The sequence below is a fragment of the Pogoniulus pusillus genome, chromosome 31, assembly GCF_015220805.1.
Source record: "Pogoniulus pusillus isolate bPogPus1 chromosome 31, bPogPus1.pri, whole genome shotgun sequence".
Lineage (NCBI taxonomy): Eukaryota > Metazoa > Chordata > Aves > Piciformes > Lybiidae > Pogoniulus > Pogoniulus pusillus.
This window is the reverse complement of record NC_087294.1, coordinates 12,081,339-12,153,427: the sequence shown is the minus strand read 5'-3', so window position 1 is coordinate 12,153,427 and position 72,089 is coordinate 12,081,339.

The following is a 72,089-nucleotide window of genomic DNA, read 5'->3' as shown; positions in this document are numbered from 1 at the left end:
ATGAAACTGGAACTGTCTCTGCTGATTCTGAAAGCCTTGTGGTTAGGTTATCAGACTAAACTACATGTCCTAAGTGTTCCAAGACTGACCAGTGACCTGATTCTTAAGGCAGTGTGCTAGAAGTTATGACACAATCACAGAACTTTAGAGGATGGAAGGGACCTCCAGAGATCATTGAGTCCAACTCCCCTGCCAAGGAAGGGTCACTCAGGGCAGTTTGCACAGGAATGCATGCAGGCAGGTTTTGAAAATCTTTAGAGAAAGAGAATCCATAATGTCTCTGGGCAGCCTGTTCCAGTGCTGTCACCCTCAGTGTAATGAAATTTCTCCTCATGTTGAGGTGAAACCTTCTTTGTTCCAGTTTGTACCTGTTGCTCTTTGTCTTATTGCTGTGGATCACCAAAAAGACACCCACCCCTCAGATATTTGTGTACATCGATCAGATCTCCTCTCAGTCTTCTCCAGACTGAACAGCTCAAGGTCTCTGAGTCTCTCTCCATAAGGAAGATGCTCAAGTCTGCAAATCATTCTTGTGGCTCTTCACTGGACTCTCTCCAGCAGGTCCCTGTCTCTCTTGAACTGGAGAGTCCAAAACTGGACATAGTATTCCAGGTATGGTCTCACTAGGACAGAGTAGAGGAGGAGAAGAACTTCCCTAGACCTGCTGGCCACACTTTTCTTGATGCACCCAGGGATGCTATTGGCTCCCTTGGCCACCAGGGTACATTGCTGTCCCGTGCAGAACTTGCTTTCCACGAGAAGAAGAATTTCCACTCTGTATTTGAGAAGTTGTTGTTAATATTCCTACAAATGAGAATGCTGGTTGATAAAACCTGTTTTGTCAGAAAACACCCTGGTAACTTGATTATCATCATGGCCTTGGTTAACTCCAATGTAATTAAAAGAAACCTCTGTTTTGGGGAGAAATTATATGCTCTTTATCTAATCTTGCCCAAATACCCAAGTAGAAATAAAGTAATGTCTTAAATTTTGGTCTTTTCTGGTGATGCTTTCAACCAGGAGTGAATTTATCCAGTGTCCCATTTGATGGCCATATTTAAGCTAAATCATGAGAACATAAATCAGAAAGTGAAGTACCAGCCGTTCAGCTGACAGATCAGGTAGGAGGGAACGCTTAGTCACAGTGATTAATAGGTCTTTTCAGGAAGCACTTAGATACCATGGTGATGGGTGTTACAGCAAATCCTCAGACAGTCCTTGATGACTTCATATGGTCTAATTCCTTTTTGACAGTAAAGGGAGGTTAAAAAATTAGACTTCTAAATTGCCTGTTTGATATTCACATGGAAATAGAGCGAACAAACTACCATGACTACAGGGGTCTAGGTTGAGACTGTCATTTTCAAGGACACTAGAAAGGACAGCTCCTAATTTCCTCAGCTGATTTTGAAACACTGGCATCTTGTGAGCCGTTATGCACAACTGCACAGAGGTCAATTCCTCCAAAGTTTTGAGCAGATTGTTGTGTAAACGTCAAGCTTCTATTGATTGGGGTTTAAAATAAGGATAATTAAAATACCCTGTTTAGAAGCCTTGGGCAAAGACTCCAGGAGGGAAATGTGAAGGGTTTTTTAGCACCAAAAGATGCCTATGCCTATAGGGAGTCCCTTGTCTGGCTGCGTTGTGATAGAATCCCCATAGTCCCTGGTACTTGTTTTGCCTATGACTCAACTTCAGCAAATCAGTCTCATTATTCTTATTGAAAGAATAATCGAAGACTCTGAGAAAGCAGTCATTACCCAGAAGGAATAGCTACAGCTACTTTTCCTTCTGTCCCCCAGCAACAGGGAATGTTGCTCCTTTTCAGCATTGCTTAATATGCTTAATGCTCCAGAGCTCTCCATCCACTACTCTTCTATGGCAAGAACAAACAATTCTAGCCCTTCTTTTCTTAGGTAGAATAATTATTTTCCTATACAGCACTTCTAATCCTTAAGCTTTTCTGAATCACCACACTGGCATTAACAACAAGTACAATTCCCACACTGAAACTGTCCTGTTGTAGCACTTTTTGTATGATTTTTTTTTCCTAGAAAGAAAGCCTATTAATAAGAAAATGAAATTTTGCATTGGGTTATCTTGAAAAGCTCATTATATTTAATCTGATTATAAATTAGGAATGTTAATACATACCCTGATTATTTAAATAAGATTGCTAAGCAAATTAGAAAATTAAAAACCTATTGGACTCTTACATTTTAATATTAAAAAATAGATGTTTGGGTGGTTTTGCTTTTTTTTTTTTCATATGATATTTTTGATCTGACACTGAGCTGGGAAAAAAATTGGCAGAGTTCCACTGAAGTGAATGTAATTCTGTTGATTATTTACCAGCAGTGGTTCTATCATTTAAATGTTGGTTGCTATGTAATACTTATTCTATTCAAGGGGACACAGTCTCAAGTTGTGCCAGGGGAGGTCTAGGCTGGATGTTAGGAGGAAGTTGATGGCAGAGAGAGTGATTGGCATTGGAATGGGCTGCCCAGGGAGGTGGTGGAGTCACCGATCCTGGAGGTGTTCAAGGAAAGAGTGGATGAGGTACTTAGTGCCACGGTCTGGTTGATTGGATAGGGCTGGGTGCTAGGTTGGACTGGATGATATTGGAGGTCTCTTCCAACCTGGTTGATTCTATGATTCTATCAGCTCTTGTGCAAGAACCAACACAACCCATTAATTGTATCAGAAAGGGACTTTATAGACTTCTCTTAGGTTTACAAATACTTTGTGGGAAACATAGTGGAATTTGTAAGCAACTTACAGTGTACACAGCAATCTTCCTGGCTTCTGGCAGCCCCTTTTCTCAGGAGTATTTGCATGCTGTGTGGGGATGTTGCTAAAGCTTGTTCTGAAGCATCAGTACCATACGATCATAGAATCATAGAATCAGTCAGGGTTGGAAGGGACCACAAGGATCAGGTAGTTCCAACCACCCTGCCATGGGCAGGGACACCCTACCCTAGAGCAGCCTGGCCACAGCCTCATCCAGCTTGGCCTTAAACACCTCCTGGGATGGGGCCTCAACCACCTCCCTGGGCAACCTATTCCAGACTCTCACCACTCTCATGCTGAACAACTTCCTCCTCATGTCCAGCCTGAACTTGCCTGTCTCCAGCTTCGCTCCTTTCTCCTGGTCCTGTCACTCCCTGATAGCCTGAAAAATCCCTCTCCAGCTGTTTTGTAGCCCCCTTCAGATACAGAAAGGCCACAATAAGGTCACCTTGGAGCCTCCTCTTCTGCAGACTGAACAGCCCCAACTCTTTCAGTCTGTCCTCATAGCAGTGGTGCTCCAGCCCTCTGAGCATCCTCATAGCCCCTCTGTGAACATAGCAAAGTGTCAGCGAAGGGATGAAGTAACAATGTCCCAAGATCCTGATCACCAGAGGCATTACCGATGGGTCACACCCTTTGCAGTGGTGAGTTGCCTTCTCCCCCATCTGGAAACGAGCAGCTGCTTGCTCCACAAGCAGGACTGCATGCACTCTAAGGCTCAAGAAGATCATACACTTTGAAAACATTTTCTCATTTTTTCATTTGTCAAATATTTTTCCTTCAAGCTTCTGTTTTTCATTGCCTGAAAATTGCCTGAGCCTAGAGTACATAAAACATCTTATCCTTAGGGCTCCTTACCTTAATAACTGTGGAGCTGCTTATCACCATTGGAAATTACAGCTGTATTAGAAAGTGTTTGGTTTGGGGTTTGGGTTTTTGGGTTTGGTTTTGTTTTGTTTTGCTTTTAATAGGCTGAACCTTACAATTTCTATAAAATGATGCATTACTTTAGCAAGAGAAACTTCATACTCCAGTCTTAACATGATTCTATGACTTTGGTTAGAAAAAAATTATCTCTGGAGGTCACCTTATCCATCCTTCCATCCCCAGGCTGAAACAATTAAACCTTTAGCATCCCTGACGGCGGTTTGTCTAACCTGCTCTCAAAGTCCACAGCTGATGTAGATTCTTCCCACTCTCATTATCAGCCTCTTGCAGTGATTTGCTATTCTCAAAGTCAGAAAGTTTTCCTAATGTCACACAAGGCTCTTATGCTGCAATTTCAGCTCGTGGCTTCTTGACCTGTCCTCTACACAGATAAAAAGCAGATTGTTCTTTTTCACTTTGCAGGAGCCTTTTACATATTGCAAAAGTGGTATCATGTTTCTTTTCTGTCTCCAAGTCTAGACTAAACAAGCACAGTTCTTTCAAGCCATCTTCACGGGTCATGTGAGTAGGGTTCTACATTACTCTTAATAATTTATGCCAGAGTTTTCTCTGCCCACATCTTTCTTATAGCCTGATGCCCATAAAAGACCCAGCAGAAGCTGTGGTAGCACTGGTAGAAGGGAAATGCTGCTACCTATCTTTTAGGCTTGGTTAAGTATTTCACCATCCTGATCTATAGTCTTAAAACTGCAAAATATCGGTCCAGTCAAATAGACCATGGCACCAAATGCCTCATCCACTCTTTTCTTGAACACCTCCAGGGATGGTGACTCCACCACCTCCCTGGGCAGCCCATTCCAATGGCAAATCACTCTCTGAAGAACTTCCTCCTATCATCTCTGGCACAGCTTGAGACTCTGTCCCCTTGTTCTGTTGCTGGTTGCCTGGAAGAAGAGACCAGCCTCCATCTGGCTACAGCTTCCCTTCAGGTAGTTGTAGACAGCAATGAGGTCACCCCTGAGCCTCCTCTTCTCCAGGCTAAACAATCCCATCTCCTTCAGCCTCTCCATCTTAACTGCAATTCTTTAATAGAACTGAGAATATTGCTTATATTAAAATTACACAGATAATATAGCTAGCAGCAAAATTAACCTTAGAACTGGCTGGAATTACAAAGTTTGTAACAATCCTGCTATCAGAAATGCCATTGGATTTTGATAGATTTAAGCATTCAGATTGATGCATTTAGGTTTGATTTAGACAGAAGTTTATGATTCTAAAAGGTTATCTGATAGTATCTTTTGCTGCAGATTTGCAAAGCTAAAGCAGCACTACCTTTGCCCAAAATAGTAAAATCAGAGTTCTGGATATGACATTGGATGAGTACTGATGTCACATTGCCTACTGAATCGATAGCAGCATCCTTTTAATATAAGTACATGGCAAAGTAAATAGAAGAGGTTTTATTGACTTCAATTGGATTTCACTTCTACATAGCTCTTAGAAGCTTCTTAGCCATCCAGAAAAAGCTGTTGCTGACCTTGTTTATCACGGTGCATATTGTGAGATTTCAGTGCTATAGCTTCGAGTTTGAATTTAGCCCCTGGATGTCAAAAAAAGCAAAGTGTTGCATTGTCTGATGTGAGTGTGGCAAAAAAAAATGAGTGAACAGAATTGCAATACAGACCATAATGATCTTTGCATATTTTCTCCTTACTATTCATTGTTGCAAGCATACTTTAACCTTGGGATAATTATTCCTATCATTTAGTAATAAATCACAGACAATCTATACAGATAATAAATTTTCTGATGTTTTCTTAATGTAGGTGTCTCTTGACTATGGATATTGTCACAGTTTTGTTTCCAGTGATAGCTCTGAGGATTTCAATAGAAGCATCCTCTGCAGAAGCACAGGGAAACACACTGACTTGGTTTTGTAATTGTGCTGGTTTGAGCCTCGCTGGGATATTTTGGTGAGAAAAATTAGATTACAGGCTGTGAAAAGGAAACAATGGGGATGTCTACTTCACTCACAGGCTTGCTGAGATGTGTAAGACCAGAACATAAATATAGATAACAGAGTTGCTTGCTCTAGCTGCATGCACTTCTCTCTCTAACTTGCTGCCTAACTAATCTGTCTGCTTCCTAACCCCCCTGGCTGCATGCACTTCTCTCTCTAACTTGCTGCCTAACTAATCTGTCTGCTTCCTAACCCCCCATGCCAATTCTCCAAACACACTTTGAACGTAAGGCAAAGTCTGGCATAAGGTAGACAGGTGGAAAGGGGGTGGAAGGGTGGTTGAAAGTTCTTCCTGGGGACTCTGGTTTCTGGGAGGGCTGTTGTATTTCTGTATTCCCTTTTCAACTTGTATATTTCTGTCTATAGCTATGTATTGTATATACCTGCTTGTATATTGTGCTAAGATGTAAATATAAAGCTTCATTCCTTAATTTCCAGCTGCTGAGTCTAGTCTGGGTGATTTTCTTTAGTGTGAGGGGGGGCAGGTAACACCCAAACCGTCACAGTAATGAAGATTTGGAGTCAATGAGTAAGGATGAATCACTTAAATGATCATAATTCATTTGCCTTCACTCTGGGTGCTGGCAATCATTCCTGGATGATTGTTTGAGCACTTCTATGTTACTTGTGAACATGATGACTGTTGATTTTTGTTATGAGATACACTGCATAGGTCAAGACCTAAGAAAAATTCTTTCTCTATAGCTAAAATCTTTGGTATGCATTTTAACCAACATGGGCACACATGGTTTTGAAGCACAAACCTGGTTTTGAAGATTATTATTGCCTTCTGTAGGTTTTGTCAACTTGTCATAGGCTTATACTAAGATGCTTTCCATTTCTGTTGAAGTTTAGTCCAGATCATTTGTAAGAAAAAACTGCCTGGTTTAATTGGGGTTTTTTTTTGGCTTGGCTTGTTTGATTTCTTTAAATTATTGATATTTTTAGTTATTTATTAGTAATTTATAAATTACTAATATTTTATTTACTTTATTATTATGTCTATTTTATTGTAGTAATTTATAAATTACTAATATTTTATTTCCTTTATTATTATGTCTATTTTATTGTAGCAATTTATAAATTACTAATATTTTATTCCCTTTATTATTATGTCTATTTTATTGTAGTAAATTATAAATTACTAATATTTTATTTCCTTTATTATTTAGTCTATTTTATTTTAGTATTTTATAAGTTACTAATATTTTATTTACTTTATTATTATGTCTATTTTATTTTAGTACTTTATAAATTACTAAATGTTTAATTCATAAATCACTAGAGTTTATTAGTAATTTATAAATAAAAGAGTATTTAAAACAAAATCTGATTCTATTGTTTGCCTTAGCACTTTCCAAGACTTCAGCAATCCTGAGCATCATTTTGAAGATACACAAACTTGGCTTTATGTTTGTTCAAATAAGTTTCTGTGCTCTTTTCTAAAGCATTCTTATAATTAATGAATTATTGCTTTACTGTTCCTTTTCCTTGTTATGCAGTTTGCTAGGGGTGTTTTGACTTGTTTCATGTTATACAGATTAAAAAGGCTGAAAATGGAACTGATAGATTTATGTATGATGCACTTAAGGGTGAGGAAGGTCTTATCTCTTCAAATTCCTTTACTTAATGCTTTGTTTATAACAGTACCTTTAAGACTTGAACTTAACTGTGAATATCCCTATTGATTTTTTTTTCCTTTTGAAGAGTAGCCTTAAAATCTAGTTCCTTGCAAGCAGAGAATAACAAGCTAATGTTATTGTCATACATATATACTTCCAGAGTGTAATGAAGTCCATAACATTGTCTTCTAAGAACTCCAGATTTTCTTATTATTTAAAAGCTGGGACAATATTGTGTTGGTTTTTTTTCTTCTTCTTAAACCAGTAAGAGTTTGATTTATCTTATTTTGTGGTTGTGTTGAAAAAGAAATGGTTGGAATAGCACAAGAGATGCTGGGATCCTGTAATAAACAAACAAAGAAAAAATACAGCCTCACTGTGGGTAACATCTAAGTATTTTTTCCACCATTTTTATGACTATTCATGATTCGACTAAGAAGCTTTTAATTCTTCCCTGAAGCTTACAGATAAAGTTCTCAGCTGCAGGACAATCCTCTCCTCATCCCTAATACAGCATTAGATATGCCTTTAAAGAAGGCTCTAGACAGATATCTCAATTTGTCTTATAATAGAGCACACTGAGTATGAGGTGCTAGTGGTTTATAAGAACCTTAAGCTGTCATCTGCTAGCACTACCAGAAACAATGCTTACCACTCACATTTGCCCTCGCTGCACTGCTGTGCAGTGAACCACACTGGAGAACCTATGGACCTGAAAAAGAACTGTTTCCTTCTGCAGTGTGAGCTTTCATCAGCTTCACTGCTGTGCTACTTTGAGCCTGGCTGGGACATTTAGATTATAGGCTGTGAAGTGATGGTGTCTACTTGCTGAGATGTACAAGAACAAGAACACAAAACATAGATAAGTTTGCTTTCTGGCTTCGGGCTGCTATTCTCTAACCTGCTGTCTGTGTGACTAATCCTTCTGCTTCCTAACCCACCTGGCCAACTCTCCAAACTCACTTTGAATGTAAGGCAAAGTCTAGGATAAGGCAGAGGGGTGGGAGGAGGTGGAAGGGTGGTTGGGATTCCCTCTTGGGGACTCAGGTTTCTGAGAGGGCTGTTGTGTTTCTCTATCACTTTTTAACTTGTCTATTTCTGTATTATTGTAAATATCTGCTTGTATATTGTGCTAAGCTGTAAATATAAAGCTTCATTTTAATTTCCAACTCAACTGAGTCTAGTCTGGGTGGTTTTAAGAATGGAGGAGGTGGGTAAGACCCAAACCATCACAACTGCTTTAGTTCTTTTCTCACTGCAAAGTTATGCTGGCACAAGGGAGGACATGACATGGAGACAGGACTGGGCAATTAAGAATGCTTTAAAATATGTGTACAATTGAATGTTGTAGATTTCACTGAGTAGCTTTCACTGCTCTTTCCATACATACCCTGCTTTATTCTGAGTGGTTAGACAGGTAAGAGTGCAGAAATGTTTCTAGGGGGTTCCACTGTAAATTACTCTCAGAGTTCTGTGTTTGCTTTAAATTAACAATGTTTGGATGAAGAGTGAAGTATCTGGTTGGAATGTGGGTAAATTCAAGGACATATTTCCAGCCCTTAGATAGATGGAGGTGAGGGAATAGGATAAGAGTGACGGTGGGGGGAAGAGGTTTTGCAGCTGTGTAATCACAGCTGCATCACAGGATGCAGGAGACAGCATTGCTATAGAGTGCAACTGGTGAACCTGAATGCCCTTAGCACACCTGCACATCAGTATAATTAGTACAGCACTCTTGCTTTTAGAGGAGAATTACACATTTTTAACTGTCTAGAAGGTGGATGGTATAAATCATGGTGTGGAGGTGACTCTACTTCCTCTGAGTTTAGACTAGGCAACCAGCATTTTGATGGTTATGCCTTATAGTCACTCACAGACAGAGCATTTGATAAAATCTTGTTTACTGGGATCTTGGCACAGAGTAATGCTTGCATGGGGGATCAAACCTCTTGAACAGAGCAGCTGATGGCTGCCTAGATGGCAACAAGCAGAATGCAAAGGTTCTTGTACTATTGTTTTCAGCAGGATCAGCTGAGACCCTTTTACTTGCTCTTCTCTTCAGTTCTTGCAGTCCATCTGGCACTGGTCCTCTGTGACACCTCCTGCAAGTTCCACTGCAATGGATTATTTCAAGCTGCAGGAAGAACATCTCTTAATTCTCTTAGCTGTCTACAAAAGATTGCCCCATTGGACTTATCTATATGCAACTTGATCAATACTGCAGCAAGAACCTCCTGAGAGTCTCTGAGAGAGGAAGTTTCTTCATGTAGGATTTTAATCAACATATTTAAGCAAAGAAATTGGTCTAGTCACTGCAAGGTTGTCTGGGGGAAATCTTCAGAGCAGTCTGAGAGAGCTTCTGCACCAATTAGTCAAATCCTTAATTGGGAGACTAGCTTGGAGTCTGGTCAATCACTGTCTCAAGCTGATCTATTGTCTAAATTGCTCTATTATCTCCTCTACACAGATGTCTACATGGAGAGATTCTGGATCACCCAAGGAGTTAATGACTTGAGTGCACTAGGTGTGCACACAGGCACAGACCTTTCATCCAGCTACACCACAATTACAGCTACAGAACAAACTTGAATTTAATTCTTCTTTTTATGCTGAAGTTCCATACTTCTTGCTGGAGTGAAAAGCTAGGCAAGAAGAAAATTGGCACCTCCATAACAGTAAAGAAACCCTCTAATTTCTGACCTTTTTTTTTTTACTAGAATGATTTTAAACAAGATTTTTTTCCTTTTTATTTAAATGCCTTTAGTGGATTTAAATTGTCTTCATCTACAGAGTGACTAAAACCAGAAAGATAATCTCAAATGAATTTAAAGCATGACCTATTTTCCTTGTGTAGGTAGAACATGAGCAAACAACAAAGAAAAAAGACTTACATTTTCTTTTCTTAAGAACACTGAATATTGTGCCTGCAACCTACTGAGCTGGAACATAACTAAAGCTTGTCAGAATGAATCTTATGGAGCTGATGATTCTTATTTGCTCAATATTAACACACACTGTTGCTGCTGCCTTATGCTTATGTCTAAGTTCACCAATTATTCACCTAGTGGGACTAAATTCACAAACTTTTAAAGTGCCTAATGAAATAATTGTGGTCCATTCTTTGTTTCCATTTAGTTTTATGCTGGTCATAGAAAAAGAAAGCCAAATATACTTCCCCCCCCCCCTTTTTTTTAAATTGTATAAAACCCAAGAAATCTGAAAATAATATTAAAAGGATAAAAGCTTTACATAGTCTTCATCTATGCATTCAGACATCAATTAGCTTTTATCTTTTGCCTCTAGCAGAGGCTGAGATAATGAAACTACACCTCTTCTCCCAGGCAACCAGCAACAGAATAAGGGCACACAGTCCCAAGTTGTGCCAGGGGAGGTCTAGGCTGGATGTTAGGAGGAAGTTGTTGGCAGAGAAAGTGATTGGCATTGGAATGGGCTGCCCAGGGAGGTGGTGGAGTTGCTGTCCCTGGAGGTGTTCAAGGAAAGAGTGGATGAGGCACTTAGTGCCATGGTCTGGTTGATTGGATAAGGCTGGATGCTAGGTTGGACTGGATGATCTTGGAGGTCTCTTCCAACCTGGTTGATTCTATGATTCTAAGTTATGTTGAAGGTAATTCCAGCACTGTTTATACATCTTGTCAGAGTAGCTGAGCTCTAGCGTAGGACTGAAACAGACCACCAGTGGGTTAGATCTGGTTGTATCCAAGAAAGGAAATGGGAAGAACAGAACATATCTGATGAAGATAATGCACCTTGGACAAAATTTTGGGACATTACAACTAGTGATCTCAGTCAATGAGTTGCTGTTATGTACAATCTGCAACTGAGTATTATGAATGTATGACTATGTTAGCTTCATACTATGTCGTCTAGATTATATCAGCAGCAATGTTAAGAGAAGGAGAAGGTAGAAAAAAGAGAAGACAAGACAGGTCTTTGCTCTGGTAAATTAGTGTCTCACAGCTGCTGAAGTGCTTTACTTGCATCTTAGCAGTTACTACAAATATGTTATCTGGCACTTGAGTGCTCCTACATCACTTTAGCAGCCATTTGTACCAGGTTGTTTTTGAAAGCAAAGCATCCTAATTAAGATGTTCTTAATACAGGCTTCTTATTCTCAAGGCCTTATTCCTCCCTGCAGAATATTAGCAATTTGTACACACTTTAATAGAAACTGTTTGTGTCCTGCAGAGAAGAAAAAGGCTCTGGGAGCATTAACTAAAACAACTTAAACACAGAAAACTGTAACTGAGGTCATCTTAATTCAGCTACTTTTACACTGTTCTGGCCCTAAATGAAATAATTTGAGACCTATGAACATACTGGAGAGATTTCTCAATTGACATAATGTTAACTGATGCAAAGTCTACCTGAGATAGCCACAGGAGCTCTATATGAGTTTATGACCTTACTATAACAAAAGTGAAGCTCTTTTGGCTTTAGCAGAATCAGATATTCATATGAAATTTCTCTAAGCAAGAAATTTTAATTGAGCAAGGCTTCAACTTTTGGAGTCTTAGTCAGCTTCCAGTTGGAAGCAAGAAAATAATAATGAATTCTCATATAAGTGGATTAAAATATCACAGTATTACAGTACCACCAAGGTTGGAAGAGTGACATACACATAATGATGTAAAGTCAGTGGCTGCATTTATTCTATTCAGATGAGAAGACTGACCAAAAAGAAGCAGCCAGTACATGTCTCAAACACTTGAAGGTAGCACCATTGCTGTGAAAGAATGGATTTGGAAGTGTTTCATAGAATCAACCAGGTTGGAAGAGACCTCCAAGATCATCCAATCCAACTTAGCACCCAGACCTGTCCAATCAGCCAGACCATGGCACTAAGTGCCTCAGCCAGGCTTTGCTTGAACACCTCCAGGGACAGCGACTCCACCACCTCCCTGGGCAGCCCATTCCAATGCCAATCACTCTCTCTGACAACAACTTCCTCCTAACATCCAGCCTAGACCTCCCCTGGCACAACTTGAGACTGTGTCCCCTTGTTCTGTTGCTGGTTGCCTGCGACTTGACACCAACCCCCACTTGGCTACATCCTCCCTTCAGATAGCTGTAGACAGCAATGAGGTCACCCCTGAGCCTCCTCTTCTCCAGGCTAAACACCTCCAGCTCCCTCATCCTCTCCTCATAGGGTTTGTGTTCCAGGCCCCTCACCAGCTTCATTGCCCTTCTCTGCACATATTCTAGTATCTCAGCTTCTCTCTTGAATTGAGTAGCCCAGAACTGGACATAGGACTCAAGGTGTGGCCTGATCAGTGTTGAGTACAGGGGTAGAATAACCTCCCTCTTCCTACTGGCCACACTATTCCTGATCCAGGCCAGGATGCCATTGGCTCTCTTGACCATCTGGGCACACTGCTGGCTCATGTTCAGCTCCTATCTACCAACACCCCTAGGTCCCTTTCTGTCTGGCTGCTCTCCAGCCACTCTGTCCCCAGCCTGTAGTGCTGCTCGGAGTTGTGGCCAAAGTGTAGAACCCTGCACTTGGCCTTGTTAAATCTCATTCCATTGGCCTCTGCCCATCCATTCAGCCTGGCAATGTCTCTCTGGGCTCCTCTTGTATCATGGAGGTCTCTTCCAGCCTGGTTGATTCTATGATTCTATGATCTCACTCTCCATCCATCTGCTTCACCCATCTGAACAAAGAGCATAGGACTGCCCTGAAACCACACTTACTGGCTGAATCAAAATCATCCCATGGAGCATTCAGTCAGGTTTCAAGTTTTAAAGAGAGCTTAATTTCAGTCTTTTGTATTTGACTCAAGTAGTGCATCTTCTGCTGGCAATGAGGGTAGGATGGTTGTATGTCACAGATAACAGGAAGAAACTATGACTCTTGCATCTGTGCTTCCTAGGAGAGATTCTGAAGCATTTTCCATCCTTGCAGCTGAGACTAAGAACTTAATTTGTCTGTAGTAATCATTATATTATTTTTTAAGAGTTAGAAGTGAGGACATACGACAGTAAACACAGGAATTAAACCATATGTAACAAATCTTTTAAAGTACTTATGTAAAATATGTTTTCCCAATATGTGTTTGAAATGCCAAGGAGACCCACGCAGCTCAGGAGCCTGTGCACATGTAATTCTCACTTCTATCTGCACATCAGACATTTGGCATTTAAGCATATGGACAGTTGAAAGCATTTGGACTTTGTTGCATTGTTGCAGATGTGAGAACAATTTAATTCTTGGCAATATCAAAATAGAGTTATCAGTCTGTTTGAGTACTGCAATGAGACCTTTGTATGCCCTACAGAAACAAAACAAACCAGATATGAAGTTCACAGGATAACGGAATGTTAGGGGGGCCCAGAACTGACACAGTATTCCAGATACAGCCTCACCAGAGCAGAATTAGAGGGGTAAGAGAAACTCTATGGGCCTACTAACAACAGCCCTTCTAATCCACCTTAGAATGATATTGGCCCTCCTGATCACAAGAGCACATTGCTGGCTCATGGTCAACCTCCCACCCACTAGGACCCATTTAGTTCCTCATAAGGAAACTCCATTTCAACAAAACCCAATGCAAGCTATAGAACTGACTACAATATCCTATCAACTCCAATATTTTGTCTTCACTTCTATGGAAAAATAAGTTATCTCAACAGACACAGTGCTCAGTGTGAGAGCATCTCCAGGGCCAAGGTATATCAGGAATACAGGGTGAAGGTAGAGATGATCACATAAATATAGCATGACTTTAGTTTTACATGAATAAAGGGCAACATGTCAATGGTATTTTTAAAGATCATTAATCACTGATTAAATATTCACTTGAAAAGTACTTGAGTGTTTGAACCACAGTTTGTCTCTCTGTCTTTAAACAAACACCAGAAACTTGGCTTCAACTCCTCAGTGTTTTCTTCCCTTCCTGCCCACAGCAGGAATCGCTCTGTTAGTGAGTTGGCTGTTTCACAGCTGAAATCTTGAGACAAACAGTCTAGTGTAAAACTACAATGTTGTTTTGTTTGTTCCTCTACAAGTTATCATGCTGGCTATTTTAACCACAACAATTTAACATTGCTTCACTTCTAAGTGTTTACAAACCCTTCCAAGCTTTTTGTAAGCACTACTACCACAACAGTCCAGATCTACAGAAAATGAATCATAGAATCAACCAGGTTGGAAGAGACCTCAAGATCATCTGGTCCCACCGAGCATGCAGCCCTGTGCAAGCAACTAGACCATGGCACTAAGTGCCTCATCCAGGCTTTGCTTGAACATCTCCAGGGATGGTGACTACATCACCTCTCTGAGCAGCCCATTCCAATGGCAAATCACTCTCTCTGGGAAGAACTTCCTCCTAACATCCAGCCTAGACCTGCTCTGGCACAACTCTTGTTCCATTTCTCAAACGTCTTAGAAAGCCACTTTAGGCAATGGCAGACCAGCAGAGAAATTGCTTGCAGGACCTTTTAAAACCAGATCTGTAAGTAAAGAGATTATTTTCAGGGTGATTCATAGGAAGTCATGATCCATCACTAACAAACAAGCTGTCATATGAGACTTATTCCATTATGTCAGCAACTATATGAAAGTGTAGTGGCTAACATGAAAGAAATGCAGAGGTTTTATTCACAGTTCCTGTGGACAGATGGAAGTAGACCATGGCACTGAGTGCCTCATCCAGTCTTTTCTTGAAGACCTCAAGGGATGGTGACTCCACCACCTCCCTGGGCAGCCCATTCCAATGCAAATCACTCTCTCTGTGAAGAACTTCCTCCTAACATCCAGCCTAGACCTCCCCCAGCACAACTTGAGACTGTGTCTCCTTGTTCTATTGTTGGTTGCCTGGGAGAAGAGGCCAACCCCCACCTGGCTACCATGTCCCTTCAGATAGTTGTAGACAGCAATGAGGTCACCCCAGAGCCTCCTCTTCTCCAGGCTAAACAACCCCAGCTCCCTCAGCCTCTCCTCATAGGGTTTGAGTAGGTAACCATACTCATTGTAAGACACGTTTCTGAAGCGAATAAAACTAACAGAAGTATTGCCCAGGAGTAGGTCTGCCATCCTCTAGAGGAACCTTGCTCTTCCTAATGGCTGCTGAGAAAGCTAGGGGCTCACTAGGTATAAAGGTGTCTAATCTTTGGAACATGAATTCTACCCTTAAGAGAAAACTCATCAGATCAAATCAACACTGACAGAGTAAGGCCCTGAATAAGAGTTGAGATGCCTACAAGAGGTAGAATAAAGGACTAGAATTTGAAACAAAACCAAAAACTAAGGCCAGCTGGATCACTAAAGACTAAAAAAAGTGACCCAGTTTTGAGTGCTTTTTGTGGAGTCATAATGTTACCCTAAAGAGGCAAGATGATGATCTGCACACAAGCTGAAAGGAATTCATTTTGAAAGAAGAAAATACAGGAGATGGATTCAGAAGCTGCTAATGCTTTTTATCATCTGTTCAGCCTTCCACTGTGATGGACCAAATGAGGGATCTCACTTATCCAAGGCCAAGAACACTAATAAACTTCCTGTTACTTGGTAGTAAACCTTCAACTAAGCTATTTCTTTCCACGACAGTAAGCAATTTTTCATATTCTGCTAATATGCAGCCCCCAGTGGATTCTGTACAAGCTAATTATAGATTGGTGAAAAATAAGATAACAAAAGTGCTGATGTGATCTTAAAGAACAGCTTGCTAGACTAAAATGGCTAAGTTGGCTAACAGTTTGAAACTTTGCTCATTTGCGTGTGCGATGTTGCCTTTGAAGCAGAAATTACTGTTTGCAGTCCAGCAGCATAGCTAAAGATTTTCAATAGTACATGTAATAATACAAATCTGATTAATATGCCATACTTGGATCAGTATCCTATGCATTGTGCATCAGCATAGTATGAGCAGTTCCTGCACCATGAAGGTTAGGGCTTCAGTAATGGAGTAAATGTTAAGTATTAGCTCTTTTGTACATTGCAGCACTGCAGCAAGGAGATTATTAATGATGTCCATGGAAGTTGGTTGAGAAGCAGAGAAGTGAAGTAAGATCTTCTCAGTGTCTGGTTAGTGTCTTGGACTTCTGTTGTTCTACTACACATTTTTTTTTCTCCTGAGACTACTGCCCTAATGTAACTGTTGTAAAGGGTTAACCCTCCTGGGAGAGTGGTCATGACCCTAACCCCAGGTCCTCATGCCTCCTCCCCAGAGGGTGGTTCTGAACACTACCAGACGTGGTGGCCAGCCCACTTGCACTTCTTGTCTAGCCCCCTATAAAAACAGAGGAACTTCCTATTTCTGTCTCTCTCACCCTGCCTCCCTGCTTGCCAGCATCACCATCCTGTTTCCTGCTACTCTTTGTTTTCACCAAGTGGCCATCAATCGACGAGGTGGACAAAGCCCATTGCCATCAACCTGGTTATGTAATGTATTTTGTATCTTCTTTTCCCTTCCCTATGCCATTTTTGTAACTCTCCTACCTCAAATGCCTTTTATTTATTGTTAAACTTTTCTCTTTTACCTTCCAAATCAAAGTGAGAATCTTTATTTTGGTGTGTTATACCTTTTCCTCTCCACATTTAATTCCTTTCCTTTGGAAAATAAATGGAGGAAGAGGGAGAGGCATCCTATAAACTGTTATTGGTTCTATTAACTGTACTTGAGTCTCTGGGAAATTTAAACTAGAAGCAAGACACTGCTTTTTTTTTTTGTCTAAAAAGCTTCAAATAGATTTATTTTTTTCATACTAAGTTAGATTCTGAGTATTCAAAATCTGTGTGAGATTAACAATGTTCACTTACACAGAGAAAACAACTGAAGCTAGATTTATGAAAGGAGTGTTTAATAAATCTAACTTTCCATACATCACTGGGAATGATGAAATACAAAACAGAACAAATGTCTCCTTACTCATTTATTATGATCATTCCTTAATTCACTTGGAAATAACAAACACACTTTCTAGGGCATTTTGTCAGGGAAATTAAGTTCTGCCTGTGAAGCTGCCTGCAGTTGAGTTTGTCAAGGAAGGAGAACTGCAGTTTGCCCAGAGCTGAAAGGAAGCAATAATATGAAAGTAAGGTCTAATCATACCACCTACATGTTAGATTACTTACATTATATCTGACTTGAATAAGATGTCCATGAGCCTACTTGTTGGTGTTTTTTCCCAGTGTTTGTCATGGCTTCTCTGGAAAGGCAGAGCTTCTTAACTTGTTGATTTTGGATATCCTTCTCTGGAAAATTTCTATTGCTTAGGAGGTGAGCAAGCAACCAGGCTGTCATGCTTATCCTCCACTGTTGTAATGCACACTCACCATTAGAACACAGAAGCCTGCATTTCTCACCATAACAGATGATGACATCTTTGCAAAGGGCAGAAGAGCAATTTGCATGAACACTCTGATTTAAGAAGAGCAAAGTCTGTCTCACTTTTGTGTATAGAGGATAGCAGTTCTTTCATATAATGGAAGGAAAAGCATTTAGATGAACATGTCAGTCATGCAGCTAAGGAGGTTTAATACTTGAAACCCTAGGGGGCACAGAGGTGATGTTCCCATTGTTGTTTTCTCCATAGAAAGATAAGATCTAAGAGAGCTATAGCTGTAAAAGCAGCACCAGCTGAACTTCCCATTTCTTTCCCTACCTCCTAGTAAATGCATGTGGCCTTAACCTTAAGAATAATCTATACAAAGTTAAATATTTATGGAAAAAAGTTTAACTTTTAAAATATCATCTGCACTTTTATGAGGCATGTTTGTGCTAGATAAGAGGAAATGTGTTTTCAGTCAAATGGAAAAGCAACACTGTTCTATTTCCTGTAAAGACAGCAAATTCTTTCCCTTAAATATAATATGCTGGAAATTTCCAAGAGCTGCAAGATCACTTAAACAATCACCTTTCTGACACAGCTGCCAACCCTCTTTCAGCTTTAAAAGAAGCAGCTCAACTGTTTTCTGGAGCATCTAATCTCTGTCAGATAGATTCCATGGAGACACATTTCAGCAGCTTAATCTCTGATTGTGTTTGTTGAATAAAATGAGAGAGTTCCAGATCAGCACTGAGATTTCAGATTCTTTTCATTTCAAATTAACATCTTTTTATTTCAAATTAAGAGACAAAAATAAAGGCAATAGATCTAGAATCTAGGTCCCTAAATATGTGCATGACACTTGAAGAAATATTTTTGCTTTGTAGGAACTGTTACATGGCACATGCTATACTAATCCTGATCTTACAAACAAGCCTAAAGTTGGGGAATTAGTTGATTGAACAGTGGTAGCAACAGTGTCAATAAAGGCAGTGTTAAAGTTAATCATACATAAATATGTTTACAGGATCAGAAATTATACTAAAATTCATTATTATTTAAATATTTTTATCATAAAAACCTTTATCACATCTTATAGAATCATAGAATCAATCAGGTTGGAAGAGACCTCCAAGATCATCCACTCCAAGCTAGCACCCAGCCCTATCCAATTAACTAGACCATGGCACTAAGTGCCTCAGCCAGGCTTTGCTTGAACACCTCTGGGGACGTTGACTCCACCAGCTCCCTGGGTAGCCCATTCCAATGCCAATCACTCTCTCTGTGAAGAACTTCCCCCTAAACATCCAGCCTAGACCTCCCCAGGCACAGCCTGAGACTGCGTCCCCTTGTTCTATTGCTGGTTGCCTGGCAGAAGATGTATAGTCACACTGTCTCAGCCTCTGCTAGAGGTGAAAGAGAAATGCTAATTGATGTCTGAATGCATAGATGAAGACTATGTAAAGCTTTTATCCTTTTAATATTATTTTCAGATTTCTTGGTTTTTATACAATTAAAAAGGGGGGGGAGGGGGGAAATATATATATATATATATTTATATTTGGAGAAGAGACCAACTCCCACTTGGCTACAACAAATCATCAAGATTCTACTTCTGTTTCCTCTATCCAAAGAAAAACTGAAAGGGAAATTGTTACATGGCACATGCTATATTAATCCTGATATTGCAAACAAGCCTGAAGATGGAGAGCTAGTTGATTGAACATTGGTAGTAATGGTTTCAATAAAGGCAATGATAAAGTTAATCATACATAAATATGTTTGCAGGATCAGAAATCATACTTGCACCTGTTTGAGCTAGATTTCTAGCTCAGACATAGGGGAGAGGTGAACATTCTAGGAATAGGCCATAGAATGGTAACAATGGATAAGTTAATATCATTTCGTTGTTGCATCAAGAGCTTTATACCTAGAAGCACAGCTTGGACCTTCCCCTTGCTGCTTCTGCTGCTTCAGCTGTGCCTGCTGCTATCTTCCCCTGCTGCTGTTTTGGCTGCTGCTGCTTTTGGTGCTTCACCACTGCTTGACCCCTCCCCTATCTTCACTAAGGTTATTATATTTCTCTAGTAGTTTATTTTTCCTTATACTGTTATATTTAAACTATCAGAAATACAATTTCATTTTTCCCTGCCTATCTAAAAAAAATCAGTGTTGTAGTAAATTTATTCTACTGGGGGGAGGGATCTACCCTAACCTGAGACAATACTAAAAATTCATTTTCATACACACCTTTATCATCAAAAGCTTTATCACATCTTCATCAAGATTCTACTTCTGTGTCCTCTATCTAAAGCAAAACTGAAAGGGAATTTGAACATTTTGTAGTTTTCATTCCATGAACATCAGAGCAGACGGGATAAACAAAATATGAAATAGAAAACTCTATTCACCCTTTGTGGAAAGAAATCATGACAGAAAAAATTAAAATGGAATGACAAATGGAATCTGTTTGCACTAGAGTTTTATATGGGTGCTGAGATGAAATTCTAATTACAAGTGTCACTTCTAAATAATAGCTATGTCTCACTTTACATAAACACCTGCTGAAAACTCATTTGAAACAGACCTTCAGCATTTGGATTCTTTACACAATGGTATATTTTCTTCCATTTAGTTAAATCTAAATAAAGAAGAAAATGGAAATGTTTCAAAAATGCACTAAAAATAATTAAAAAAAAAAACAAAACAAAAACCCCAACCCAGCATAAACTGGAATCGTAAAACAAAATCCATTTGTACTCTGTCTCAGTTATTGCTCCAAAAAGTAGAAGTCCCAGCCTCTCACTGTATATATTATAATACAATCACAGAATCAACCATGTTGGAAGAGACCTCCAAGATCATCCACTCCAACCCTCCAACCTAGCACCCAGCCCTGTCCAATCACAGAATCAACCAGGTTGGAAGAGACCTCCAAGAACATCCACTCCAACCTAGCACCCAACCCTAGCCAATCAACCAGACCATGGCACTAAGTGCCTCATCCAGGCTTTGCTTGAACACCTCCAGGGATGGCGACTCCACCACAAATTATCTATCTATAGTTAATATTTTTAGCAGACAAATATTGAAATCTGAGATTTGTTACAATTATTAGGTCTCAATAGGATAGATAATTTTGAGATAATATCTATATGGGCTTTCTATTAAGTAAAAGTAGGATATGTGTTTACAGAAGACAACCCAGTGGGGAAGTACAGATGTACAAAAAGTGGTTTGAGTTATCTAGTTCTGTGATTTAAAATACAAACCTGGGATTCCAACAACAATTTTGCAATCAAAATAATAATGAATGTTCTTCTACATCAACTGACCAATTCCCAGTTAGAACCTTTTTGTCTCAAGTGAGAGTTTATTTGACTTCTAGTACTGGATTAACAGTTACCAAGCAAATACAGGAAATCATCCATTACTTTTTTCTTTGTCAGTTGAATTACTGAAGAAATATTTAGACATAGTTTTGTAATCTTTCCCATAGGAAGAATTTCTAAATGTATTAAAATGGATTTCTGGAGGCTTTGGGGTTTGGGTTTTTTTTACAGGAACTGCAGCCCTGTCTTAGGTTCTGTGAAGTTATGATCAACTGTTCACATACAGATGCAGATATTGTTGCAGTCCTTGTGGCAATAAAAGCTTTTATTTAAAATCCTCTAATGAGCCATTTAGGAAAGGATATGAGTAATATCTGAAATTCAGTGCATATGACCTTGACAGACAGCCAATAGAGAGCACTAGAGAGGAACACACAAAGTAACCAACATGGAAAAAAATTAGTATCCTTTTAAACACATCCTATTGAGAAGGGTTTTTTTTTTCTCTTCATCACTCATTCATAATGAAAATGGGTTGAGGTAAAATGAGAGTTTCCATACAGCACATATGGAACAGTGGATTCACCAAACCCCAGTGTTCTTTAATGCAGCATCTTAAGGGGATTCACTGGAAAGACTTTGATATACATTCATCCACAAGGCCAACACGAAATGAACATTTGAAAAAGGTAGGTATGTTTAATTATTCTTTTGGGTGTGATTCTGGGGAGGGAGGTTTGTTTGTTTATCTTTTCAGATAAACATCCTATCATAGGTTACTAGGATGCTTCTGGCATTGGATTATAATGACCAGAGGTCCTTTCTCCAACTCTTCAAAACTGTTTCACGTGGATCCTAAATTACTTAACACTTTCTTAAATGGATTCCACTGTAACTCAATAAAATGTACTAAGGCGAACCGAGGAGCAATGCTGGAGCAAATTTGACTTCACCTACCACCCACCCTTTAATTGCTTCAGTGTCTCAAGTCTCTGACCATTTAATCTTTGAGGCACTAATAATGTGCCCAAATGATCGATTACAAGTTTTTTGAAATTGCCTTGTGTACATGCACCAGGAGCTCTTGGCAGCCTGCAGTGGGAAGGAGTTGCTATAGAAACACCACCTTGACACACTCCATTCACTGATAGCTGTAAAGAGATACAATGGCCCCTGAATAACTACTAGCAATCCACACCACATTCCAGAATTGCTATGGGTTTGCTCTCAGAATGCTTACTTGCAATGCCAGAGCCATGCCCTGTCCTTCCCTCCACCCTAGCTTTCCACCTTCACATTCAAGCCTTCTCAGATGGAGTTTTGTTAGAGTATCTAGAATGATAGAATGACAGAATCAACCAGGTTGGAAAAGACCTCAAAGGTCATCCAGTCCAACCTAGCACCCAGCCCTATCCAGTCATCTAGACCATGGAACTAAGTGCCTCAGCCAGGCTTTGCTTGAACACCTCCAGGGATGGTGACTCCACCACCTCCCTGGGCAGCCCATTCCAATGCCAATCACTCTCTCTGGCAAGAACTTCCTCCTAACATCCAACCTGTACTTCTCTTGGCACACCTTGAGACTGTGTCCCCTTGTTCTATTGGTGACACTCATATGTGTCACTTTGTTTGGCACAGCTCAGCAGTGCTTCCTCACAATTTGGCTTTACTACTGTTTAGACCTGACACAATGAACACATCTATACATTCATTGCTTATTTACAACTCACCTGAATTAAAACCAAATTATTTGGTTGGATGAATCCTTGAGCAACCTGTTCTAGTGGGAGGTGTCCCTGCCTAAGGTGGGGAGGTTGGAAGTGGATGAGCTTTGAGGTCTCATCCAACCTAAACCATCCTATGATTCTATGATTTTTTTTCAGCTCCAGTGCACCATAAGCACAGTGACTTGAAGTAATTCTAAAGATAAGTGACATTCTGACTGTGCAATGGTAGCTGACTGTCCATGATCTCTAAATTAGTCATCCTGATAAGTAACCCAGACAGATTTTTTTGAGTTTAATCAGAAACAGAAAGGAAGGTATTTTAAAAGTATATTGTATAATTTAAAACCCCACTACAATTATTCTGTAATATATATACTAAATGGAAAAAAAAAAATCTCAGTTATGTCTCTAATCATCACATGATTTTGAAGGTTAATTGGTAATAAAATGTGAAATATCCAAGCTGTTCCAATCATAACTATTATATCATTTTTAGAATAAAGATCACATAACTATTGAACTACAACAGACCTCCCAGTTTTAATGAAATCTGTCTCAGGAGGTCTGTTAATCTCTTCTGGGCCATCTGTCCTATTTGAATCATAGAAGAGAAAGATTTTTGGGATCAGGGAAAAAGTAGGGCAAAGCATTCTGGTACATATCTTACTTACTTAGAAATATCCAGGAGTGGCTGTTAAATAAGGATCATTGAACAGGGCAGATGAATGGCTGAAAGTGTGGGTAGGAGGCTTCTAAAACTGTAGTAATTGATGTAGAATTTTACCAGTGCTTGCCTAAAGTAGTAAAAAAAATGACCATGGTTAAAGTTTTAAGTCTCCAAACTTTACCAGAAACTTCTACCATCTTTATGCTCTTTGTTTCCCATTTTGGGGCATTATAAGGGTATAATGAAAAATGACAATGTAATTTAGTGAGGTGCTTGGTCTCAGTTTTTTTTTCAACCTATTCCAGAGGAAGCATTCTTGGTTGTTTTGGTTTGGGTTGGTTTGAGTTGGGTTGTTATTTCTTTGTTCATTTTTTGTTTTAATACAAATTGTACTCATAGTATAAAGCTTTTAAATAACCACTAAAGAAAGGAGCAATATGGAAGAAATAACGGAATTATGATAATAAAACCTAATGAAGTCTAGCAATCATAGACTCATAGAATGGTTTAGGTTGGAAGGGACCTCAAAGATCATCCAGCTCCAACCCCCTGCCATAGGCAGGGACACCTTCCTCTAGAACAGGTCACTCAAAGTCTCATCCAAAACTTGTCCTTGAACACCTCCAGGGAAGGAGTATCCACAACCTCCCTGGGCAACTTGTGCCAGTGTCTCACCACCCTCACTGGAAAGAACTTCTTCCTAACATCTAATTTAAATCTCCCCTCTGCCAATTTAAACCCATTACTCCTTGTCCTGTCACTACAAGACCTTGTCAACAGTCCCTCCTCAGACCTCTTGTAGGCCCCTTTCAGACACTGGAAGGCTACTACAAGGTCTCCTTGAAGCCTTCTCTTCTCCAAGCTGAAGAGCCCAGATTCATAGCCTGTCCTCATAGCAGAACTGCCGCATCCCTCTGAGCATCTTCATGGCCCTCCTCCGGACTCACTCCAACAGTTTGATGTCCTTCTCATGTTGGGGGCTCCAGAACTGCACACAGTACTCCAGGTGGAGTCTCACAAGAGCAAAATAATCATGGGCAGCCAGTATTGTCCAGGTAGAAGAAGCTGTTAAAACAGCAGCCATCGCTAAGAGCTGGTACTAGAATTGTTCCAAATTGCTTGGTTCCTCACCAATGTAGCTCCTTGGTTCAGTGCCATGCCTGTGCTCTCCTCAGGGGTAATCCTCACACTCCTGTTTCCAGCATCAGAATGGTTTGCAGTTGTTTTAGCAGCCCACCCCTGGGAAAAAGAACACAGAGACTCATCTTTAATTAGGTCTGTGCATTTTGGAACAGCTTGAGAAATTGTCATGGCTTCCTAGATGTCTGTGGGGAACGATACTTTTTAATCAGGTTCATCTATTCAAAGAGGAGCAACCTTTTCATGTTGCTGTCAGTGACAGTGAACTTGGACTGCTCAATGTGCATTTACCTCTCTTTGAATGCTTCATGTCTCTGCAAGCAATATTGTCCAGCAAGGAAAAACACTTTCTTTTAATTTCAACTCTAAAACATCAAAAGTTGGGTCTCATCTTTTTCCTCTTCAACTTAGTATAAATAACTAACTAGACAAAGAGCAAGAAGTGCCTTAAACCCTGTACAAAAGAATGTGAATAGCCAAAGCATTGAAAAATCTGAGCTTCAGATGTGGCTCCCTGACAATAACATTGTTAGGTTAAGCCACTGGCTTGACTGGGCTGAAATCACATACCTTGCTTTTAAGTACATCGTTTTCGAGGCTGAATTTCAGACTTCAGCTTTCCTTATCTCTGAACCTCTGTGTCCAACAAAGGTAAAATATTATCTTGCAGTGCTATAAAAAAATATTTAAGTGTATTAGGTTCAAAAGAATTCACAAAGGCAGAACTTCATTAAAATTGCTCCAATACCAGACATGCTGATGGCAGAGCTCTCAAGATAAATTTCCTGAAGTGGTACACTTCACATCTTTTGCACAGCACAAACACACAAACAGACAAAATAAAGCAGGACCTATTTGGTATGTAAACACAGGGTGGTCTAGGGAAACAGAGGTATATTTTAGTTCTGCTTTTGGTTCTGAACATTAACTAGTAAGATTCCCACTGATGAGAGGATGCTTTGATTATACAGAATCACAGAACCTTAGAGGTTGGAAGGGGACTTTCCAGAGACCATTGAGTCCAACCTTCCTGCCAAGCAGGGTAGTCTGCACGGGAATGCATCCAGGTGGGTTTTGAAAGTCTCCACAGAAGGAGACTCCATAACTTCTTTGGGCAGCCTGTTCCAGTGCTCTGCCACACTCACTGCAAAGAAAGTTTGCCTTCATGTTGAGGAGAAACCTTCCATGTTCCATTGCTCCTTGTCTTGTTGCTTTTTTTAATTGGATATTTTAATTCTCCTTTGCAATAGGTTGCATTTCCACATGGGCTCAGCTTGTGTTTTGTATCCTGCCAATGGACCTATGCTGATATGCCTGTAGCAATCATTCACATTCTTCTAAGTGACTGTACAAAGCCATACTTGTCAGTCCTTCACGTATTCCTATGCTCTGAATGTCCTTTTGCAAATTTGGCTTTTTCTTTGTTTGTTGTTTAATTTTTTTGTGGGGTTTTGTTTGCTTGTTTGTTTGTTTGTTTTTTAAATCATGACTATGGCTTTGTTTTCCTATGACTTCATCATATGGAAATCTACTATGATTACCATTAGATCAGAAAAAAACAGTCATACCCCTGGCACCAAGAATGACATTGATAAAAGAAGGGAAAATAGAAGGGAGGTACTTTATACAATGTCATAATTCAATAAGAGATAGAACTTGAGGGCCACTCATGCCATAGACAACCCACCAAGGTGAGCATTCACTACTACTCCACCTTCTTTCCTTCCCTAGCTGTAATCACTCCCTGCAAACTTCAGAGACCTAGGCAATTTCCAGAGACATCAGTCAAGGAGTGCTAGCCAAGAGCTGATGATTCCATTTCTCTATGTCCTTGCCCTAATAATTTGTTTTCTATAGCTTAGAGATGAAAGGAAGCTATGGTATATTCTAGGGTCAAAAGAGAGGGGATGACAATATTGAGGGCTGAGTTTTCAGATCTTTTTTCTGAAAACAATCAATGCACCTTATTTCACCTAAGGCTTATTTAAAGATGATCTGGGAGAAGCTGAGACCTAAAATGAGTTTTCTGTTGGTGTCAGCCTGCTCTGAATTCAGCCTCATTCCTCAGTGCACCAGCGGTGCTGTCACCAGCAGCTGTCTGTTCTTATGCTGCTGGACTTCATGTCTTTAGGCAGGAAAGAAAGTGTCAATCTTTGGAGATGAAGATGACCTGATTCCTAAACAGGAGTGTCATGGGATAACACTTTCATATGTCAAAATTTCATGATCACAGTATATTTGTTGCATCTTGTGGAGTAACTGAACAAGGATGTGTTTTGTCAAGGACTAATGCACAGAATACTATTGTATATAACAGCTACAGCAGTTTCTGGACTCCTGCAGATAATAGTACCACTCAGTGGTAGGCAAGGGGTAGGTAATTACAAAGGCATAAGATAATCTGAATGAGTGTCCACATTGCTGTAGTGGGTGATGGACTGCATCTCATGTAGTCAGCTTCCAGATGATGCCAGTAGACAAGGGGTAGATAGTGACAAAGGCATAAAACAATCTCAGTGAAAGTCCACATTGCTGTAGTGTGTGATGGACTGCATCTCATGTAGTCAGCTGCCAGACAATGCCACTTTGCACTGAGTTTAGGCTTCTAGAAGAGATGTGTTCTTTCACACTGCCTCGGTCAGCTCATTATGGAGAGGGTGAACATGCACTTGCCCAGAGGAAAGTTGGCTAACCTCTGCTGATAGTGCAATACCTAAAGGGCTCCATGACTTCCAGTGGGTGCATAATGTACCTGCTAGAAGAGGGAGACAACAGGCTTATGTTCAAAGGTTCATCTTTCAGGGTGTCTCCAGCAATTACAAATATATACTAAAGCAGGGGTCCTCAAACTAGGGCATGCAGGCCAGATACAGCCCCCAGGGTCCTCAGTCTGGCCCACCAGTACTTACAGAACCGCCACACACCTCCCCCTCGCCGGGGATTGCAGGGGAACCAAGCAGCCACTTCCTGCCACTTAATGTGCTCACTGGCCTCCCAAGCACCCGCTGGGACTCTGCTGGAACCAAGCTAGAGTCTGGCCCCCGAGACTGTTGAGCTGGAACCAAACTATAGTCCAGCCCCTGAGACTGCTGAGCTGGAACCAAACTATAGTCCAGCCCCTGACACTACTGGGCTGGAACCAAACTATAGTCCAGCCCCTGACACTACTGAGCTGGAACCAAACTATAGTCCAGCCCCTGACACTACTGAACTGGAATCAAGCTATAGTCCTGCCCCCAACACTACTGAGCTGGAACCAAACTATAGTCCAGCCCCTGACAGTACTGAGCTGGAACCAAGCTATAGTCCTGCCCCCGACACTACTGAGCTGGAACCAAACTGTAGTCCAACTCCTGACAGTACTGAGCTGGAATCCAGCTATAGCCCTGCCCCCAACACTACTGAGCTGGAACCAAACTGTAGTCCAACCCCTGACAGTACTGGGCTGGAACCAAGCTATAGTCCAGCCCCTGACATTACTGAGCTGGAACCAAACTATAGTCCAACCCCTGACAAACTATAGTCCAGCCCCTGACAGTGTCTAAGGGACAGTGACCTGTCCCTCTGGTTAAAAAGTTTGAGGACCCCTGTACTAAAGAAGACTCCCAAACCTTTATGAGGTTCCTACAGCCACATGTAGGGAAGGGTTGGCATGATGGCACCTTGCCTACCAGCAAGTGGCTGTAGAAATATGATGTGGTGTGAAAGAAACCTCAGATGTAAGTACCTGTATGAGAACACTTAACCTACATACATAAAGACACTCTTAGAAGTCCTCTCAGACTGCAGTGTAGTTGTGACTAAAAAGCCAGTATTTAATGGCACTTAAGTGCCTGTTGTTTCTGTAGAACTTAGACTTCAGCACTCAGGTACTACAAAAAGCATTCACTTCAGTCTTTTCATGGATTCTGGCTCTGCCATAGCTATTTAAGAGCTTTATAGCTAATGGCTACATAATATTTCAAGGATTAGGTAGAAAAGAATTTATGTTTTTGCTGCCTTTTGTCTTAAAGGTCTGTCCCACCCTGAAAAATAGGTTGTCTGCACTCCTGTGAAAACCAATCTACAATCATTTAAAGGAACAAAGTACTGTGACTGAAGAAGTTTGTATTTTCCCCAGCTTGTGGTAAAAAAAAAAGACACAGAGAAAAACAGTTTTGCATTTGTGCAGAAGAATAACAACATGGCAGCACAGAAAGATAAATATTCATCTCTTCTATTCCACATTGGGAGCTGTAGAGCATCACAATGCTCAAAGCTTCCCCAAAACTTCCACTTGGCTCTTTCTCTACTCTCCCTTTCCCTCCTCTCCCTAAATCTCTGACAACTGTAAAATTATTGCAGTGGATCTCTGCCTGTCACTACCCCTCGCGTTCCCTCCTCAGTGCTTATAACTACCTGAGTGATTAAAACCAGCCCAAGGGAGTTAAAGCTGCACTGAAAGAACTGCGTGATTACTGTGTGCTTCAAAGTGGTTTAAACTGGATGCATAGCAGATAAAAGAACTAACCAAGAGGTGCAGCAAAATTGTTCCAAATCAGGAGAAGGCAATTTTCAGCTGTGCTACAAAAAAAAAAAAGGTGTGTACTGCACCAATTCTTATGAAGTCTTTCTTTTGCCTTGCATGAAAATCAGCCAAGGGTAATTCAGAGAGCATTTGTCTTTTTTCCCCTCCTCCCAGCTTCTTGTGATCCTTTAACACAGCGACTGCATGCTCTGCCTTAAGGTAACAAAAAGCTCTACTTTTCCTTCTCTGTGTACAATCATCCCAACAATAAAAAGATTCCACTTTGAGCATTTTTTTTTTTGCTGTCTGGGGTGACTTTTTTGCAGGCAGCTCTAGATGGCAGTGCTGATAAACAGCTAGTCCATTCGGCAGGGACAGATTTTACTTGGCGAATTGTTGCGATTGATTTGGAGTCCTAACCTTTCCTCCGTTTACCCTGCTTCCCGCTCCACCACCTGCAGCCCTATAAACAGAAAAGACTTGCATGATGGAAGCCATCTGTACAGTAACTCATCTCATCAGAGCGCTGAAGAGCTGCTCTGCTCAAGTGTTATCAATGTCTTCCAACTCACTGTGTATTTTTCTTATTGCTAAAAACAATCCCAAGCATTCTCTTTGGCAGATTAGTAAGGAATTCAAGTAGCAGATGTTCAAATCACTTCTTCTTTTTTTCCCCCTCTGTTGAATCTCTGTAAGGAAACTAAGATCTGTTTCTAGGTCTTTCTGCTAAGTGTAGCAGTTCAATCATCTCTGCTCTACAGAGAATAACCACCATAGAAGGAAATTGCTCTGAATGTGTTTTATGAAAAGCTATTTGCTTCTTATTTTTCAATTGTATTTAACCTTCCTCAGTGATGCCAAGGGACAAGACAAGGGACAATAGGTGGAAGGTGAAGCATGTGAACCTGAGGAAGAGTTTTTTCACTGTGAGGGTGACAGAACCCTGGAAGAGGCTGACCAGAGGAGTTGTGGAGTTCCTCTCTGGAGATATGCAAGAGCCATCTGGATGTACTCCTGTGTGATCTGCTCTAGGTGATCCTGCTCTGGCAGGATGTTGTAGCCAGGTGGAGGTTGGTCTCTTCTGCCAGACAACCGGCATCAGAACAAGGGGACACAGGCTCAAGTTGTGCTGGGGGAAGTGTAGGCTGGATGTTAGGAGGAAGTTCTTCACAGAGTCATTGGCATTGGAATGGGCTGCCCAGGGAGGTGGTGGAATAGGTGTGTTTGTTTGAATTAAGCATAGGAGAAGGCCACATTAAATATCTTAAATGATGACAGCTTTATCAGTTCCTTTGTCTGTTTTTTTTTTGTGCTTTCCTAATCTTGTTTTATCAACTAAAGATTGTCTTAAATCAAGTTAATATTTTCTAGTCAGAGAGAATGATCATCCCTTCTTATTCTGCCCTTGTTGGCTAATGAGAATAATTGGTCCCCATCCTCTTATAACATTCCTTTATGTATTTGTAGGCAGTTATCATGGCTCCCTGGTGGTCATTATGTTTGGGTATTGAACATCTGCTGAAGAGTTTATTGATGCTGCAGATAGTACCAGACCTATTGGGAGTAATAGCACATTGCACTGTGTAGCCATTCTGGGAGCCCTACCTGCAGGAAGGTCACTTAGTAGTAAATCACAAACACCTACAAAATGCAAAGTCCTTACCAGGAGCACAAAGAAGCTGTGTATTTCTTCACATTTAGGTGACTTGAGCCTGTGCAAAGTAAGAGGAATGCTTTTTATAAGTATATAGAATCACAGAATCAGTCAGGGTTGGAAGGGACCACAAGGATCATCTAGTTCCAACCCCCCTGCCACGGGCAGGGACACAATATCCATTTGAAACACTTAAAAACTGAAAAAAGCAAAGGCTTTTTGTGTCTATATCTGATCATGAGGTTTTGATGGCATCTCAGAGCATCAGATAAAGTTGGATATTTTTTTTCCCAGACAATTTGTTCTGAATTCCCACGAGATTTTGACATTTCTGTACTACCTTCCATACTTGAGAAGAAAATATTACAAGCCTGACAGGTGTTGACAAGCAAAACATTCGTTAGTGAAGCATGATATTAATTATAAAGTTTGTGTCCTTTGTTTTGATTCCTGCTTTGTCTCAAGGTGGTTTCAGGTAAGAGACACTTGCTTTTAAAGTCTAAAGGAACAAAAAACAAAACAAGTGAAGTTTTGGGTAAGATTGTAACAAAAAAAAAATAGAAGAGGGCTTCAAGCTAAGAGAAGTGCAGATAATTTCTCTTTTATTTAATAATTAATGCCAGCTACACCAGCATGCTCAAATCCTCCACAGATAAGTAATAATTAAGTATAACACCAATAAAAATGAGATGTAATAGTTCAGTCAGGGAGAATTTTCAAGGGGGAACACAGGGAATGAAACCAAAAGGAAACAGGCCTTGGGTTTCCTATGAAAGACAAGAAAGTGAAAGACACATTCACACAGATGTAAATACTATTGCACTTCAGGAGGTTTTTGTCTCATCTGTTGTAATAATCACTGCATCTGCCAGCAAAGTGATGACTTTGCAGTGGTGCTTTCACTTTGCCTTTAATGGTTTTTACCTCTTTTTCTCTAGTCTTTTGAGATGGCAATGATTAGATATTTGCCTTAAAGAAGCTGCAAAAAAAAAAAAAAGGACTAAGAAGACAAAAAGGAAGAAAGGAAGAAAAAAAAAAAAGGGAGGAAAAAATAAAGGAAAAAAAGTAGTGGAGAGAAATAAAGGAAAAGTATTTGAATATTTGAATGTGTATCTGCCACTGCCAGCAAAGTAATGACTGCAGTGGTGCTTTCACTTTGCCTTTAATGGTGTTTACCTCTTTTCCTTTAGTCTTGTGAAATGGCAATGATTAGATATTTGCCTTAAAGAGGCTACAAAAAGAGAGGAATAAGAAGAGAAAAAGGAAGAAAGGAAGAAAAAAATAAGGAAGGAATAAAATAAAGGAAAGAAGTAATGGAGAAAAATAAAGGAAAAGTATTTGAATGTGTATCTGCCACTGCCAGCAACGTAATGACTTTGCAGTGGTGCTTTCACTTTGCCTTTAGTGGTTTTTACCTCTTTTCCTTTAGTCCTGTGAAATGGCAATGATTAGATATTTGCCTTAAAGAAGTTACAAAAAAAACAAAGGAATGAGAAGAGAAAAAGGGAGAAAAAAAATAAGGAAGGAATAAAATAAAGGAAAAAAGTAATGGAGAAAAAGAAAGGAAAAGTATTTGAATATTTGAATGTGTTTCTGCCACTGCCAGTGAAGTAAAGACTTTGCAGTGGTGCTTTCACTTTGCCTTTAATGGTTTTTACCTCTTTTTCTTTAGTCCTGTGAAATGGCAATGATTAGATATTTGCCTTAAAGAAGTTACAAAAAAAAACAAAGGAATGAGAAGGAAAAAAGGAAGAAAAAAAATAAGGAAGGAATAAAATAAAGGAAAAAAGTAATGGAGAAAAAGAAAGGAAAAGTATTTGAACATTTGAATGTGTATCTGCCACTGCCATCAAGATATCTGTAAATGAAGGTATGATTTGTTTTGTCTTCTCATGCAACTTCAAAACTTTGTTGTCATGTGCTGTGACAAAGATGTGACACTGAACGCTGAGGATTGCTGTACTGTGTTTATGTACTCATAAAGCAGTGTGGCAGTGTCTTTCTCAGTGTAAAAACTACTGGCAGATCAGCAGTCAGAATGCTGAGAGCCTTCCAATCTGAAGGTGTGAGATGGGCCAACTGGCACAGTATTTATGAGGAAGACATTCATAGTATGAATTTCTAAGCTGCCCACTGTGAATGAGAGAGAGACAAGTAAAGTGTTATTGAAGCAAAGGCTAGAAAAAAGAGCATCAAAGGGATGGGAACAATGAAGGGCTTCTGTCAGAATGGGATCATGAAAGCCTGAAGCCCTGTAGCAAGGCTGGCAGGTGGACCCATGCTGCTGCAGATCACAGCAGCAGGACAAGCCATCAGGTTTCTATACATAGTTGGCAAGGGTTTTTAGAATCCAGTTGGGGTAGATTAGGATCCCTGCAGAGAAAGGATTAGCAGCTAGGAGCATAGTTTAGACAGCAGGAAGATGGACTGAAAATTTACAGGCCACTAGAGTCTAGCTTTGTGTTTTCATCCTCCTTGTTGTCCATGAATAAGACCATCCTCAAATTAATTTGCTTATAATTCCATTTGGACATTTCAGTGTAGAATATGCAGCCTATTCTAGTCTCTTCCCAGGTCTGGGGACTGACAACACTGTCTCACCAGTGGATAAGGAGAGAAAAGTCCAGATGTTTATCTTCTGCCAATTCTAATATCTCTCTTGCATTCAAGACAGATCTTGGAGTCACCAAGAGCATTTAAGCTTCTATGGAACCACTATAACCAGAAAAACCTCTGCATTTAAGGGTGGGTGGTCTTCATGCTGTCTTTGATCAGTTTCTCATAGTCTAGAAATCCAGAATGTAAACCTAGACATCTTTTGGATTGTGATGAGAATTCATGGTGAAATGCATTGAAGACCCAAGCTGTGGCAGGTATAAATGTCCTGAAAGAAGCACAAAAACCTGACAGACACGTAACAAAAAGGCTTGCTGGACTGCCAATATCAAGACCAGCTTAAAGTCTCTCAGATAATAACTGACACCTCCATGCCCAGTTTCTTACCCTGTTTTCATGGGAGTTTAGCCCTCCAACTAATTAGAATCAACTGCTGGTCTTTGAGTTGGTCTTCCTGAAGCAAGCAACCTTTCAGTTGGATCCTCTCCCCTTCGAATGGGATGTCATCTAAAGAAACTTCCACAGATGGAGTGAGTCCTCACCCTCCCTTTGATAAGTGCAGATTCACTCCACACCCCTAAGTGAGAAATTTCCCCTTTAAGAGTGAGTGTGTACACATTTTCATCTCAAGTTTTTCCAGAGGAGGTATAGGCTTATATTAGGAGGAAGTTCTTCACAAAGTGATTTGCCATTGGAATGGGCTGCCCAGGGAGGTGGTGGAGTCACCATCCCTGGAGGTGTTCAAGAAAAGACTGGATGAGGCACTTAGTGCCATGGTGTAGTTGATTGGCTAGAGCTGGGTGCTAGGTTGGACTGGATGATCTTGGAGGTCTCTTTCAACCTGATTGATTCTATGATTCTATGATCTTTCTAAAAAGAATATTCCTTAAGTCTTACGGTTAAAGTGTAGCTGGTGGTGCAGCAGTGTATTCCCAGCTGGCACATGAACTTGGAATTTAATCACTCTGGAAGGAGAGCTGAGTAGCCTTGGCTACAAAAAAATCTGGTTTTGGGTAACTGTTGGTGTCTGCCCATGCCCATGTTTTGTCATGGACTCTGTAACATTTAAAGCTTAGCTCTCCTTGATCACTTAGCTGCAGGAATTTGTACTTTTCTGCAGTCTGGTTAACCTCTTATTGAGGTTTCAGATTGGATGTCCAGGTCCTCTATGCTACTATGCTGCTACCTCACCAAGAAGTCCTCCTTTCTGCACAGTGAAGCTGGAGGTTTTGGACTCCTGTAAATACCAAAATATCAGTGCCTGTGTGTTCTGATATGTTTCTGCCTTCTGTGGCTGGATCACAACCTTCCATAAAATTACTGCATGCATACTCTGACGTGTGGTGTTGTTGTTGCTGCTGCTGCTGCTGCTCCTCCTCCTCTTCTTCTTCTTCTTCCTCTTCCTCTTCCTCTTCCTCCTCCTTCTCCTCTTCCTCTTCTTCTTTCTTCTTCTTCTTCTTCTTCTTCTTCTTCTCCTCCTTCTCCTTCTTATTCTTATTTTTATTCCTCTCCTCCTCCTCCTTATTCTTGATCTTCTTGTTCTCCTTCCTCATCTTGGTCTTTTTCTTCCTCTTCTCCCCCTCCTTCTTCTTCTCCTTCTCCTTCTTCTTCTCCTTCTCCTTCTTCTTCTTCTCCTCCTCCTTATTCTTGATCTTCTTGTTCTTGTTCTTCTTCCTCTCCTCCTTCTCCTCCTCCTCCTCCTCCCCCTTCTCCTTCTCCTTCTCCTCCTTATTCTTGTTGTTCTTCCTCCTCCTCCTCCTCCTCCTCCTCCTCCTCTTCCTCCTCCTCCTCCTCTTTCTTCTTCTTCCTACTACTGTTATTATCATTACTCTTATTACCTTTATTATTACATATCTTTATTTTACACATTTCCAATGAATACTAGTGAAGCTCACTGTTTTCCATTTGGATAACTTTTACACTCTTCCTTTTTTTTTCCCTATCAAATCCATTTGCTCATGTAGTCAGTATTCAGAATGAGGCTGCAAATCTCTTTTCCTACACCCTTTTTCCTTCATATTTTCCCACAATCCCTTTTCTTTGTGCATCATACTCTCTAACAACCTGCTCATCTTTGGTTTTAAGATTCTCCCCCCCATTCATCTATTATTTGCCATTAAGAAACTGAAATTCACCTTGAACCCATGATGCTGTGCCCAGCCTCAGCTATTAATTTTTCAAAGGAGGATTATAATGCATCTTCCTCTTCTTTTAAACTCATCTGGGAAGGGATCCTCAGGAAACTTCTGCTAAATTAGATCACTACTATTGTTTTATCTTTCTAAGAAGTTTTGCTTGTTTAGGTAACAAAAAAGGCACTTAACACTGACAAGAGTCGTGGTGATTAGTGTTGTCCTGTTGCTTTGTCATAAATCTCTCTTGTCTAATGGATAAATCACAAACTGTTTCTTCAGGACTGATAAGTATGCAACACTGACACAGGAGAGCAAAAGAAATGGTTAGGGTTCCTAAGTGCTAACTATAATTACTGTAATTACAATCAATAATTATTTGCAGGAGTGTGATGTCATCCCCTGTCATTTATCAAGCAGGCCCATCATTTGATGAGGTTCCACACAGATTTTATCATATTTCACTTTCTTATACTGAAGGAAAATGAGCTATAAGTGGGACCTGTGTGATGAACTCAGTTTAGATTTAATTAGAAATGGAAGTTAAAAGGCAAAAGCCAAGCAGAAGCAAGCTGCCAGTAAAGACTGAGGCTGCTATAAACCTGATAAGGCACGGAAGTGTGGGGTTTTAAATTGAGATTGCTGGTAGGATGGCTCTGGGTTTCTGTAGTGACAAACTGTACTTACAGATTTCAGGAGCCCCTGATGAAAAGCTGTTCTCATTCTCTAATGTTTTATGAGAACACTGCAGCCTCTTGGAATATTTTTCAAGCAGAAAGCCATCATCATGACAACACTGGAGAAAGAAGGGCAAAAAAAAAAAGCCTTTCTGGTAGGGAAATAAAGACATCTTAAACTCTACTTCAAAAGCTCTCTACAGCAAACAGTAGCTGTGGAGATACCGTTTCATCTTTGCCTCTGGGATATTATTAAGCCTTTCTAGTAGCTCTAACTGCAGGAGAAGGGATTACAGAAGTTGCTGCTGTGTAGCTGCCTGACATACAAATATCTGGAAAAGCACAGATCACGTTTTTGTATGAGAGCCACTTACTAGACAGCACCAAAAGCTTAACCCAGAATGAATAGCGCAGCACACTCTGCTAGCTGCACACAAACAAAAAACATGCAAGACTCTCACGATTCATGCTGGCCTTTTAAGTGCTTTGAGAGAATATTCAGGCTCCCAGCTTCCCTTTTGTCATGCCTGTGTATACAGAGTTCGGTGCCAATTGAGGCTGTGCCGCTTTGGTACAGAGAGCTGTGCCATGCCATTCACCCTGCTTCGGTTAAAGGCTGCGTCAGCATTTCCATGACAAATCCTTGCTTTCAAGGGTTTACAGCTTAATCAGAGCAAAACCTGCAACTGGCTGAAATGACACACACTGTTCCAGTGTTAAAGGCTTTGTGTGTGAGTATCTGAAACAGAGAAATACATGATTTCAGGTGTTTCTATTTATTTGGAGCTGCTGCTTTTTCTCTGGTAACAGCTTTGTGTTTTAAAGTGGATAGCACAAAGTCAAGGGCATCACTGTGAGTTAATTTTTACATTTGAAAGGGGGCAACACAAAAAAAAAAATCTATCAAAAAAACCCAACCTACATGTCTTTTCAGTGCTTTTCAACAAATCACTAAGGATGCAAGGTTAGGTTGATGAATCAGGGATGGGAAAATGAGGTACAAAATGGTAGAAGTCAGTTTAGAAATAGTTGCTCTCTAAACAAGTCCAGTCTCACTTTATTAATCCCATGGAACTATTAGACTGAAGAGCTATGCTCTCTAGACCTGCTCAGGAGTAAGTCTCGGGTGGTGGGTGGCATATCCTTAACATCTGCCGCACCCTGACAAGTCTCAAGCGTTTGCAGGGCAAGATAGATTCGATTTTCAAAGGTTAGTGTGAAAAAGGAAAGTCACTTCCCCTAAATACTGATAAGAGATGGTGTGATGCTAGAAAGCTGGAGAGCTGTCACACTCAGAGGACGGTCACTGCAATAAATAGTCTTCAGGGCAGCGGTAGCAAGTCTTGCCTGGTCAAAGGTGTTGAAGAGCTGGGTGCTTCAGTGTGAGCTGTGTAAAAGCAGGCAGGTGAATAATTATTGTTTGTAGGTTTGGATATAAGGTCAGTACTTTTCCATATCTCTAAGTCAAGTGCTGATGCTGTCATTTTATTTAGAAGCTACTCTCTGCCGCTTGCAGTGCTCACAAGCAAAAATCTTGCCATAAACTTGAGAATCATAGAATCATAGTCAGTTATATTGAATCATAGAATCATAGAATTATAGAATCAACCAGGTTGGAAGAGACCTTCAAGGTCATCCAGTACAACCTAGCACCCAGCCCTAGCCAATCAACCAGACCATGGCACTAAGTGCCTCATCCAATCTTTTCTTGCACACCTCCAGGGATGGTGACTCCACCACCTCCCTGGGCAGCCCATTCCTATGGCAAATCACTCTCTCTGTCAAGAACAAATGTGATGTGATAAAAGCAAAGGATTTTGTTTTTAATTGCAAAAATCATAGACTGCAGAAGAACTTCCTCCTAACAGCCAGCCTGGCACGACTTGAGACTGTGTCCCCTTCTGTTGCTGGTTGCCTAGCAGAAGAGATCAACCCTCACCTGGCTACAGCCTTTCTTCACCAAACTTTTCTTTCATCCCAGATGAAATCCTTATTTGAAGGCTTATAAGTAAATATTGGTTTCAGAAAAGACAATTGATGAAAATATTATTAATACTTAAGATTTTTTAAAGCAAAATAAGAAAAAAAGGCAAATTAAGATTAAATGGAGAATATTGTTACTTATTTAGTTGAGCAAAGAGTAAGTTAATCTGGAGTTTGAATTCCTGAGTAAACTAGTGGCCAGAAATGAAACAGCTTCTATCAATAACTATTTGTAAAGGAGTCCAAACTTCTGCTTTGAAGAATTTATTCACCTGCCTATGTTCCCTCAAATGGAGCAATTAGATGATCAATATGTACACAATATAAATGGATAAACAATCTTGCATGAAGTGAGGAAGCAGAAAAACATATTCTGTGATTTATTAAGCAGAATTTTTCCTGTGACAGTGAAATAAATGTGCGAGAAAACAATATTCAGGGAAGAGAAGTTTTTGTTGGTTGGTTAGTTGTTTTCCCTGGGAGAAAGTGGCCCATGTATGCTCTTCTTAACTTTCTCATGTAGGGTAACAAGCACCATCATCATCATCTTCATCATCATCTGTGGTGTTTTGGATGTTCCCCATCCCTCCATTCTCTGGAAATCACCCAGACTAGACTCAGCCAGCTCTGGAACTTTGAATGAAGCTTATGTTTGCAGCTTAGCTCAATATACTAGCAGCTATATACAGTATATACAGAAATATACAAGGTAAAAGGTAATACAGAAACACAACAGCCCCCCAGAAACCTGAGTCCCCAGGAGGGGCTCCCAATCACCCTTTCACCTTCTCCCAGCCCATTGCTCCTTGTCCTATCACAGAGAGCAAGTGAGCAGAGCCTGTCCCCCCCTCTTGTGGCCAGCCCTCAGGGAGGAGAACTTCTCAGAAGGAGAACATTTAATAGGCTAAGAGTGGTGACAGGCTGGCACAGTTTGCCCAGTGAGGTGTTAGATGCCCCATCCCTGGCACCATTGCAGGTCAGGTTGTTTGAGGCTCTGAGCAGCCTGCTGTAGTTGCAGATGTCCCTGATGACTGCAGGGGGGTTGGACTAGATGACTTCTAAAGGTGCCATCCAACCCAAATCAGTCTGTGATTCTGTGATCCATATGTTTAATACAGTAGCCAGGACATCTAAAGCTTCTACTTGTACTTTTCAGGTGGGAAAACCTTCTGCATTTTAATTATCCACTTCATATCAGTGACAGCTGAGTAAATCTGAATACAGCTGTTACACAGGATGTCAATCTACAAACCTAATGGTCCCCTCTGATTTTACAATCCATGAATCTCTACATATTTGTAATAGTAACCTGAAGATCTTATATCAGTTCTAAGAAAAAATGGTGTACCTGGAATACAAAAGCCTTGAAAAGACAACAAAAAGTCCTTTGGGCATAGAGCCAAAGTAGCACATTGTAGAAAATTAATTTTCATGTGTGTGCTTTCAGCAAGAAATACATCAATTCCAGAAAGATTCATAGTATAATTTCATTCATAATTCATAGAATCACCCAGGTTGGAAGAGACCTCCAAGATCATCCAGTCCAACCTAGAATCCAGACCTATCCAGTCAACTAGACCATGGCACTAAGTTTCTCATCCAGTCTTTTCTTGAACACCTGCAGGGATGGTGACTCCACCACCTCTCTGGGCAGCCCATTCCAATGCCAATCACTCTCTCTGCCAACAACTTCCTCCTAACATCCAGCCTGTACCTTCCCTTGGCACAACTTGAGACTGTGTCCCCTTGTTCTATTGCTGGTTGTCTGGGAGAAGAGACCAACCCCACCTGGCTACAGCATCCCTTCAGGTAGTTGTAGACAGCAATGAGGTCACTACTTAGTACCTGATACCCTAAGAGGAGAAACCAGAATTCAAAGCCTCTCTGAAAAGAGCTACAAAGAGATGTAGAATAGAGAGAGTGGGAACACTGTCAGAAAAAATACCCCCAGCTCCTAGTGGCCTGGTGAATGGTTCCAAATCAATTGTAATTTTAGGAACAAATAATAGAGGAGGAGGAGGGGGAAAGAGAAAAATAAAAAGCAAAGATGAAATGCAAAGATAGATCATTCAGTGGAATGATCTATGCAGCTAAGAAAGTAAAGGGAAACACATCTCAGGGAAGTCACTCTCGTAAATTGTAATACATAACCTTCGGTTTACTTCTGCACTTCAACACAAAGATTTGGTTTTATGCTGTGCATTTAAAGTTATGGCTCTCTGTGTCAGTGGCAGACTGGAGTGATAGCAGCTGGTGTGCCAACAGCCTTGGAAATATTAAGCAAAGCCTGAGGAGTAGACATAATATCTTCAAGACACTGGTGGGAACATGACTGCCAGCAATGCTTCCTGTATGGCTTTGAAACAGGCACAATATGCAGTGCTTGCAGCACGGCTCTGCAGCAAGCAGTGGCCTTTTTAGTCAGGCAAATGGTACCACCTTATGATAATCACAGCCCTTGAATAGGAGGTAAGCAAAGCTTTAAGCAGTCCACAGTGCTATACTCTGTCCCCAGGTAGCTTTTGTGGCTTCTATCTAAAGCTAAAATGTGCTAAATGCTGTCAGCCTTGCTGAATGCATCAGCAGTGTGATGGTTTGGGTGTTATCCACCCCCCACACACTTAGGAAAATCACTCAGATTATCACAGTATCACAGTATCACAGTATCACCAAGGTTGGAAGAGACCTCACAGATCATCAAGTCCAACCCTTTACCACAGAGCTCAAGGCCAGACCATGGCACCAAGTGCCACGTCCAACCTTGCCTTGAACAGCTCCAGGGACGGCGACTCCACCACCTCCCCGGGCAGCCCATTCCAGTGTCCAATGACTCTCTCAGTGAAGAACTTTCTCCTCACCTCCAGCCTAAATCTCCCCTGGCACAGCCTGAGGCTGTGTCCTCTTGTTCTGGTGCTGGCCACCTGAGAGAAGAGAGCAACCTCCTCCTGGCCACAACCACCCCTCAGGTAGTTGTAGACAGCAATAAGGTCTCCCCTGAGCCTCCTCTTCTCCAGGCTAACCAATCCCAGCTCCCTCAGCCTCTCCTCGTAGGGCTGTGCTCAAGGCCTCTCCCCAGCCTCGTCGCCCTTCTCTGGACACGCTCAAGCATCTCAATGTCCCTCCTAAACTGGGGGGCCCAGAACTGAACACAGTACTCAAGGTGTGGTCTAATCAGTGCAGAGTACAGGGGCAGAATGATTTTCCTGCCAGGCAACCAGCAACAGAATAAGGGGACACAGTCTTGTCTCAAGTTGTGCCAGGGGAGGTCTAGGCTGGATGTTAGGAGGAAGCTGTTGGCAGAGAGAGTGATTGGCATTGGAATGGGCTGCCCAGGGAGGTGGTGGAGTCACCGTCCCTGGGGATGTTCAAGAAAAGATTGGATGGGGCACTTAGTGCCATGGTCTAGTTGACTGGATAGGTCTGGGTTCTAGGTTGGACTGGATGATCTTGGAGGTCTCTTCCTGTCTGGTTGATTCTATGATTCTATGATTTTCTAGAGAGGGCTTTCTGCAGATGCATTTGTATTATATGTAGTTACATTTCAAACACTTTTATCCCCCACTCAGCAACGAGCCCTCTCTGCCTTTAGATGTATTTTCCATTTGTCTTTTGTTTGCAAATTTACTCCCATCTAAAGTTCCAAATTGTTCATTTCCTCCACTTTCTGTGTTTCCTCCCTTTTTCCTTCGCTGCTGACATGCATGCAGCTTTTCAATCCCCTTGAGTCATTTTGAAAGCTGTGAGAGACTGCTGCAAGCAATATCTTCCGTGATCATAACAATTTGATGTAGACTCATTCCCTGTGCAGATCTAAAGAGGAAAGTAAATTGGAATTTTTTTTTTCTGGGCTGGATAGAAAGCAGCAGTGCCAAATACCTAAAGTCGTTGCAGACATGATTTCAGAGATGATCTTAGGATTTAGGTGCCATGACACCAGTCTCATTTAGGGCACTGCTGGCAATTGGCTAGCAGGTGGGACTATGCCCTCTCTAGCCAGTGGAAGAAGCAGCAGAAATTAAGTAAAGGCTAAAGACAAAGAAGCAGCTTTAAAATGGGACAAACTCTGCTACATATAATTTAAATAAAGGGTCTGGCCTCACTTCAGGGATGTTTTAAGGTAATGTGATGTGCTGGTTTGAGACTAACTGAAATATTTTACTGAGAGAATCAGAGAATCATAGAGTTAACCAGGTTGGAAGAGACCTCCAAGATATCCAGTTCAACCTATCAACTAGACCATGGCACTGAGTGCCTCATCCAGGCTTTTCTTGGACACTTTCAGGGACAGAATCAGTCAGGGTTGGAAGGGACCACAAGGATCATCTAGTTCCACCCTCCCTGCCATGGGCAGGAACACCTCACACTAGATCAGGCTGTCCAGAGCCCCATCCAGCCTGGCCCTAAACACCTCCAGGTGTTTAAGACAAAGACAGTGGAGAACACCAGGTCAAAAATGATCCTCAATCACATATGGACAATACATGCAGTTTATTGCTATCTATCTATCTCTCTATCTATCTATCTATCTATCTATCTATCTGTCTATCTATCTATCTTATTTCCAGATGGAAAGTCACATTTAATATTACAATTTGCAGCTTCTTATGGATGATAAGAAGGGTAAAAAATGTGACCTAATAGAAAAAAAGCAAAACAGAAATAGAAGATATGGAGATTCTTAATTGAGAGAAGGCAAAATAATCTCTGTAACAGTCTTCAAATACATCAAATAAAGATGCAAGAGAGAAGTAAGTTTCTGACCATGTACAGTATGGCTAAGGTGAGAAATGGATTTGAATCATGAAACAATTGAGGTTCTAAAAGGAGCTTTAAAATGATCGAGTCTAATTGTTAACCCAGCCCTGCCAAGTCACTGCTGAACCATGCCACTTACAGACACATCTATTTGTCTTTTAATACTTCCAGGAATGGTAATTCAACTACTTCCCTGGGCAGCTTGTTCCAGTGCTTGACAACACTTTTTGTAGGGAAATTTTTCTTCTTGTATGGTGGAAGGTGGAAAATGCAGGGTCAGTATGAAGGGGAAAATGACAAATGGTATATCTATGCTTACATCAATGGAAGTTGTTAAAAAGATGGTTAGAAAAACAGTTCTCAGGAATGATTTTCTTGTAGTTAATTCTGATTTGGACAGTATCAGATGACCTCTTGGTGCTGCTGCCAAATTTAATTTGTATGCTTCAGTACAGGCTGGTGAGGGAACTTGGGAAGGTCACCTCAAACTTTTGTGAGAAGTTACAATAGGTTGGCCAGATTAAAACAAAAACATTACCTACAGATTTACCAACAAGACTGGATTTTAGTTACAGATTCACTCAGAAGTTATTGAATTATTTTCTTCTTCCCTCCCTTCTTCCTTCCTTCCTTCCTTCCTTCCTTCCTTCCTTCCTTCCTTCCTTCCTTCCTTCCTTCCTTCCTTCCTTCCTTCCTTCCTTCCTTCCTTCCTTCCTTCCTTCCTTCCTTCCTTCTCTCTTTGCCTCTCTCTCTTTCTCTTTCTTTCTCTCTCTTTTCTTCTTTCTTTCTCTTTCTTTTCTTCTTTCTTTCTCTTTCTTTCTCTCTCTTTTCTTCTTTCTTTCTCTTTCTTTCTCTCTCTTTTCTTCTTTCTTTCTCTTTCTTTCTTTCTTTCTTTCTTTCTTTCTTTCTTTCTTTCTTTCTCTCTCTTTCTCTCTTTCTTTCTCTCTTTCTTTCTCTCTTTCTTTCTCTCTTTTTCTCTCTTTCTCTCTTTTCCTTCCTTCCTTCCTTCCTTCCTTCCTTCCTTCCTTCCTTCCTTCCTTCCTTACTTCCTTCCTTCCTTCCTTACTTCCTCCCTTCCTTCCTCCCTTCCTTCCTTCCTTCCTTCCTTCCTTCCTTCCTTCCTTCCTTCCTTCCTTCCTTCCTTCCTTCCTTCCTTTTCTTTCTTCCTTCCTTCCTTTTCTTTCTTCCTTCCTTCCTTCCTTCCTCTTCCTTTTCTTTTTTTTCTGATTATCAAAAGCAAACCCAAGGTAGTTAATCTTTATCCAAAACTTGAAAGCTTTGTCTGACAAATGTAACCTCTACACACTCTAGCTACTACACTTAAAAATTCAACCTCTTTTAGCTTTGTATATCAATACCACATCTCATTCTTCTAAAGCAACCTGCTCCTAAATCTGAGGCTGCTGCATTTTAACCAGCACATTTTCTCACTAATGCCATTGGACAATCCACAGTGATTTTGTTTTTACTTCTTGCCTCCAAGCTATTTTTTATATAAGTTTCTTTACATTGTCTTGCAAAGCAGCATTTTCTCAAGCCTACAGCAAATAAAAGCTATATCTGACTATGACTTTTCTTTTGTTGCCAGATGGATATATGGATAACTTTGGATTATCATCTCTGAACGCTTCAAAAACCTAAGTGTCATAATTTGCTGCCTACACATTTGTAAAGCATAGCAGTGTTGCAAACCCCCTACAACATGGGTCATGCTCTGTGTTTCTGATGTTCTTTTTTTCACAATCCATTTAGGATTAGACTTAAAGAATCTGTTAATACATGGTGCCAAGAGACGTAAAGTTAATCCCCCAAATTATTTACTCTTCTCTATGACTGAAAAATGTAACTATCTCAATAAATCAAACATTAACCACTTTCTCTGTGAATAAACTCCCTTCACAGAAAGACTAATAAATATTGCTCCACATGCACAGAATCATTGCTAACATAACTTGGTCATTTCCTTCGGTTCTGCCTTTTATTTCTTCCAAATCTCAGACACTAAAATGCATTCTGCAAATTATGGATTTTTAAGTGCACTGAAAAGAGGACTAAAAAAAAGGGCAAAAATGGAAAAAATATAATTCAATCTTCTATTAGCATTTTTTTGCTATAAGAAGAGTCAAAAGATTTGGTACTAATGTGAGGCTCCATTACTGTGAATGGTTTAGCTGTTATTTTTGCTTCTTGTGTTGTTTGTTAATCACAGGCAAAACAAAACTTGTTCATTGGTTGAATTGTTGGACAAATGTTATATAAGGATATAATCAAGCCAAAAAAAATAGATGATTGTGAGCTAGTATGGACACTGCTTCGAGTAAAAAATATGTGCAGTTTGGAGTAGCAGCTGTCTGATAGGCTACAAAGCTCACAATGGTGTTCGTCTGTCTCCTCTTTGGATTAATCCATCTTTTACTCTACAGTTCACAATTACCACTTTCAATCTGCTGCAGCAACTGCAGAATCTGCTGCTTTGGCAGCTGCTCCAGTCAGCAAGCTTGTTGAAACAAATAAAAGAAGCTATGAACAGAGATCAAGAAGCTATCTGTAAAATGGGGAATAAGTGTGAGCAGACAGCTGGGGGAACACTGAACTGTAGTAAGTAGCCTGGGAGTGTCACCCAAGTTTATCACAGAATCATCAGAATCACAGAATTAATCAGTTTGGAAAAGATCTTCAAGGTCATCGAGTCTAACCCATCACCTAATTCCTTCTAATTAACTAAAACATGGCACTAAGTGCCTCATCCAGCCTCTTTTTAAACACCTCCAGGGATGATTACTCCACCACCTTCCCAGGCAGCCCATTCCAACGACCCTGCCATGGCCAGGAACACCCTACCCTAGAGCAGACTGCCCACAGCCTCATCCAGCCTGGTCTTAAACACCTTCAGGGATGGGGCCTCAACCACCTCTCTGGGCAACCCATTCCAGCCTCTCACCACTCTCATGCTCAACAACTTCCTCCTCACATCCAGCCTGAACCTGCCCATCTCCAGCTTCGCTTCATTCTCCCTAGTCCTGTCACTACCTGATATTCTGAAAAGTCCCTCCCCAGCTTTTTCGTAGGCCCTCTTAAGGCCACAAGAAGGTCACCTTGGAGCCTCCTCTTCTCCAGACTGTACAGCCCCAACTCTTTCAGTCTGTCTTCATAGCAGAGCTGCTCCAGCCCTCTGATCAACCCAGTGGCCTTTCTCTGGACACACTCCAGCATGTTCATATCCTTCTTGTAATAAGGGCTCCAGAACTGGATGCAGTACTCCAGGTGGGGTCTCAGCAGAGTGGAGAGGAGGGAGAGAATCACCTCCCTGGCCCTGCTGGCTACATTTCTCCTGATGCAGCCCAGGATCTGGTTTGTTTTCTGGGCTGCAAGTGCACACTGCTGGCTCATGTTGAGCTTCTTGTCCAGCAGCACCCCCAAGACCTTCTCCTCAGGGCTGCTCTCCAGCCAGTCACTGTCCAGAAATGGGATTGCCCAGACCTAGATGCAGGACACTGCACTTGGTCTTGTTGAACCTCCTGAAGTTGGCTTGCATCCACCTCTCCCACCTGCCCAGGTCCCTCTGGATGGATCCCTTCCCTCCAGCATGTCTGCTGCACCACACAGCTAGGTGTGGTCAGCAAACTTGCTGAGGGTGCACTCAATGCCTCTGTCCATGGCACTGATAAAGATGTTGCACAAGACTGGTCCCAGGACTGATCCCTGAGAGACACTGTTGTTCAGTTGCCTCCACTTGGACATGGACCCATTAACAGCCAGTGGACCCGTTGACAGCCATGTCGAGATGAAGCCTGAATATTTGGGGTTAGCATCAATGAGACGTTAAAGAAGTCTAAATTAAACCTCTAAGAGATCAAGCTTTCATTGCTTCTTTCAAGAGAAATTATATCTTTAAACCAGCATTCAGCTTATTTCCCTCTTTTGGAACACACAGGCATAGAAATCACATTGAAAAGATTTACAGACCTTTGAAATGTTCTGTTCTACCTAATTCCTTTGAAGAGTGAAAAACCCCCACCACATTTAAGGGAAAGGAAATCACCTTATCAACATAGCCAAGAAGTAAGCAGAAGAGATAACGGTTCTGTATTAAAGCAAAGCTGATGGATAGGCATCATGGAAGTTGTGACATCAAGATATATGAGTATTATTGCTTTCCCCAGTTACTTTAAAATACTTTTAAACAACAATACACAAGTCTCCAAGAATTACCATTGCCATTTTAAACTATTTGTACTAACAGAGCAGGTGAGAGTCAAGCTGACAAGATTTGAGTACTTCCTTGTTCAGGCAATGTGGGGACAATTCCACTTGCTCCATCCCATGTAACGCTGAGTATCATATTGACCTGGTGTTCTCCACTGTCCCTGGCTGTGGCATAACTGCAAAATCCTGCCCTTTGAAATGTGTTAAAGAGATTTTTTCTCTGTGCAGCACTGGTTATTGTAACACAAGACACACTGAACATACCTATGATCCAATCTAAACAGTCTAATGCCTACCAAAATAAGTTTCAGGATCTACAGTGACTTCAAGTGGTAGCCCCTGCCTGTTCCATTTACTAGCATGGTGTGTTGGACTGGGTGAGCTGTTCTAAGTTAATACCTCCTATTTAACTGAATTCCACTGCCATAAATTCTAGGTGGTGAAAAGAAAGTATTTCACCTCACAGAATTTTACACAACGTTTCACTTGAAACCTGCACTTTAAAAAGTCCACTTGCCTCCACTTAATCAATTTCTGATGTAGCTTGAACTAATTGCCTTTAAAACAACAGAGAGATGCTTCCTCTCTTCCTCTATCTTAGCCTGGCAAGCAGAATAAATCAAATATTTTGATTTCCCCTCAACACGAATTTTGCTCATTAAGGCCAAGAACTGATTACATTTAGTGCTGGGTGAAAATACAAAGCATTTGGCTCTGGTTTTTTTTTTGGATTTTTTTTTCTGTTGACTGGCTATTTTTGTTTATTTTTAGCAGGTTAAATGCCCTGGGATTTGTCTATGGAAAACAGCCAATTTCTTTGTGATGCTGCCTTCCAGTATTGCAAATGCTGACAGATGATGCTTTTTTTTTTTTTTCAGCTAAGGTTGATGATTTCTTCCTTGAATTAATTTTCAGCTTTTCATTTTTATGTTCTGATTTAGTGGTCAGGTGGTGACTTTTCTTTACATATGAAAATCTGGATATTATTTGTTGTGCTAGTTTCAGCCTAGCGGAGGGGCTCCCGACCGTCTTTCCACCCCGCTACCTTATCCCAGACTTTGCCTTACGTTCAAGGTGAGTTTGGAGAATCAGCCAGGGGGGTTTGGAAGTAGATGGATTAGTTGGACAGCAAATTAGGGAGAGAAGGGAGGCAGCCAGAGCCAGAGAGCAACTCTCTTATCTATATTTATGCTCTTGTTTTTACATCTCAGCAAGCCTATGAGTGCAGTAGACATCCCCTTCATTTCCTTTTCACAGCCTGTAATCTTATTCTTCTCACCAAAATATCTCAGCTAGGCTCAAACTAGCACATTTGTGTTCTTTGGAAATGAAGATAATTTTTCCTATTAACTCCCATTTATGCAATAAGACTCTCCCTGCAGAATTGCCTACTAAGAAGCTATGTTTCATTTTGGTTTATCATCTACAAATACACACTAAGTACTCTATTGGTAGGTATTTATAGGAGGGGGGGGGGGAGAAATCTTTCCTGAAGCAGCTTCTTTATAATGAATACTGCTAATAAAAGAAGATTTTAATTAAAGATTAGGAAAAAAGAAAAAAAACCACTTCAATAGCTAAAATACACTCTACATAATCTCTAGAAAGCATAGGATGAAGTACTACTGATCAGAGAGATTTCAAATTCAGTTAGATCTGGTGCTCACAATTTAACACATACTTCAGTTCTCACGGATCCAGCCCGGGCACAAAGTGACAACAAAGTGTTCTCTGCTGTGTGTGTGTCTTTGGGCTTGTGTGATCTGGCACAACTTTAACTTGTTTTTTGTTTTTCATGTGACTCCTCTCTTTACAATCTGGCAGGATTTGCTCTGCAAGCTATGAAGCATTAAACTACGCTAAGAATAACGAATGGTGTTCCTTGTCTAGAGACACTTTGTACTTGAAGATACTAAGACATCAAAACCTGGAGCACACTTCAAATGTTAGGCATTTTGTATTTCAGTAGTTCTTTCTTTATTTTTTTTTTTTCTCTCTGTTGGCTCTTTGGAAGTTTTGGAAATGAGTGTGCAGGAGTAGCACAGACGTCTGCTGTGGCATTTTACTGAGCCTTGCTCACTGTCTCAGCAAGAATATTACCTGGCACTGACACATTCAGCCAGGGAGAGTCACCTAAATTCTGTGCTTCAGCTGTACAGGGGAGAAATATTTTCAGCTTCATTAAAACCAAAGCAACCTATTGGGGAAAAAAAAATATTACTTTTATTAAAGCAATGTTAATTTTTGCTTTCTTTCTAAGGAGTAGAATTAGTAGCACAAAATTTCTTTCTTTGGGGTTACTCAAATTCTCAGCAGAATACTAAATATCCATGGATGACCTTTAAAAATACATGAATTCACTAAGATAATATAAGTCTTAGTGCTCTTCTTAGCAGTGCCTTGATGAGTGTTGCAATTTTTGACAGCCTTAATGCATTTCATTTGTAGGTGTTCATAATTAATTAGGCTGTAATAAAAGCAATGTTCCCCTTTGTGAAATAATGATGTCTCAGCTACAGGTGTGTTGTGGCATGAGGACCAGAATGATAGAATCATAGAATCAACCAGGTTGGAAGAGACCTCCAAGATCAGCCAACCCAACCTAGCACCCAGCCCTATCCAGTCAACCAGACCATGGCACTAAGTGCCTCATCCAGTCTCTTCTGGAATACCTCCAGGGACAGTGACTCCACCACCTCCCTGGGAAGCCCATTCCAATGGCAAATCATCCTCTCTGTGAAGAACTTCCTCCTAACATCCAGCCTATGATAGAATGATAGAATCATAGAATCAACCAGGTTGGAAGAGACCTCTAAGATCATCCAGTCCAACCTAGCACCCAGCCCAGACTGAGTGATCAAATGAGTGTAAAAGAGTACACTAATTGTGTTGCATATCTTGTCTTGTTTCAGTTGAAATAAAGTAAATGTCTGTTGATAGTGGAACACACAGAACAGGAGCTGAGGAAAGATTAGATTGAATGTTTAATACATTTAAATTAAACAACAACAACAGCAAAACCACCAATAGTGTAAAAAGAATTGCAGTAATTCACTCTTGACAACAAAAAAAAAAAGGGGAACCTTTCATTTTAAGGATGTCCTTTCAAATTTTATCTAGGTCAATGTGCACTAGAGACCAAATATTGACTCTGGCACAATGCTGGGAAAGACAATGAGGTTAACCCACAGATGAATTTTGTCCTAACTGTTGCTGACATCTTCTGACTAGCTCACAACTCTGTGAAGACTGAATTAGACATGTAAAACTCCCAAAGCATATGTATATATCTGTGGTGTAAAACTGTGTCTTAACAGCAAATGGCATCCTTGTGAGAAGCCAGCCAAGAATGGAGTATTTGTTAGTGTTATCAATAATAGTAATTGCTTCCAGTAGAGTTTGTGGTTCCTATTAATGCTAACATTGCACATGCTTCTTTTCTCACTTCTACTCTTCTGCAATTCAGTCTGCAGACTGCATTTGGTTTTGCTGCTCAGAAAGAAGCTGGTCATACTTTTGGCTCCTACACCCCTCTCTCCTGTGTTGATCTCCAGCCTCCCTTCTCCTGCTCTTCTTTCTTCCGCTATGCTTCCCATTGACCTCCCTCTTCTTTTTGTCAGATGTTTTCTTCTTGAAATTCCAGTTATGCTTTAATCCTCTTAATTCATAACATGAGAACAAACCCACCAGACAATCAGAGATCTAACTTGGTTTTGCTCTGTTTTCTGGCTGTTACCCTTCTTGAAACTCCCAAATTCTTTTGTACCGCTACAGAGTCTTCAATGAATATGATCAAGTCATTGTTGTTGGTTGGAGTCATTTTGTTTGTTTGAATTGGTTTATCTGGTTTGTTTGTTTGTTTATTGTTGGTTTCATTTGGTCTCTTTGTGTGGTTATTTTGTTTGTTTGGGTATTTGGGTTTTTGGGGTGGTTTTTTTTTAGGGTTTTGCTGTTGTTTTTTAGGTGTTGTAAAAAACAACTTTAGAGCACTCTAGGAAATCTATTAAATATTTGAATATTGCTCAATTCAGAGTTTTCCCAGACAAAAGAAGTGTTTTAAAATACACTTGGATGCTAATAAAATATTTTTTAAATAGATTGAGTTTAAATTACTTGATTTATTTATCTGAAAAAAAAGACCAAAGAAACAAACAAAAAAAACCCCAACCCAAACCAGTAAAAAAAAATTCCAACAAAACAATAAACCAGAAAAAAAAGCAACTTGCATCAATGGTTAAGTCATAATTATAGGAATGTTTAAGCTCTAACAATGATTATAAAGGCACAGTAATTCTTGTTTAGAGTTATGCTAAGTGAAAGTGAGCAGCTGACTTTAAATGAGCAAAGAAGACTGTGTATAATGGAGCTGGTATGTAAGAAAAGCCAAACCAGACCAAAAGCAAAACCCATTTCAATAGAAACTTCTGCACAGCATAAGGGATATCCAAGAATTTCCTTTTCATTTAATTAGCTTCAGCAGCAATTATGTTTTGCACAGCAAATGTTCTTCTCTTAGCTTATTTCAGTCTCTGCCAGCTATTCATTTGATCAAAGAAATGATCATAGAATCACTTCAGTTGGAAAAGACCTTTAAGATCATTGAGTCCGACTGTTACCTGACTCTACCAAGTCTGGTGCTAAACCATTTGACTGTAACCATAGCAGAAAGTGTACTCAGGAGTGACAGTGGCCTCATTTTGGAGAAATGTATCATAGAAGTATCATAGAATCAACCAGCTTGGAAGAGACCTCCAACATCATCCAGTCCAACCTAGCATCCAGCCCTAGCCAGTCAACCAGACCATGGCATTAAGTTTCTCATCCAGGCTCTGCTTGAACACCTCCAGGGACAGTGACTCCACCACCTCCCTGGGCAGCCCATTCCAATGCCAATCACTCTCTCTGCCAACAACTTCCTCCTAACATCCAGCCTAGACCTCCCCTGCCACAACTTGAGACTGTGTCCCCTTGTTCTGTTGCTGCTTGCCTGGCAGAAGAGACCAACCCCACCTGGCTACAGCCTCCCTTCAGGTAGTTGTAGACAGCAATGAGGTCACCCCTGAGGCCCCTCTTCTCCAGGCTAAATACCCCCAGCTCCCTCAGCCTCTCCTCATAGGGTTTGTGTTCCAGGCCCCTCACCAGCTTTGTTGCCTTTCTCTGTGAAACAGGTTGGAAAAACACTAATAAAACTTGTATGGAAAAGAGTCTCTGATGTCAACACTACCTTCGAATCCGTGGGTCTCATTTATTAAAACAAGTAAATATGCACTTATGTCATCCTCTTGTCATTAACATTTAATGTGCAAAGAATGGGTGCACATTCTAGATTTAATTAAAACACAAAGTTATGACTTCCATCTGCACATGTGTACTTGAGTAGGGGTTCAAGGTGCACAAAAAATTTACATCTGGCATTTAGATATAAGGGACTTGGTGGAGGGGTGGGGATATATATTCACCATATCAAGTATCACAACAGTCCTCTAGTCCAGAATCATTATGATGCTTTATTTATTACTGTTTGCAATCATTTTCAATATTTGAAATCTCTCAGGCACTTGTATAGAGTTTTAAACACATAGGGGAGAACAGCTTCCTCGGGTTAAAAGTTCTCCTCAGATATTTGCTCTCCTTTGGTGTTTTTCTGGTGTGTTTAGTTTGTTTGTTTCTGTTTCCTTTGGAATTCAATGTTTTTGTTTCCTCTGGAGCTGAGTATTGTGTCCAGTTCTGGGCCCCTCAATTCAAGAGAGATGTTGAGGTGCTGGAACATGTCCAGAGAAGGGCAACAAAGCTGGTGAGGGGCCTGGAACACAAATCCTATGAGGAGAGGTTGAGGGAGCTGGGGGTGTGCAGCCTGGAGAAGAGGAGGCTCAGGGGTGATCTTATTACTGCCTACAACTACCTGAAGGGGCATTGTAGCCAGGTAGGGGGAGGCCTCTTCTCCCAGGCAACCAGCAATAGAACAAGAGGACACAGTCTCAAGTTGTGCCAGGGTAGGTATAGGCTGGATATTAGGAAGAAGTTCTTCACAGAGAGAGTGATTGGCATTGGAATGGGCTGCCCAGGGAGGTGGTGGAGGCACCGTCCCTGGGGGTCTTCAAGAAAAGGCTGGATGAGGCACTTAGTGCCATGGTCTGGTTGATTGGCTAGGGCTGGGTGCTAGGTTGTACTGATTCTATGAATAGTTCTTTCCTCTGAACATTCTTTTTATTAGAATCATAGAATCAACCAGGTTCGAAGAGACCTTCAAGATCATCCAGTCCAACCTAACACCCAGCCCTGGCCAGTCAACCAGACCATGGCACTAAGTGCCTCAGCCAGGCTTTTCTTGAACACCTGCAGGGATGGTGACTCCACCACCTCCCTGGGCAGCCCATTCCAATGCCAATCACTCTCTCTGCCAACAATTTCCTCCTAACATCCAGCCTAGACCTCCCCTGGCACAACTTGAGACTGTGTCCCCTTGTTCTGTTGCTGCTTGCCTGGGAGAAGAGACCAACCCCACCTGGCTACAGCCTCCCTTCAGGTATTTGTAGACAGCAACGAGGTCACCCTTGAGTCTTCTCCAGGCTAAACAATCCCAGTTTCCTCAGCCTCTCCTCATAGGGTTTGTGCTCCAGGCCCCTCACCAGCTCTGTTGCCCTTCTCTGGACACATTTCAGTGTCTCAACATCTCTCTTGAATTGAGGGGCCCAGAACTGGACACAGCACTCAAGGTGTGGCCTGATCAGTGTTGAGTACAGGGGAAGAATAACCTCCCTTGTCCTACTGGCCACACTGTTTCTGATCCAGGCCAGGATGTCATTGGCTCTCTTGGCCACCTGGGCACACTGCTGGCTCATGTTCAACTACTATCTACCAGTACCTCCAGGTCCCTTTCTTCCTGGCTGCTCTCCAGCCACTCTGTCCCCTGACTGTAGCATTGTTTGGGATTGTTGTGTCCAATGTGCAGAACTCTGCACTTGGCCTTGTTAAATCTCATCCCATTAATGCTGCTTCTTTAGATCTGTTGTCCTATATTTGCCACTAAGGAGAGCAGTTCATGTTAAATCTAGAGAGCAGTGTGCAACCTCCTTAACCATATGCTGTTTTTTACAGTGGGTCACCTGTGGAAATGCAGTTTGTCAACCAAATCCTCCTCCTCTTGGCTTGTCACTGTTTATTCACACTGGGAGTAATCCTGGTGCTGTCACTCTGCAACCACTGTAGCCACCATCTGCTCTTTGCCCTGCTCTGGCCTTTGATCAAACAGTAAGCAAATCTTTCAGGATAGGGAAGAATTTCCTGGGTACTGGCCATACGGCAACATATTTGCTCATCACACGGAGCCCTGTGTGTGTCACTGTGCTGGCTGGAAACAATGTGCCTTCCCAATATCTTCCCTTGGAGCTAAGGAGATTTATCAATGCAAAATATCAATCATTTTCACCCACCTCAGAAGAGGAAAAGGTGCTTGCCTGAGGCTCTGAAATAAGGTTATCAAGTGGAGTCTGAGGAGAGCAGAGCCAAGGGGCAGAATCCCCTCCCTCGCCCTGCTGCCCACACTGCTCTTGCTGCAGCCCAGCACAGGGTTGCTGTCTGGGCTGCATATGCACACTGCAGGCTCATGTTGAGCTTTTCATCACCCCAGACCCCCAGGTCCTTTTCCTCAGGGCTGCTCTCAGCCATTTGCCACTCAGCCTGGATTTGTGCTTGGGATTGCACCGGTCATACACTTGGCCTTGTTGAGTTTCATGAGGTTGTCCTGGGCCCACCTCTCCAGCCTGTCCAGGTCCCTCTAGTTGGTTCTCTGCCCTCTAGCAAGTCAACTGTGCCACACAGCTGGGTGTCATCTGCAAACTTGCACTCAATTCCTCTGTCCATAACACAAGCTTGCTGGTGCTGAGTAGAGATGAGACATGATATTATATATCACTCATCTCTCTTATGGGCATAAGGTAGAGATTCTTAATGATACAGTTCTTGCTAAACCCTACAAAACTAAAAGACATTGCTTGAAGTGGGACAGAGATTTAGACAGTTGCTAAGCATAACTGCTGGGCCTTAAAATATCTGTAGTCTATAACAAAATTGCTGACCTAACAAGCTACTGAGCCAGCATAATGAATAGAACATGGCAAAAATAATGCAACAACTTCATGGTTAAGACAGCTGTAAATTAAAGAAAAGGGAAGGACTGTCTCACAGCCAAAGAACTGGCTCCCCAGTCTCTTGTACTTGGGCTGCACTGGGTCAGTGAAACACCAGGACTGTCTGAACAGCTGCAAATATCTGTGTCAAGTGGGTCATGGCATAAGGAGATAAAAGAGAACTCTGGAATTCATCAAGGTGGGGTCAGCAGAAAAGAATCAGCACCGCATGTGGCAGCGGCTGAGAACTGCCTCTTGAGAGGTAAGCAGCCTCCAAATTGCCTTGATATACTCATTGGGATGTACCTGGATCCTCCGTGCTGTGTGACCTCTAAGAGCCAGCAGGGGGTATCTTGTAGACTTTTGTATGTCAAGAGAATTGAAGGATCTAGACAGAAGAGTGTCTCATAAGCAGAATCTTATGCTGATGGCTGCATGCTACAACATTGATCATAAATATCCATTGCTATTCATATAATTTAATTAGCTTACAGGATGGATGGATGGATGGATAATTAGACAGACAGATAGACAGATAGAGCTAGATAGATAGACAGACAGACAGGTAGATAGACAGATAGGTAGATAGACAACAGATGGATTTATACATGCATACATCCATGTATACATGCATTTAGAGATCCACTGCCATATTTAGCTTATCACTGTCTTATTGTTCAGTTGCTATAATTGCCTGCAGTCATTGACTGGGTTTGCTTATTCTACAGTTCCATCCTGCTGACTTGTAGTTATATTTGCTGGTGCTGTGCTTGCACATAGTGAAATTTCTATAAGCTGCCAGTCAACACAAAGTATTAAAATCATCTCATAGACATCCTGAACAGTAAGTCTCTTTCCTATCTAGATAATATCATTGCACATCCCCAGGGGTGTGCTTCTACCCAGTGACTCATTTGTATAAGATGTCCAATTTTTGCAGTTGCATCTTCATATGAAAAGGAATAGAAAACTGATACATAATTGTACTTTTAAACTTGTAGTTTGGTTTATGCTGTGCTAGGTACAGAAAACTACATAATTACTACGCCAACTAACATCTCCAGGTATCCTTTGAAGGATATCCTGGGTTGGAAATCATTCATAGAATTGTAGAATCATAGAATCAACCAGATTGGAAAAGACCTCCAAGATCATCCAGTTCAACCTAGCACCCAGCCCTAGCCAAACAACTAGAAAATGGCACTAAATGCCTCATCCACTCTTTTCGTGAACACCTTTAGGGATAGCGACTCCACCACCTCCCCGGGCAGCCCATTCCAATGGCAAATCACTCTCTCTGTGAAGAGCTTCTTCCTAACATCCTGCCTATACCTCCCCTGACACAACTTGAGGCTGTGTCCCCTTGTTCTATTTCTGGTTGCCTGGGAGAAGAGACCAACCCCCACCTGGCTGCAACCTCCTTTCAGGTAGTTGTAGACATTCCCATCAGACAGCTGAATCCATTCCTATCTTTTGGTAGGAATAGAGTTTAATTGTATGGCTATTTGCTTCAGGAAAGTATGACAAACCTGCTCTGGTGGTGGGGCTGAACTAGATGATCTCCATAGGTCCCTTCCAACCCCTATCATTGTGCAATTCTGTGTGGTCTATATAGCACACCCAGCTTTATGTATCTTTCTACTCATGTCCAGGAAATTTTTGAGCAGAGTTTCTTTTTTATTTCATTTTTATTTGTTTAGTTGACCATTTTGTTGCCATTGTAGGGTTTTTTTTTGGGGGGGTGGGGGTGTTTGTTTTTCCTATTCAAACAGTTGCCCTTTTCAAAATGAAAGGTTTGGAAAAGTTCCATTGAAGAAGGTAGGGATGACAGAAATGGAATGTTGTATAAATGTATGTTAATATACTACAGAAGGTAAGAGAGAATGATAGCTGCTTATAAGGGTATGGATCATACCACAGAATAAATTAATTCTCTATCACAGAATTTCTTAGATTGGAAGAGACCTTCAAGATCATCGAATCCAACCATCAGTTTCACACTGACATATAGATCATCATCAGTTTCACACTGACATACTGACATCACATACAGAACCATAAAGATAACATTTTGTCTTTTTTATTTATTACTAAATGCTGCTGCTTTTTTAACTCTGAGATTTAATATTGCCCTTCATGGAGAACGTAGGCTCCATTTTTTCATGCTCCTTTTCTCCAGGTTATTTTCTTCTTTCCTTTTTCTTATTCTGCATTTCAATACAAAGCAGAAAAAAAGGCAAGCAAAACATTGCACACTGAACCTTCCTTTCAAGCACAAGCAGAATGTTAATATTTTGTCTTTTTTATTTATTACTAAATGATGCTTTTTTAATCTGAGATTTAATATTGCACTTCATGGAGAATGCAGGATCATTTTTTTCCATGTTCCTTTTCTTTAGGATATTTTCTTCTTCCCTTTTTCTTATTCTGCATTTTAATATAAAGCAGAAAAAAGGCAGGCAAAACATTACACATTGGACCCTCCTTTCAAGCACAAGCAGAATGTTTATGCTTCAATTAAAGGAAAAAAAAACCTCTATGTCAGCATATTTAGTTTTGAGTTTATATGAATTTGAGTCACTAAGCTTAAGTCTAGACTCAGAACAACTGTTTTTTTCCCCCTCCTGTCATCTGGTTTTAATTGAAGCATGATTTTGTCTTCACAGAATGACTCTCAGGTGTTACTAATTTTTGTAACCAAAAAAAGTAAAATGTAAATACATAGATTTTTAGCACTTTAAGGATTGTTCCTCTCTTCTCCCCTTGTTCCTCAGAATAGATTCCAAAAAGAGGGGAGAAAGTTTCCTCTATGTCTCTTACAAAGTTAAGTGTTCCCTCATGGGATAACTTGCTGAAATGGGAGAGGTGAAAAGAAAGTCTGCAAGGTGAAGCTCCCGGGACTGCTTGCCTCAATCAGCAAATGTTTGGAAATGAATTTGGGATCAGGTTTTTTAATCAGGGAAAATCAGTGCTTAAATCCAAATATACCAGAGCGAAAACACAGAAAGCTGCTGTGTTTGCCCCCTCCCAAGAAGAAGAGTTTCAGTTAGCAGCCATGTTAACAGCAGCTGTTCCTGCTGTGTCCGAGCTCCCCTCACTCCCCTTGAGGAGTGCAGCATTAATGACTCTGCTCAGATATCTGCATTCACATAAGCAGCTATTCCTCATTTCTTCATTTCCATCACAACACATAACCAAAGCGTTCTGATTTTTTACGGTGTCTGTTGTAATGGAATATGCTAAGCAGAGAAAAGTGCAGGACTGCAGCTGAAAGCATTAACAACTCCTGATAGATAAATAAGCATACAGCATAACACATCCAAATAACCATGAAAATGTTCTAGATCTAAAGAAATGATAAATTATATTAATAATGAATTAATAAGAGCTTAAGATTTCTTTTTTGGTTAATAAAGAGCCACATTTTCCGTGTGAAATCTGCAAGCCTAAGCACTTGCTACTTCTTTGCTACATAATGAAAACCAGGATTAAAGGAATTAACAAAAAACCCTAAACACAACCAAATAAACAGTAACAGCAACAAAGAAACTCCCACACCAAACCAAAATCAACCAACCCAAAAAGAGGAGAAAAAAAACCCCAACAAACAACACCTAAAGCTGAGCTTTCAAGGAAAAAAAAGTTAACATTGTGTGATTCATGATAAAATCAGACAAAGAGGCATTAATGGAAATACACTGTGAAGATTCTGCTCCTTCCTTAATTAAAGTTAAGGTGGACTTGCCATTGTACACTAACACAAGTAAAAAGTAGCCTGTGCTCTATGAGACTACATTTCATAAGCCTTTATTTTTCCTCCAAAGTAAATTGCCTGAATAAATACGAGGGGGAAAAAAATGCTGTGAAAATGTGAGCTCAGAATTTTTTTTTTCTTTCATTCCTTTCCATGTATTAAATTGAAACTACCTCTGGTTTTGACTGTCTTTCTAAAGGTTCAGTAAAATCTTGCCTCGCTGCCAACTGCACTTGCACTTAATGGGTTTTTTCCACTGCTTTTTCCAAACTTGTGCATGAACCTTAAGATCTGAGCTCATTCATGAGGCAAGCTTCTGCTTACAACCTTATGAAGCCAGCCAGTGGTATCATTTATTGGGCATAAGATTTATTCTGTAGCCACTGCTCGTGGTTTAATTTACAGTGATGCTACCTGGAATTCGATGTGTGTATTAACAGGAGGCTGGAGGGTTAACCGAATTCCTTTCTGGTATATTCAAAGTCACCATAGGTGTTATTTATGCCACTTCTGTTCTTAGTGCCTTTGCCAAAAAAATAAAAGTCAGTCCAAGACAGTTGTCCTCTAAAAATAAACACCAATGAAAACTTCTTCCTGTGGGCTGTAAGGTCATTCTGTAACTCAGCATGGTTCATTGATCTCTTCTACCCCCTGTGCCTTTCCAGATTTATCGGAAATCTGTTCAAAGGAGAATATCTCTTACCACACACTACTCCAGGAACTGCTGCTAAACACTGAGAAAAAGATTCTCTTCTACACTCTTTATTTCTTGTCCTTAGAGACAGAACTAACAAAAATCTTCCCAGCTTTCTCAGTCATCAGCCCAAAACAGACGAGCTGGGAATACGAGTTGAATACTTTTGCTGCTCTTCCTTTGGACAAGTGCACTTTTTCAGGGGAACACCTTGGGACCAGTTCACATCAGTGTGTGTCTGCATTGCTTCTTTCATTGGCATGAGAAGCCTCAAAGTAATTTAAGTCAATGATCTGATTATTAATAAAAGCCAGTACCAGGCAGAGGTCAGACATACCTACTTTGTATTTATCTTCCTTTTAATATATCACAGTATTGTGAAGAGAGAAATCACATTGCAAGTAGCAAGAGATATCTGTTTACCTATTTGCTTCCTGTCAGTCTGATCAGATCATGGCATAGGAACACTCACATACACATATGAAACTTATTAGAAAAAATGGAGTTTCATTCACATTCACTCAGGTTATGTCCCTTCTTCACATTAAATTCACCTGTAAATGGCAAAACCCAAACACATGTGCTGGGAGTTTTACTGGAAACTCAGCTGTTGGGATATAATCACTGAGGTTTGATTCATTTTTTCACTGTTTTCCATTTTTCTTTCTCATAGATTTCTAGCAAAACTAAAGTATGTGCACTCAAGCCAGCAATGTGTGTTGGGTTAGTATAGTAGCTCAGAAGCAGTAGGATCATGTGGAACTCCAGCAAAACAAAGGGCTTGCCTTTAGGCTGCCCCTGGAAAGCAGTGTGTGAAAAGAGAAAGAGGCTCAGTACTTGGAGAAAAAGTAAGATGAAGCACTTGAATTCCTTTGATTCCTACTACAGAGGCACATCTGACAAAACAAATTTGCCTCAGACTTTTTGTAAAGTGTTATCTTCTGCTTTCCTCTACTGCTGGGCCAGGCAGTTGCATGCCCTTTCCCCATCTGGATCTCGTTCCTCTCTTCCTGCTTTTCTCTATTCCTCTTGAACTTGAACATTTACTTGCTTTTGGCCTCCTGTTTCTGCTACTGGGTGTGTAATAGTGAGCTAGAAAGGCTGTGCACTTCAAACATAATAATGTAGAGCTCCTTTCATCACTAGTTAATTTGATAGGATATTCTCTTGAATCCATTGCCTGATACGGGGTAAGATTTGGGGACAGAGTGGCTGGAGAGCAGCCAGGAAGAAAGGGACCTGGGGGTACTGCTAGATAGTAGCTGAAGATGAGCCAGCAGTGTGCCCAGGTGACCAAGAGAGCCAATGGCATCCTGGCCTGGATCAGGAACAGTGTGGCCAGCAGGACAAGGGAGGTTATTCTTCCTCTGTACTCAACACTGCTCAGGCCACACCTTGAGTGCTGTGTCCAGTTCTGGGCCCCTCAGTTCAAGAGAGATGTTGAGACACTGCAATGTGTCCAGAGAAGGGCAACAAAGCTGGTGCCTTGTTAAAACTATGGCACTTTCGGGCAGACACAGAGCAAGGCTTTAGTTAATGGAGGAACTCTTCTGCTGAAACCAAAGTTTCACAGTTCAAATGCTCTGAGTTGAGATTGTTAAGGATGGAAATATGACTTACAGTGCCCAAATTCCATCTGACTCTTACTTGAGGAGCTGTAGCCCTTCCTGTCTATACACATCAATTCACAGCTGTAGGAAAAAAAAACTAAACACCTGAAAGTATTGTTTTCCTCTGAGTGCATTATTTTAACTCCCCTTGCACATGTAAATAAAAACTAGGAAGAGATTTCTCAGGATTATATCCTGTGGTATTAAATCAAACTCAAGTGTGAAAGAAAAAGGCCACCTACAAAACGTGCTGAGGATCTGTAACGACTTTGCAGCTAATGCTTTTATCCAGACATGGCTGAACTTCATGCCCTCCTCAGTTCTTCCCATCTGCTCACTGAAACACAGGGTAAGAAAACATGTCACTGCTGTAAATTGATCTTGAACTTTCCTGTCTCATATCCAGGCCTTCCAAAAAAACACTTAAAGCCATAACTAGAGCTGTCATATTCTCAGGTAAGAAACAACCTTGAGTCAGGCAACCAAAATCTGGTTATCTTCTTTCCAGCATAAATCTGGAGTAATGTGACTGAAGTTAAAGTTGTAAGTTCTGAGTTACATTAGTGGCAATGAAAGAAAGATTTGACTGAAGCATTTCTAGATTTATGGTCTTAGTAGATTGGGTCTGGCTCTCTCTGGGCCTTCATTAAAAAAAAAATAGCATATAATATCTTTCAAACCAATGCAACTGGAGCAGCTTTAAGCACTACATTTCACTTCTGAGTACAGAAAAAGTAAGTTTATTGTGCATGTGGGATCCTTTATTTTATCAATATTGCTGAAAAAATAAAGGAAACTCAATCTACTCACACTAAAATTACCTCCAGAAGCACATTTAAACAAGACTTACACAGTTAGAGGGAGAGAGCAAATACAGAAAGTGTCTGCTCTGATTTACTGTAAATCTCTCCCTGGGTGATTTTGATGACTCCAGACCTGAAAAGCTTAGAAAAAATATATATGACAGAGTCAGGCTCTGTTAACTCTATAAATACAAACAATAAATATTGTATCTCCCCACTATGAAAGAAAGTTCTAGTGCCCTGAGCACTGAAAGAGCATCACCACCACCAAAAGCACTTAGTGCTAAGCAGCAAAAATGCCCTGAGCCTTTGTATTCATGAACAACAAAATCAGCAGGCATGTAGGAAACAATCCTACTTTTGTCCATACTTTGTCTTTAAGCAAGCTCAGCTCCAGACTTCCCCAGATCTTAGATCCTATTTCTATGACAAATGTAAACATAAGACAAAAGCACTCTGCCAAAGCTTTATCGTGATTGAACCTGGCTGATTCAAATCCTTCTGGTAAAAAAGTTTAGCCAATCATCCTAGCAATGATTTATTCTGGTTTTAAGCTATTTGGACACTTTGTTAACTTTCTTTGGGCTATTGCATGGTTGAAGTGAATGTGTTTTTAAGTATCACAAGCACAACACTGACTGAGGTAAAAATGTAGCTTAAAATGTGCTCTTCACTTAATATCTGAGACTGAATACTTAACACTTTACAGTAAAAATGAGTTGTGTGCACAGGGACAGTGCATTAGGCTAAGATTCAGAGGACTGAGCCTTATTTTCTTTCCTTTCCTTGGTACAGATTATCTGATGATGATGTTGGAACACCACTTGGGCTTAGTAATAAATCAGTATTGCCTAAGACTATCTTCTGCCACAGAAGCCAACTTGCATAGCCCATGCCTTTACTATTTGACTCTTTTAGCTATCAAAACATGCAAGAGCTCCAGAGAGTCATGTCCAAAGCCTATGCCAACTCTTGAACAGTGACTGAGGTAGGGTTTGAAAGTCTCTGTCCTTTGACATAAATTATGTTGCAACAGATGAGTTTTAATATCTGGTTTTAGTATCATAGATGAGTTTTAATAGTTGAAAGTTCTGTTTAGTTTATTTGTATAGATGTAGAATTTGCATCTTTCTTCAGTTTGGCATCACAAAGAGATCAAACTGTTGGAGTGAGTCTAGGGGAGGGCCACAAAGTTGCTCAGAGGGCTGCAGCAGCTCTGCTATGAGGACAGGCTACAAGAGCTGGAGCTCTTTAGCCAGAGAAGAGAAGGCTTCAAGGAGATCTTGGAGTAGCCTTCCAGTATCTGAAGGGGGCTTACAGGAAGGCTGCGAAGGGACAATTTACAAGGTCTTGTAATGACAGGATGAGGAGTAATGCATTTAAACTGGCAGACAGGAGATTTAAACTGAATGTTAGGAAGAAGTTCTTTACAGTAAGGGTGGTGAGATGCTGGCATAGGTTGCCCAGGGAGATTGTGGATGCTCCCTCTCTGTAGGTCCCTCAAGGACAGGTTGGATGAGGCCTTGAGTGACTTGTTCTAGTGGGAGATGTCCCTGCCTATGATGGGGGGTTGGAACTGGATGATCTTTGAGTTCCCTTCCAACCTAAACCATTCTATGATTCTTTGATCTGTAAGGAGCTGACCATGATACCTGCTTCCCCTGCACTGTTTTACAATCCATAAAGTAAAGCATTAACTATTTTTCTTCATCAAAAAAAGAAAGAAAATCATCTGTTAGAATGTACAACACATTTTTTTCTCCTCTTATAATCACTGTAACTTTTCCAATCTGGCATCCATATCAATGCCTCCATGCCATTACTTACTCTATAGTGAAAATACAATGTTGGAACAGTAGCACTGACTTCTCATAATGTCTACTAAATGTGCAGTAAAGATTTTCTTAGAGACACAAGCCTGGAAAATGTGAATCATAGAATCAGCCAGGTTGGAAGAGACCTCCAAGATCATCCAGTCCAGCATTAAAACAGGAGTAGCTACATATTTAATATTGCCTGATATACCAATTATAGGAGCTGTGATTCAGCAATGTGTTTCACCACATGCTTGCATAGTGTCCTACTTAAATTAAAGACACTTAGCTGGGGTTGTAGAAAGAAAGCATTTTGCAATCAGTTATGGTGATGCAGGACTGTGTCTTCATTTTAAAGCTTCTATGTGCAATCTCTGTTATCCACAAAAGACATCTATTAGCATTGTTTGAACTGGAAAACAAAGAGGCTTGACAGGGCCATGGTTGACTTGGTCTAGTGAGGATGTCCCTGCTGACTGCAGGAGGGATGGACTGGATGACCTCTAGAGGTCCCTTCCTGCCTGGACCATTCTATTATTCTATGATTCTATGAAATGGAAAAGGTTGCTATGCCAAATATTGTCTAACATGGTATTTTTGGCACATCTTAGGAATTAGAATTCAAAACTACTGAGTACCTTGAGTTGAGTGAATAATAAAAGACTACAGAATCATAGAATGGTCTGAGATAGAAGGGATCTCCAAAGGTCATCTAGCCCAGCACTCTCTGCAGTCAGCAGGGACATCATAGAATCATAGAATCAACCAGGTTGGAAGAGACCTCTAAGATCATCCAGTCCAACCTAGCACCCAGCCCTGTCCAACCAACTAGACCATGGCACTAAGTGCCTCATCCAGTCTTGAATATCTCCAGGGATGGTGATTGAGCCCTTTCCAGCCTCACCTTGAATATCTCCAGGGAACGTGCCTTGACCAGCTCCCTGGGCAACTTGTTCCAGTGTTCCACCACCCTCATAGCGAAGAATCTGTTTCTAACATTCAATCTAAATCTGCTCTGCTCTCATTTGAAGCCATTACCACTCATCCTATGACTACAGTCCTTTGTAAACAGTCTCTCTCCATCCTTCATATACCTTCATATACCTTCATATACTCCACGAGGCAGTGGAAGGCCACTATAAAATCTCCCCTGCTTTGGTTCTCTGTTTGTTAATTTCCTGCTATTCAAATAATTTAACTTGATAAAGAAAGCATCTGCTCCTTTTTGTATATTCCTTTCTATCTAGTATCATTGTTGTTGTTGTTATTATTATTGTTAATTTGTAATTAAAGAAGCCAAGCCAACAAATCCCCCCAGTACCTGTTTATTTGCCGTGTTTATAGTATAAGGTCTTGACCTTACAGGCTCTTACATGTGTGGATGGTGTTAAGTGGATGAGCAGAATTAAAATATTTGCATAAGTATTTATAGGAATAAGGCCTAAATCCAGTTAGTAGGCACTGCTTGTGGGAAAAGCATCTTTTCTGACACAACACTTGCCTCTGCTGTCTCAGCTTTGTTAGCTCTCTGGAGAAATCTTTTTCAAGTCTGTGCATGTCTTCAGTGGCGGTAGATAAAGAGTGAAAGTTTAGATCCTTTCTAAAAGGAAAAGACAAGAGACATGGCATGTGCCATCAAGGGCATTTTCCTCCTTTCAGCACTAAAAAACATTAGGAAAACCCAGCTTTCCTCTCCACACCTACATAGACACAGTGAAGAAAGGAGTTAGTGACTAGATGCCAAGGAACAAAATTCTGGGGCTACAATGGGGAGAAAGGCAAGTATTTAAAATAAATGTTTTAGTCTCCTAATCTTCTGGAAATACTCTGAATAGAGACATGTTACAGAGAGGCTTATCCTTGAGGTGTGTATGGTGCAAGAAGACAGGTATTGTTAGTAGACCTTCATCTTAAGCCAACTCTTTCCTGTTCCGGGCAGTCCAGTTGGCAGGAGACAGGGGAAGAGTGATAGCCCTGAGACAGGGCAGTCTGGGGCTGAGGTCCTTAAGAGTGGCTCTGTGAGATGTCTCATCTACTTCATTAAGAGGGGCAGAAGAGCAGAGGGAAGGGGAGGGAAAATAGCGTGGGAATAGGGAGAGAGTGAATACAAATTGCCTGCTTGCAAAGCTGATAGATGCCCATGGGGCCTTTTGTTTGTCTTTTAACTCCCTAGGTACCGGATGCATGTGGTGATGTGCTAATCTTGAGCATCGCTGGGCCTTTCTTACCAGAAAAGCAGCTGGGAGGCAGACATCTGCACTGTGAACTTACTGTGTGAGATTATTCTCTCACCTCCCTTCCCCCCGCCTTTCCTCATCAGCACTCTTTCTGAGGAAGCCATGTGTGTGTGTATTCAGGGATGCCTGTAGTGTTTCCCCTTCTCCAGGAAAGCCAGGGCTAATTCAAGGACACTGGTTTGTAGGCAATTTTGCAGATATTCCCACAGAAGGAAATGAGCATATGACTAATACTGAGCAGCCTGGTTAATAGCATTGTTTTGGCAAGGTTGTCCATGAGAAAATTGGTGTTGAGTTAAGTTATCCCGACCTCTGAAAGGAAGCAACAATTCAGGGTGAAACAGAGCACATTTTTACTTGAAGGTACTGCCAGGTTATTTCCCACACCACTATCTTCAGTCAGCTTCTTCAAAGATATCCAGAGGCCATATATAACTCCCAAAGAAGGCTCTCTCAAAGAAAGACTGACAAGCTCACCTATCTTTCCTGGGACTATGAATGCCCTGGGACTTGAATTTTCATTATGCTTAAACTGGAAATACACCCAAGCACCAGCTAAGATGCTGGCAGGGTTAGTTAGAGTGTAAAGAGCAGCACAGATATCCTTGGACATGCTAGATCAGTCTGCACTACATATAGCTGGGAGGGAGTTTCTTCATAGCAGCCTGTGTGGTGCTAGGTTGGACTGGATGATCTTGGAGGTCTCTTCCAACCTGATTGTTTCTATGATTCTATACTGGTTAGCATTGCTGCTTTCAGGTTTCACAGCAAGTTGGAGTCACCATCCCTGGTGGTGTTCAAGAAAAGCCTGGATGAGGCACTGTGTGCCATGGTCTTGTTGACTGGCAAGGGCTGAGTGATAGGTTGGACTGGACAATCTTGGAGGTCTCTTCCAACCTGGTTGATTCTATGATTCAAGAGGATGAGAATACAGTTACATGTACATGGAAATGCAGTGAAGTACTATTATCTAAAATATGCTAATTACTGCTGTAAAAGAAGAAATGGGGAGAAATTTTTCATAGACTCATAGCATCAACCAGGTTGGAAGAGGCCTCCAAGGTCATCCAGTTCCACCTATCACTCAGCCCTAGCCAGTCAACTAGACCATGGCACAAACTGCCTCATCCAGGCTTTTCTTGAGCACCTCCATGGATGGTGACTCCAACTTGCTGTGAAACCAGAAAGCAGCAAAGCTAACCAGTATAGAATCCTCGAATCATAGAATCAATCAGGTTGGAAGAGACCTCCAAGATCATCCAGTCCAACCTAGCACCACACAGGCTGCTATGAAGAAACTCCCTCCCAGCTATATGTAGTGCAGACTGACTTAGCATGTCCAAGGATATCTGTGCTGCTCTTTACACTCTAATTAACCCTGTCAGCATCTTAGCTGGTGCTATCACTCAGCCCTATCCAGTCTACTAGACCATGCCACCAAGTGCCTCAGCCAGTCTTCTCTTGAACACCTCCAGGGATGAGGTGTTTGGTTTAGTTTTCTTGTCTCTTTTTCTTTTAATCCTTAGCACTTTACTCTTTCTTTTTATGGAAAATCTTTACCACTCCAAATGTTAAATCAATGTCACAGGTGCATGGTTCTCTGTTTTCCCTGTAAGAGTTCATATTGCTTTACAAGTAGATGCTATATTTTAATAAAAAAAGGTCTTTTGCACTGAATTTCAATATAATAGGAATGGACATCCTGTAGCATGCATTCAACTGTAATAAAATAGATTCATTATGCTACAAGGAGGATCCCAAGTTTGAAAATATGTTTTCTTCAGAATGTTTAATAGAAAAGAACATATCATTCCTGTATATAAATTGATAGAAACAGGATGCAATCACAGGGAGAAGGTGCACCTATTAATAGGAGCAGAAAAGGAAGGATTGTGATGAATATGTTTGTGATTTTCACATCTCCTAGATAAATTCTATCAGCCAGAGATGAAAGCCATTTTTCCTTTTAAGAAATAAGAAAGAAGAATACAGGTTTATGTGAACTGTGCAGTAGGTCCTTGCACTTGAGGACTGCTTTGCCTATCAATATCCAATAAACTAATTTGAGTAATAGATACTCTGATTAAACTAAATCTGTCAGAAAGAAAAAGTAGGTAATGAGAATCATAGAATCACAGAATCAACCAGGTTGGAAAAGACCTCCAAGATCATCCAGTCCAACCAAGCACCCAGCCCTGTCCAATCAACTAGACCATGGCACTCAGTGTCCCATCCAGGCTTTTCTTGAATACCTCCAGGGATGAAAACTCCCCCACCTCTCTGGGCAGCCCATTCAAATGGCAAATCACTCTGTGAAGAACAAATGTGATGTGATAAAACAAAGGACTGTGGGTTTAATTGTAAAAAATCATGGACTGAGCTTTAGGAATGCTAAGTTCTCTTCCTGACTTGCCTGCAGAGGGTCTGTGCATCCTCAGTCAAATTACAGGTAGTGGCAGGAGTAGGGGGAATGGAGCAAAGCTGGAGAAAGGTAGGCTGATGTGAGGAGGAAGTTGTTGAGCATGAGAGTGGTGAGAGCCTGGAATGAGTTGCCCAGGGAGGTGGTTGAAGCCCCACCCCTGGAGGTGTTTAAGGCCAGGCTGGATGAGGCTGTGGGCAGCCTGATCTAGGGTAGGGTGTCCCTCCCCATGGCAGAGTGGTTGGAACTAGATGATCCTTGTGGTCCCTTCCAACCCTGACTGATTCTATGATTCTACACAAAGTTGTTTTTAAGCAAAAGATATGTACTTATTTAGTTAGCTGTGCTTCTTACATAAAAGGTGATGTGGGATTATATAAATCAAGGCAGTCAAATTTAGAGAACTGTGTTTTCAAAGGCAACCTTTGCTGTGTGGTTACAGAGTGAAAGTGCAAAGCTCATGCTTGCTAGATCATTTGCAAATCACTTTATTGACAGCTACCAATTAGTTCTGGAATTGCTTTCATTTTGCATAATCTTCCATGCTCCAAAGTAAAATTTATGAGAGATACTCTACCCTGTCTAACCATGGCACAAAAATGAAACTATAGAAGCCACTGACGTGTGCATGTCAAAGGGTTGCATGGATTCAGGGAGCATCTAAATGTATTCACTGAAGAAAAATCTGTCGGAAGCTATCAAGAGGAAAGACTTTTACCCTCAGTTTAGAACTCCCTGCACACTGCTAAAACCTCAGATTGTGTTAGGAAGAATTATTACATGTATCACAGAATCACAGAATCACAGAACATTGGAAGGGACCTCCAGAGATCGTCAAGTCCAACTCCCCCACAGCCAAGAAGGACCACTCAGGGTAGTTTGCAGAGGAATGCATCTGGGCAGGTTTTAAAAGTGTTCAGAGAAGGAGGCTCCACAACCTTGCTGTGCAGCCAGTTCCAGTGCTCTGTCACCCTCACTGTAAAGAAGTTTCTTCTCATGTGGAAGCAAAACCTTCTCTTGTGCTTTCCATTGGACTCTGTTCATCAGATCCCTGACTCTCTTGAACTTTGGTCCTATGGATTCACTGTAATATGCCCACTTTGATGATTTTAAGTGTTGAATAACTACTGATTCATACATTCACAGCCTTCTCACCATGCTGAAATAATAAACTACATACAATTTTACATGGAGTAAGAAAGGACTCCGGTTAAGTACACAGTAACTTCAGTCAGTGAAGCTCTTGGACACGTTTTTGTTCTCACTCAAAGCAGGTTAAGAGTAAAGGCTGTGACTTGTTACTTCAAGCTGGCATGTTTCTCAAACTGTGATATGATTGCCTTCTACAATTACCTGAAAGGAGGTGGTAGTGAGGCTGGAGCTGGTCTTGTCTCCTGAATTACTAATGGTAGGACAAGAGGAAATGGCCTCAAGTTGCACAGGGGAGGTTTAGGTTGGCTGTTGGTAGGAAGTTCTTTCTTGAGTGGGTGGTCAGGCACTGGAACAGGTTGCCCAGGGAGGTGGTGGAGTCACCATGCCTACAGGTGTTTAAGAAGAGAGTGGATATTGCGCTTGAGGCTATGGTCTAGTGATGAAGGATGCTGGGATGAAGGCTGGATTGGATGATCCTGGTGGTCCTTTCCAACCATAGCAATTCATAGTGATTAGATGTTGTGCTGAGGGATTTAGTTTAGTCAAGGACTTGTCAATGTGAAACTAATGATTGGACTCAAGGAGCTTGAAGGTCTTTTCCAATCTAAGAAATTCTGTGATTCTGTGATGATGATAATCCTATCAGTCTCATCATATAGCAGACAATGCATCTCTGATGAAAAGCAGAGCTGTTATAGACTGTTTTTTTTTTTCTGAAAGAAGATATGGAAATGGTTGTTCTGTTTGCTCACTCTTTTCTAGAAAAAAACCTGTAACAGCCACCTCGAGTAGCACATTGTGCAAAATTCCAATTATTGTGGCTGTAGTATAAAAGCTAAGATGCATAGTCAGAGAAATAGACTCCCCATTTCAGAAAGCCTCAGGGATATAGCTTGCTGTAATTTCAAATGGTAAGTAGATGTGGATGGTTTTTTAACTTCACACTAAAAAAACCCTCCTCTCTCTGCACATTTTTTCCATTCCACAAGGTAGTTTCCTTGCTTTGATTTCAAACCTGATGATTCTATGACTCACTTAATGTTTACAGAGGTATTCTACAGTTAGGGCCAGCAAAGCAGAGGCTGAAGAAGTGGCTGTCCTCAACTTTATCCAATACTAAAAGTCATTTCAATGAAAATGGAGTACAGAATCCATTGCCACAGTCCACATCTCTTGCAGAGATTGCAGCTTTTGAACAAAATTATAAAAGACAGAAGGAACCTCTCAGGTTCTGATACTTGAGAAAAATTGTCTCACATATAAGAGAAATTCTCATCTGAACCAAAGAACTGAAATTGCCCCTTACTGTGCTAGTTTGAAGTTAGCTGGAATGTTTTGGTGAGAAGAACTAGATTATAGGCTGTGAAAGTGAAAACAAGGGTGATGTCTACTTCACTCATAGGCTTGCTGGAAGGCAGGAAAGAAGGCAGGAAGGGAGGGAGGAAGGGAGGGAGGAAGAGAGGGAGGGAATAAGAGAGGGAGGAAGGAAGGAAGGAAGGAAGGAAGGAAGGAAGGAAGGAAGGAAGGAAGGAAGGAAGGAAGGAAGGAAGGATGGGAGGAAGGAAGGAAGGAAGGAAGGGAATTGGTTAGGAGCCTCCTGGACAGTCTGGCTGTTGGGAGGGGTTTTGTATCTCTGTATTACTTTTTTTTACTTGCATATTACTGTATGTAGTTTTAAATATATCTGTGTATGTTGTATATATGTGCTTGTAAATTGTGCAAAACTATGAATGCAGCTTCATTCCTTAACCTCCAGCTGGCCAAATTTAGTCTGGGTGAATTCCTAACCATGTGGGGACTGAGTGGGTAGCACCTAAACTACTACAAGAGTCAAGACTAAAACCGGTGCATGACTTTAGCAAGGGTTACAATTTGGATTTGTGCTCATAAGTTCCTGCTTAGTGTTGCTTCAGATGCCTCCTTTACCTGATGGGGTCATTTAGCTATGTCTTACTTGAAAGAATTTTTTGGGTGTTAGCTTGCTAGTGGATATCATACATTACTTGCTTAGGTTGCTAGTGGATCTCATACATATCTAGCTCAGGTTGCTAGCACATCTCAGGCATTAGTAGCTTAGGTTGCCAGTGGATCTCATACATATCTAGCTTATGTTGCTAACACATCTCAGACATCAGTAGCTTAGGTTGCCAGTGGATCTCATACATATCTAGCCTATGTTGCTAGCACATCTCAGACATCAGTAGCTTAGGTTGCCAGTGGATCTCATACATATCTAGCTTATTCTTTTTTTTTGTTCCTGTGTCCTTGGTATGCCTTACAAATATTACAGTTCTTGTCATAGTTTCTGTAAGACTGATTTGGCAGCTGCCAAGATGCAGTCAGAGGTGAGCATCATGATAAAGAAGTACTTAAGCACAGGTGACAGGCTGCGTGGCAGCAGCAGCATGACATTTTAGCTGGATACACAGACAATGTGGGCAGTAGCACATTGCTTTTCATACACACAAGGG